General features: G+C 43.0%; 3 protein-coding genes and 2 pseudogenes across 4 annotated transcripts in view; 1 reads left to right on the top strand and 4 right to left on the bottom strand.

The window, feature by feature from the left end:
* Positions 1-5,904, bottom strand: part of LOC147439008 (Ribosomal protein L34) — a 19,700-nt gene extending 13,796 nt beyond the window's left edge. Inside the window, exons 1-3 of one of the 2 annotated variants that reach the window (XM_086484954.1) lie at positions 5,388-5,904; positions 5,271-5,304; positions 4,863-4,940 (exon numbers count right to left, since the gene is read on the bottom strand). In XM_086484954.1, coding sequence (XP_086341080.1) covers positions 4,863-4,940; positions 5,271-5,304; positions 5,388-5,808 — 533 coding nt within the window. In that variant the 5' untranslated portion in view covers positions 5,809-5,904. The remainder of the gene's footprint in view (positions 1-4,862; positions 4,941-5,270; positions 5,305-5,387) is intronic. The other variant, XM_086484953.1, reaches the window with a different exon arrangement.
* Positions 5,905-11,604: 5,700 nt separating this feature from the next.
* On the top strand, positions 11,605-12,218 carry LOC147439007 (uncharacterized; annotated as a pseudogene).
* Positions 12,219-18,224: 6,006 nt separating this feature from the next.
* Positions 18,225-19,984, bottom strand: LOC147439006 (uncharacterized). The gene has a single exon (XM_086484234.1). The coding sequence runs from the start codon at positions 18,762-18,764 to the stop codon at positions 18,228-18,230; it is 537 nt and encodes a 178-aa protein (XP_086340360.1). The 5' UTR covers positions 18,765-19,984; the 3' UTR covers positions 18,225-18,227.
* Positions 19,985-36,156: 16,172 nt separating this feature from the next.
* On the bottom strand, positions 36,157-40,396 carry LOC147439005 (uncharacterized). The gene is made up of 2 exons (XM_086484952.1): positions 36,750-40,396; positions 36,157-36,379 (listed from the first exon to the last, which is right to left on the bottom strand). The coding sequence occupies exons 1-2, from the start codon at positions 39,924-39,926 to the stop codon at positions 36,299-36,301; spliced, it is 3,258 nt and encodes a 1,085-aa protein (XP_086341078.1). The 5' UTR covers positions 39,927-40,396; the 3' UTR covers positions 36,157-36,298.
* Positions 40,397-49,720: 9,324 nt separating this feature from the next.
* LOC147439004 (uncharacterized) lies at positions 49,721-52,460 on the bottom strand (annotated as a pseudogene).
* Positions 52,461-72,089: the final 19,629 nt, after the last annotated feature.

The raw sequence follows: 72,089 nt of genomic DNA, 5'->3' as shown, positions 1-72,089 counted from the left end.
TCGAGCCTCGGCTACTCTAGATGTACCTGAGGAAGAATCCCACTGCCAAATCAGGGTGTGAATGATGTCCAGCCAAATGGCAGTAAGGGTATCCTGAAGGAGCTGCGGAGCCGCACTGAGAATGTGAAGACAACGAGCTCTCCAAATATTCCATAGTGTAATGCTAGTGATGACTGAAAAGACTTCATCACGTGTCTGCGGATCTCTCTCTCTCTCTCTCTCTCTCTCTCTCTCTCTCAGATGTCCTATCTCTTTCTACCTCAATGATCTCTCCTCTCCACAGGCGTGCCTTGTTCATGTCTTTGGCATTGCAGGTGTTCTAGATTGGAGGCAAGGTATCCACCGGATCACAAGCTAGTTCTTGTCTTCATTGCATCTTCCACATCCATCTTTGACACATGTTGCAGATCCTAGCCTCAGCATCATTATCTCGCAATAGCAAGCATCTCCAGCATTTACCATCAGCATTCCTGCATTTAGAACCCATTGTACCAACATTTATGGAATCTAAAGCAAATACCTCTCTAGCAATAGAGAGGGGGGCCCTTAGAGGGGGGTTTGGGACCCCATCTGGTGTCGGTCTTCTCTCTCTCTATATCACTCACAACACTCACTCACAATTTTCATTCTCTTTCTCGATCTAGTCTATTGCACAATTCTCATGAAGTAAAAATGGGGGCTCTCTCTCCCCTTCAGTAAAAGGAACCTTGACTACGCACAAAGGACTCATCCTAAGCATTCACCATCAATCACTTTCGCTACACATAACAGAGAGAAGATCGACACAATATTGGGGACCTGAAGATAGGCTAGTCCCCCCCTCGTAAGAGTATCTTTATTACCAAGCAAAAGTCTATACAAGCACTTAAACAGAACATATTACCACGTTCGTTCAAAATCAGACTCGATGTTACTCGAAAGCCTCGACTTCCTATTGTCAAGGCAAAAACCCTATTTCCAGGAGTCTTCGTCCCTTACTCAAAATCCTCAAGAACCAAGGTCTCGCCTTTGGAACTCACCTTCCAGACTTGTGGCATGGCATCCCTTTAACCCTTTTTCCGACTCTATCTCCAAAGTCCTCTTCTTCAAAGGTTTTAGCATCAACTCTACTTTCTTGGACACGAATGTTAGATTTACCCCTCTGCTGCTTCACAGGTCTAGGGCATACTTGTACGGCTAGTATGTGGCCACCCATAGTCTAGGTTGCTCTTGGTCCGATCGCCCAAGTTTGGGGCCGGCCGCCCACTTTGTCCGGGCGCCCACATATATTTCCATATATCATTTTTCTGTTAGGTTGTGGGGATTTTTTTCAAGGCTTTGCCCTACCTCCCCTTGGGCACCTATTTATGGGGCCAGGGGGGTGCCCACTTCCATCATCTGTATTGAGGTTCTCTTGCTCTGGTAGTCAGTGGGGGACTGATTGCCCCCGCTTTGGACTCTCTTGGAGCGTTTACCCGCGAGATGCGGGAGATTAGGCATTATGCGACTTCATTCGGAGTCACCCGGAGCTTGGCTTGGATGGTAGTACAATTGCTCTTCTACACTCGGATTGCTACCTTCAGAGTTGCTTACACTCACCCTCGATAACCTTACAGCAGACTTATCCCCCGACCTGGGCAGTAGGACATCCCAGCTCATTCACATTGAGAGCCACACTGAGTCGCCGTTTGTTGGCGCTGTTGGCGCGGATTCTGTTTTGGTTGACACCGAAGGATTGGAGGCAAGAGATACAGGCAAGACGGCACACACATTGGTCTGGCCTTTCCTCTTCTCAGAGGTTCTCCATAGCGCAGACTACTCAGTCTGGCTTCTCTACTTCTACAGGATGACTATGGTGCAGACAGCTTGGTCTGACCTCACTATTCTCAGCGGCCTCTCACAGCGCAAACTATTTAGTCTGGCTTTCCTCTCATCTTGGCTTACCCTACCTGCAGACAGGACACCATACAGTGGTGGTCCGTGCGGTTCTTGATGACTGCTGCAGCTTACGGTAGCTTCTACTGTGTAGACTGTTTAGTCTGACTTTCCTTAATTCGGAGGATGTTTACGACGCAGATTGCTACATCTGGCCTTCCTGGAGATTTTTACAGCTTAGCCACCTAGCCACCTTGGGTTGCAGGTTCATGCATTGATAAGCTTCCAGTCATTCTCATGACGGTTTCTGGGCTTCTCCATTTTCTCCAGACGGTTTGACTACAGACACCACAGATCCTATTGGGCAGGACACATTGCAGGTCTATTGGCACTTCTTTCACAATAAGGAGTTTTTTTCATACTCAGTTCGAGACCTTCATGCAGTATCTTCACCCTGTATTGGCGAAGTACAGCAGTTTGCTACACTGCTTGTGACGGCACTTTACCATGGAGATTTCTTGACGGTCGTGACACCCCAGACTGCTGCTACACTCGCGGAGTACGCTAGAGTATTGTCCTTCAATGGACATCGCATCAGACATCTTCATCATTTGCCTCACATCTTCGACTTCATACGGTTTGTTCAGCATCCGGTGCTGAGAGGGGGTGTTAGATTTACACCACTGTGCTGCTTCACAGGTCAAGGGCATACTTGTACGGCTAGTATGTCTCCGGGCTGGCCACCCATAGTCTAGGTTGCTCCTGGTCCAACCGCCCGAGTTTGGGACCGGCCACCCACTTTGTCCGAGCGCCCACATATATTTCCATACATCATTTTTCTATTGGGTCGTGGGGATTTTGTTCCAGGCTTTGCCCTACCTCCCCTTGAGGCTTGAGCGCCTATTTATGGGGCCAGGGGGGGTACCCACTTCCATCATTTGTACTGAGGTTTTCTTGCTCTGGTAGTCACTGGGGGATTGATCGTCCCCTCTTCACCATCTCTGGCATTTGTGTTCGCTGTCTCCTCTCTCACGCTTCCACACACGCACACTCTCACAACGAAGTCCTTCCTTGGGAATCTCAACTCGCTGATCCCAACTCGAGCCACTCTTAGTTCAGTGGATCTATTCCCAAACTTAGGGTACGAAACCCTTGGGTTGATCCGGCTCTATTTCCTCAAAGTGCCTGATCTAGCTTCTCACCTGTAGGCTCATACCTTCCTCTGTACGAGGAAGTACACCTGCAAACAAACACTCAGAGATCAAAACATGAAAAACATTACCTGTGAAGTCTCTAAACTAGGAACGCAACTCGGTTCTCAAAAAGCAACTCTCTGGAAGAGATTTCTCAACAGAGAACCCTCTCTTCCAATCCTACACACAGAAGAGGTGTGTTCTCGTAAATCAGCCCCGTCTACGACCTCTATGGGCTGAAAACAGAGAAAAACAACAGCCTGTCATGATGCAGTAGCATGGGCTGAACTCTAGCGCTAGCTTTTCAGGTTCCTTAGAGTGAAAGCAAGTCCGCTTTTATAGCCTCTGCCAGCCGACCGGAACAGAGGGGGTCTTCCCCACGAAAATAGGACAGAGAAAGGGGCACCCAATCTAGAGAGAGAGTGATCGCTTTTCTCTTGCTAAAAAGAGAACTCTAGCGCTAGCTTTTTTGGTGCCTGAGAGTGAGAGAAAGTCCGCTTTTATAGCCTCTGCCAGCCGGCAGAAATAGAGGGGGTCTTCCCTGCAAAAATAGGACAGAGAAGGGGAGAGAGAGAGAGAGAGAGAGAGAGAGAGAGAGAATTTCTCCTGCTAAAAGGAGAGAGAGTGGGGGGACGCCTAGTTCCTTGCTACTTTTTTTATCTTGGGCTGCCCGCTTATTAAGTGGGCTACTGGACACATTTAAAAAGTCGTTTGAACCTGCCAAAAACTAGTAAAACCTTATAAGCTAAAAAGAACCCTTAAAGAATCACAACCCAGGCGTCCCTGAATGCAGTCTCATGCTCAGATGCAATGCGAACATAGACTCACTTACAGGAAAGCATTTGCTTTCCTGAAAAGCAACTCGCTTTCTCAAAAAGCAACTGCATTTCCTCAAAGTTTCCTCCGAACCCATCTTCATTCAAGTGCTTGCCTCATTTCTTGTGCACAATTCTAACTTCATTTGGAATACATCCCGACTATGGAATATTCCCTTTCCGATGCTCCCGTCATCCACCTTGTGACGCATCAAGAAGACCTAGTCCTTTCTCACCAAACTTACAATCCCCTCCACGATACTCTATGCCAACCATCCCATGACGCATCAAATTGTCCTTTCTCGATGGTCAAATACTTCTTCTCGATCTCTATGTCACCCATGCGATGTGACGCATCAAAAGTACCCATTCTTGGTGGCCCTACAAATATTACCATTGACGGTGCTCCCATCATTACTTTGAATGACGCACTAGAAATACCTGTACTCGGATGTGTCAAGCGAAAAAAACCCTCTTATTTATAAATCCAATAATTCATATTATATTTCCTTCATATAAAGCTGATTTAGCAACACCTAACGTACTTTCTTAGGACACTTTGCAAGAATGTGCCCTGATTTCCCACAACCATAACACTTGCCCTCTTTGTAGTATTATACAGGCTGCTCTATTTGTCAATTTCAGACAAGATTTCTCTCTCTGGCTAACTACCTACCCATCTCCATACTTACATACATAAATGGAAAGCCTGTAAGCACAAATTGTTGCAACACTTGCTGCAATTCTTAATTAAGCTAATGTTGAGTTGACAAACACTCGTTCATTGCCATCTCCTTTTCTTCAACAATACAATACATTGACTGTTTCAAGCATTTTTATTTTTGTTTCATTGTGCTCTAGGATCTAAGCATTTATTTTACAAGGCTTTCACTCTGGTGCGATTGATGAAAGAGGGTAGAGCCAGGTTAAACAAGGCAACTAAGCTCATGCTCATTCAGCAGTTAGTACAAAATTGTGCACAAAATAAGTGATGGCATACCTTGCCAAAAATCCATGACGGCGCTTTCTAACTATAGTGCTTGGGTTGAAAGTCCGTTTTGTACTCATCAGCATGGGGCTGCTCTTCAAACGAAACAACAGTTGAAATTCCCTCTTGTGAGCTCAAATACTCATGTGCATAAAAACAACTCTTAAGCTTTGATGAACCTATATGCACAATGCTTGCATGATAAAAAGCAGGCGATTGTGAGTACATGATAACAATGGTGTGTGCACAAGAACAACTGCAAAAAATTTAATAAGCTTTGATGAACCTATATGCACAATCCTTGCATAATAAAATGCAGGCGACCGTGAGTACATGATAACAACGGTTCCCAATCAACAAGTCAAGTGTCACATGATTCCGTCCCCAATCAACAAGTCAGTGTCACATGATTGGGAATACCTGCTGTCCTCTTCACTCTGACTGGGTAAGATCACTGCAAAGCCCAGAAGAAGACACAAAAACTTCAGTTTGAAAGAAAAACAAGGTAGAGAAACAGTGTGGTTCCTTCAGACTTGCCTTCGTCCACCTCTGTTGAGGGTGGGAGGTAGTTCAAATTGCTAAACTTCCAGAGCAATTTTGAGATGCGATGCGTGAAGTCTGGAATTTGCACATTGTCCTCAGATAGGAGAAGGGATGGCTGTATCCCTAGCCTCTGCATCGAGGTACATAGTTGCCCTTCAAAATGTGGAGATAATGTCGCATGGCTGTTCCCTGCATCTCTGTGAAGAGGAAGCCCAAAGTCTGATCTGGAAATCCATGGTTGCTGTGACTTCTCGTCGTAAAACGGTGGAAATGCAGAGGACTTATGGAGTATCTTATCTGCGTCCTCCCGCAATGCTGGTGGAGACAAACCTTGCTGCTGCACCAGGAAAGGGAAGAGACGATATGGGCTCTGATAGGCTTGCTGAACCGCTCTAGTCACGCTTCTTGCTGCCATGCCCAGACTGTCGCTTTGCTTCTATAAATTGGCCACTGTCGACTTTGCATCGAGTTCGGACGAGTCTCTTGAGGCCTGCGATCTTTACTACTCTGAAATTAAACTAGTCTTGCTTGGTGGGAATAGGACATAAGCAAATTGACATCGAGCATGTAGCGCTGAAGGAAACGAATTACAATGCACATTGACTAATTTTTTGGCCTGCTGAAGAAAAGGCCTTAGTGTTGGGGTGGGTTGGGCGTCCTTTGACGGATGTCGTCCACGTGGACGGCCAGTAGGTTTTTAGCTTTGTGTGAAGGCGAGGGCTGCAGGACGACATGACCTCGATGTGATAGAGGAGGAAAACAAGGGTGAGGAGTGCATTAACGTTGTGGAGAAGGCGTGCAAGTTTACGTTGCTGTCACCTGACGCTTCCGCCAGCTCGCGTGTGGTTGCAGCTCGTCTCTCTTTCAATCTCTGACAGGAAGCCCTCTTCTCGGCATTGCCCAGCTCTACCTGCCACAATGCAAGCTCTCTCTTCGCTACACACACACGCGCGCGCATATCCACACGCCCTTTCTCTCCAACATGCACCCATCTAGAGGTAAGCACAATTTCATCAGATCAGGCAAGCATATTGGCATTTTATCCCCACGCAAATCCTACATTCTTGCTGAGTTAAATCTTTTCAAGCTTTAAACTACCTCTCTATCCAAAACCTGTACCTTATTTGTATGTCTTTGAGCTGCTCAGCTTAGCTCAATCTTCTTTTTGATCCTTGTAGACCACGATCATCATCATCATACAAAGCCAATTCTGTATTGTGCGCCTTCCAATTCAGCTGTATGACAAATTATGGATCCTTAATTTCAACTCAAACCAATTGAAACATAAATTCTAGTGGCCACGGGGGGACTTCTTGGGGCTTAACCAATGCTAATTTGAACGTTCTGGAGAGATATATTGGGAGCTCTTGTTAAGAAGGGCACTTGATTTAAAGATGATGGAGATGGACACAGAGATGGAGATGGAGGAGGTGCGATCAGAGGAAAGAGCTATGTATGGGCAAGGAGGTGGTGCAAGTGAGGAAGGGGTGATGTGCTCAGGGGGTGTTAGCAACGAGGGCTTTGATGACGGGCTGTCTATGCTGCCGCGCCACACCAAGGTCATCGTGATAGGCAATAATGGAACAAAATCTGTTCTAGTTGGCATGCAAGGAATTGTGAAGAAGGCGGTTGGCCTTGGAGGCTGGCATTGACTGGTACAATGCCATGACATTATATCTCATTGCATTATCTTGGGAAGGTCTGCTTCTGCTTATCTTGGGAATGTCTGCTTTGCTGTGTTGCATTGTCTTGACAGAAAAACAAACATCCCCCATACCACCTCTGTCAATCTTTGAAGGCCTCTCTCTCGCACCTGAATTCCACATTTTAATTTTCATGTTTAGGGTTAGATTTTATTCTGCCTATGAAGTAAGCATTCTCTCAGCTGCATTGAGAGGGATCTATTAATCTTTAAACAAAAAATTACTAATCATCACTGCAGGCCATCGTGCCTCCTCACCTTGTTTCCAGAGGATTGCATATATGATGACTTATTCCTCTATAGCTGTCCGTAAAATGGTCCAATTTCATGGCATTGACGAACTTTTAAAAATGAAATGCATGTATATTTAATTTCCAAATCAAGCATAGTTAATTTTCTTTTATTGCTCATAGAGCCTGTGAGTGAGTGAGTGAGAGAGAGAAAGAGAGTTACTTGTTGTGGCAGCCAGAGGAAGCAAGGAGTCTTGGCTGTCGATCACACAACTTAGTGCAAAACATATTTGAGGAAGAGAACGTTAGGACAAGGATTGTCCTCGTGGTACGAAATGGTTATGCAAAGGAGAACATTGTGTTGCAATATATAACATGCATTGTCAAACAAGGACGTAAGTAGATTCACATCAATCACCTAGGAATAAAGTAAACATGTGCAGAGTGCATTGAGTACTGTAATATATAACTTGAATTTTCGAAGTGTGAGAAAATAAGTGTGTGTCCATTTGATAAATAGATTCAATGATCAAGATTGAGCATGCACCAGTGAAGAAAACATGTGGCTAAACTAAGCTTAAGGAAGCATTGACAAACTCAAGAAATACAGAAAGCATCAACATACTAAAAATTGAATGCACTACCGACCTGGTAATAATATATGGGTGTCGTTCGATTGTGCAAGCCGAAGGACAATGTTTGAATCAAGCTACATAATAGCAATATGAATAGTTCAACATTTCGTTTTGCATTTAGGCACAAAGTGAAAACGCTAAATATACAGTGCACGTCATGCAGAGTACCGTCAAAAGTATGGTGGAGAGTTAGCATTGTGGTCTCTCCAAAAATTATAAGAAACAAAAGTCGTGCCCCCTGCCTCGTAGCATTTATGTGTTGCACCAAGCAAATGTGTAGGCATAGGGAATTGGATACAGATAACGGACCTTGCAATGTTGTTAAATTGGAGTTGTGCTTGTGTAGTGGAAACATCCACTGTTGTGAATATATGTCCTCTCTGTCATACACAAAACAAGAGTCAAGACAAATACAAAAGATCCAAGATATTGATTAAGCTTAAAGAGAAGTAGAAGTAACTTTATATTGTACGTCATAGACGTTGTAGGGTTTATTGTAGTGATGAGTTCTCAGTTCAAAAGCCCCACTAGAACCTAGTGAAGCACGTTGTTGCCATGAGCCTCTTGAACCAGTGCATAGAACATGATGGAAATAGTCTCTGTCAGTTGTTGGAAGAATGGAATCATGATGGCCATCACCAGATGTGTTTGGTACCTTCTTTGCAGTATGGTTGTCATAGAAACTAACATCTATTTCTCTCAAATGATTTTCTCATGTTAAATTGATCATTTAATATGGGGAGGTACCAGGGGAGTAAAAAGCTAGAATGGTAACGCTGCCAGCCAGTCTCAGCATGGATCCAAAGGGGGGACGGTCTGCAAAAGAGCAATGTGCATCAATGGAGCTTAAAAGACCTAGGGTTCAGCTCCATTAAGACTTCCATAGGCTAAAGTTCCTAAATTTAATTCAATTGTCCAATGGCCAAAGTGGGGGGAAATTGGATAGTTATGGGAAGACTAAAAAGACTTCCCACATCCCTAGGAAGGATGGGGCGAGCCCTAATGGTAGGGGAAGAGAGAGAAATACACACACACACACACACACACACACACACACTCCCAAGCTCTCCCCAAAGGGAAGAATGGAGACATGGTAGGCTCCTAGCCCAGTTGTCCCCAATCTCCCTTCAAATCCTATTGGATTTAGTCTAATCAATTTAAAAATTATTGATAAAAGAACCAATAGAAATTAAGCTCCCTAGAAGACTATTGGACAGTCTACCAAGGGGTCCAATGAGCATCCAACAGCCCAATGGCTAGCTTGATTCCTATTGGCCAGAAGACTAAAAGGTCGAATGAGAATTTAAATAAATTATTTAATTACCTAAAAATCTCACAAAATGGGAAAGGGGGACACATGTCACAAGGCTATCAATTATGCTTCTTAATTGTTATTGGCTAAGCTTTGCAGGAGCCAATGGGAAGCCAGCAAGAGCAATTTGGGAGAGGGGTCGACCAAGAAGAGAGAGAGAATGGAATTTTACTCTGACCAACTTTGCTTCAGACACATGCACAACTCATGTGTTGAGCAAAAACTCCATCTCCTTCTCCAAGCATTGAGAAGTAGAGGCCTATACCAACACCTCTTGGCTATGGAATGAAAATCCAACCCCTTCAATGGCCATCTCCTCTACCATACTAATTACTAAGCTAAGTTATGCTATTAGAGTGATTATGTGAGGAGAATACTTCTTTCTCGTAAGATACATCTTCTTCCTCTCAATCTTTCCTCGTTTCCTACTAGCTCTCACCATTTTTGAAGGTGTGTGAGGTCTTGGGACTGAGGCTAGGCCCACTAGGTGTGTTTTTCAAGCATAATTTGGTGCATGAAGCTTCCATCTTCATTGCACCAACGAGTTTTGTCAAGGAACACAAAGATTGTATTATACAAAAGTCTCCTTTGATGGGAGAAGCAATAATACAAAGCCTTTTTGGAGGGGGGATCAGTTCCTCCGACAAACAAATGAGGTGGGCAAATTTCCTTTTGCAGTTTCAGTTACATATTGTTCACATTGCTAGCAAGCATAATCAAGTAGCGGATGCACTCTCAAGATGATCGAGAGTGAATGCAATATCCATAGCAACTCACAATGATCTATCTTCGATGATAGATGAGCACGCTATCGATCCCGATTTTGAAGATGTGATTTCAACCCTTGCACTAGGGAAGAAGGAATAACCATTTACCTTACAAGATGGTTATCTTCTCTATGGCAACAGACTATGTGTTACTACCTCACTACGTGAGAAAGTAATGTATGAATCCCGTGCTCCTCCTTATGCGGGGCATAGAGGGATTCAATCTACCCTAAAAGGGATAGAAACATACTTCTTTTGGCCTGCCATGAAAGCAAACATACAAGAGTATGTTTCAAAATGTGTGGTATACCAAAAGACAAAGTTCAATAGAGGGAAGCAACCTGGATTGCTTCAACCTTTGCCAATCCCTAATTCACCATGGGAGAGCATATCCATGGATTTTATCTTTGGATTGCCCAAGTCTATCCATGGGAATACAGGAATATGGACAATAGTGGACAGGTTTAGCAAATAAGCACATTTCATAGCTGTCAAAAAGACTATCAAGGCCCATCAAATGGCAACCTCTTTATATCACAAATCTTCAAGTACCACGGCTTGGCAATGTCCATAACGTCGGATAGACATCCTAGAATGACTAGTAATTTCTAGAAGGGTCTCTTTGAGAATTTAGGTACAAGGCTAAACTTCTCTTCGGCCTATCATCCTCAAACGGATGGCCAAAGTGAAATAGCTAACCTAATGATTCTTGATCTAGTAAAAGCTTATGTCACAGAAGTAGATCAAAGTCCCAATGGGATAAGTACTTGCCTTTAGTGGAGTATGCTTGCAATAACACTGTACATACTTCCACGGGAAAAGCACCTTTTGAGGTGATGGAGGGAAGAGCAAAAAGTACTACTCAAGGTACATGGGAAGATCTTCGTTGTAGATGAATATAGCCGAGACCTGCAAGAATCTTTCCAAAAGATTAAGGATGCTATATCCATCTCTCAGCAACGAAAAAAGGCTACTGCTGGTAAGCACAGAAGAGCCCTAGCCTTTAAACAAAATGATTGGGTCTTGCTTAAGTTTCCCAAGGCTCGCTTAAGGCACACGACGGGAAAGAATCCTACGAGACACCAAAAGTACTATGCTAAGTTAGCAAAAAGGTACTATGGTCCCTTTCAGATTCTTAGGCCAATCAATGAGATGACCTATCAACTCAAGTTGCCCAACCATTGGCTCATACACAATGCTTTCCGCGTGAGCCTACTAAAGCCTTACAAAGGAGAGCCACCTCAAGAAGCAACCATTGAAGACCCACCGGAGATCGAGGACTAAGAAGAGGTGTTGCAGCTTGAGTCCATTCTCCGACATGAAGACAAGGTATTGAGAGGTGGTAAGACTATCCGACAATACCTTATCAAGTTTAAAAATTATCCTTTTGAAGATGCTAGATGGATGCAAGGCATACAATTAAAGGATAACATAAACCTTGTCAATGCTTACAATGATTCCCTAGAGTAAGCAAATGTAAATATGTATAAATGAACAAAGTTTTTGTCTTATAAGACTCTCTTCTTCTTTATTGCGCACAAATGTTAATAAGGATGCATCCCACAATGATGGATTGCGTGGCTCCGTTAACCTCAAGCTTCCATGAGCCCCTTGCTTGCAATAGCAACAACACCCACATGGATGATAAGGACAGAGATATTGTCCCCTTGAGTTCCTCCATTAATCCAAGCTTACAACCTTTTGATCCCCGATTACTCCCATCCTCGGGTCGCTCCCCAACCTCCATCACCTCATCCTCCAGCTATAACTTCTTGGCCTTACGTGTGTGGTTGTACCACCCAACACCCTTGTGTCTTTTACCGCTTGCTCTCCTAGCCACCATAGGTGCCTTGCACGCATTTTTAGCCTCCTTGCATAGTGGATCCCCGTTAGAACAGCACAACAAACAAATATTTTGATGTGAAGGGGATGGATATAGCTACAATGATGACTTTCATGAAGTTTTTCAACTATGTAGCAGCAACCATTTTGGTGGCATATATGGATGTGGATGTTGGCACTAGTGTTGCTCAGCATTTGGAACATCTTCATCATTGCCACCTCATTGAGGGCTACATTAACATGTCTCGGCGTTGTGGAGCAAAGGGCAGTGAGGGCGACGCCATTGACAACAGCTTCTTCTTTGTTGCCGCATTCGATTAAATGTCTATGGTGGTAGTAAAGCTGGTGTCGAGGCTGGTGTCGAAGGCCATCCCGTAGTAGCTGGCCTTTGCAATCCTAGGCAAATAGTTGCACCACCAAAAGCCTGCCACTTGGAAAGCATGCGACTCGGCCACCCACAACACCCTCCTCAACTCCCTCATCGTGCTATGGTTCATTGCCTCCTCCACAATCTTCTTCGTATTTCTCGGCCTTGCTTTGCCCCTCTTCCTCATCCGCCTCCACCTTGCACTGCAAGATTCATAGCCCCACACCCTTAGGCCACCCACTACCCTGCAACTGCTCTAGGTTTGAGATCCTACACATTGTTGCCCTTAAGCTCTTTCGCATTGCGATATCTGCTGCATCTAGAGCTCCTCCTCACCGCCACTGCAGCCCTCGAGACAACCACATCACTCTGCCTTCGCCTCCCCTAACTAGGCTCACCTACTCGATGTCTATCTTCCTTCTGCACCAGTGCCCAATAGCTCCCTGCAGAAACTCAAGTGGTAAACCCACAATCAGTTATAACGCCCATAGTTCAAGCCACTTTTGCTAGTAGCTCAAGGAGCAGGGTACCCACCGCCGACCGCTGGCAAATCGGCAATTGATGACCAATGTTAGGAACACGCAACTCAAGGCATCCCTCGACCACCAAGAAACCAACTTGGCAATTTTCTTCAAATGCTCATTTTTTGAACCAAATTCTCTCACCCCTCATCCACATCTTTCCAAAAAATGAAATCCCCACAACCCTAAACCCCTCAATCACCTCATGCACAAACGTACCCTATATTTTCATGCTTTCAAAGTCAACCCAAAATCCTTTCCTTGGTAAATGAGCATTCACTTCATATTTCAAAACTCAAGACATGTCCATGATCAGATTTACACACTCTTCATTTAAATGAGTGCCCTCTATCTTATTTCAACCAATCAGCATTTTTGGCCTATCAAAAAATGTTTGAAAATGCAAGTCAACCTTTTTTCTATTTTAGTCAGCAAAAAGAGAAGGCATATCTATAGCCTTTGCCCTTTGGGCATGCCAAAAAGCGTGTATTAAGAATATACTATAAGTTTACATTAGTTGTCCCAAATCTTCTTGAGTGATACTAAGAGAGATCGTGCTAAATTCACTAATTACACAAATGTACTACGTGCCCAAAATGTGGCAAGTATTTTAAAAATGGTGGGCGGTTGCTTTTATAGATGCTTTACACATAGGCATTTGATCATTTTTTGTAAATATAGTGAAGAGAGCTTTGGTTGGCTAGACAATAAGTAGAGACTAGGCTGCCAAAAATGGTGTTTTGTCTAAGAGTAGTAGTCCAAATGTCTAAGAGTTTTGGCGTTGATGAGGCTACCATGTAAGAGTTTGGCAGAGTAGTGAATCGGTGGTGTTCATGTAGTTGAGCTTCCAAAATTGATGTGTGCAGTTGTGATTGGTGCTCATCTCATTATTTGGAGAGCGATGCATCTATATGTAAAGGCCTAAGGGTGCATTCTACACAATAATAAATTAACAATGTTAAGAATTTGTGAAAAACTCATAAGGGCATGCCTACCTACTTTGTGTGTGTGTAGAGAGAGAGAGAGAGAGAGAGAGAGAGAGAGAGAGAGAGAGAGAGAGAGAGAGAGAGAGCGAGCTAGCTAGTTTTTACATGCATGTGTGTATGAGAGAGAGGCAAAAGAAGAAGAGAAGAAAAAATAATGTGTGTGTGTGTATACAGAGGGAGAGAAGAAGAAGATAAGGAGGAGAAATTTTAATGTCATGACTCATAAAAATGATCTTTAGAGAGAGAGAGAGAAGGGGGGGGGGGGGGGGGGGGTTAGGAAAGGAAGAAAGACATAGAAGTGAATTGTCTTTCAGACACACCGCATAGGCCTCAACTAGAGCAGCAGGCTGAAAAGCTGCATGCTGTTGTCAACAAATAATAGGTCACGACAAGGGTCCTGTAGGACCAAGACCAGCTAGGAGCCACACGTATGGCATGCATGGCAAGGGGTTACATTAGCTGACCTAAGGAGCTCTACTTAAGGGAGTTGGATGGGAAAAGATCAACATGTTAGTACCCATGGTCTTATATAGGTAAGAGACACTAGGCAAAGTACGGAGGGGAAGAGCTCTCTCTTTACTCTATGGATCCTCTCAAGAGGGGAGAACATGTTGTTCTTTTATTTTTATATGAGGCAAGGGGTACTAAACTCATACTCTCCTCCCAACCTCTTGCCAATATATAGGCAACCCCCGAGCCAAGTTCAGACTTGGCCACTGGTCTCTAGGCCCTTGGCCTAACATTACTTCCCCCTTGGAGAAGCATTTTTGTCCTCGAAAACAAAAGTGGAATTTTTTTTTCTTAAGAATACTACTGTTTTCTCAAGTGGCACCTTCATTGGGTATTCCTTTTCACTTGACTAATGCTTGTCGACGTACATGATGACGCATAGCATACATAGATCGTGATAATCGAGTATACGCTGTCGGAGAAAAATATGTTCACGAGTTGAGTTGGGTCAGCACCCGGCTGCTCACTGTGGGAAACGGTGAGAGAAAGATGCACATCTCAAGTGAATATAGCACAAAAGAACACCTTGTATTGAATTACTTAAATGAACTAAAATCTGAATACAAAAAAAAGTAACTTGATCGCAATAGACAACAAGTGCTCTTGAACTCGTCAAGACTATGAGCGGAAGTGCAAATGCCAAATCTGTATGGCCTCAATGCCCTTCCCTTGCTCTTCTCGACCACCTTCACGTGCACTCACTTTGCCCTCGCTTGCTCTGCGTGATCTCTGACGATCTCAAGGTCCTCTAAGTCCTCGAGACCTTCAACCTTCTTTAGTGTGTGTATTGTAACACTGCCTTTCCAGACACTTCTTCCTTGCTTTTAGGTTGGGTAACTTCACCATAAGAACCACAATAGTCTTGTTAATGTCGTTGACTCTCCGATCAATCACCCAAAAACTGGTATCACAATGTGGACTGGTTTTGGCACTCCTTGCCTTGCCTTCATCACCCTCAAACTCCACATCTATGTTCTCCCAGGACAGTCACCTCAGCATCTATGTTCTCCCAGGACAGTCACTCAGCATCACTATCTCCAAGTGTATGTTTCTCTCTCTTGCTGCTCGACGGCCTGCTTTTCTCTTTACAGAAACCACCTTGTCTCCTCCTACAAACCACCTTGCCAGTAATCCGGCTCTGAAGCTTTTCTCTTTGCAACTGCTCCTCTCGCTGATCGACGGGGGCTCGGCCCTTCTCTTTGCACGTCTCGGCCGTCCTACTCCTCTCGGCGGCAACTCCTCACGCTGCTGCTCCTCTGGTTGATCGACTGATATTAGATAAGTCCTTGCTGCCAGTCCTTTATCCTGCAGACCACCTTGCCCTTACAGCACCCTTGGAACTGCTTGCAACTTCAAAGCCCATCAGCGCCTCTTGCAGTCCGTCAACTCGTCGGCCCAGTGGATCGCCATCCTCCTCTCCCTTCGTCTCTCCCTCCCACGCTCGTCTCCAACGTCTACAGCTCGCCTCGACCAAAAGATCTCTACTCCTCACGTGCTCAAGGTAACCTCGTCTTCACGCTCCGATGGCGGCTCGTCAGCCACCTCTCAATCTCGGCCTCGCTATGCTCTTGACAACTCGCGCTGCTCCTCTTCTTCTTTTCGGCTCGCTCGGCATGGCCTTTTTTGTCTGACGGCGCGCTTTTATTTGCTGGAGCCCTTCGATATTAATAAAAAAACCTTGCCTTATTATTAGCTTCTTACTACAAGCGGCTATTCACACCCTCCTGCTGTTGCCGACACGCTGGCTCTTGAATGTCGGTTAAAATACTGCCGATCTCCACCTTCAACGCACACGTATAGGTGAATGCATTGGAGATAAGTCGTCCCTTACATCCAATAGCTCCAAGATCTCAGTGGGCAACAAGCTCCTCAAACACATTTTAAGCTTCTTTGAAGTACATCTCATTAGAATACTTGAGAATTGAAACATCATATAGCACTTTTTTTTGTTTACATATCAACCAAAGCATCTTCAAGCATATATCAACTGAAGTATCCTTGCCACTGCTATGTTGGCCGCACTTATTGCTCTTTGAAGTACACTGCAGTAGATATATGTATCAACCATGGATTTACCGACCACAACCCCTCATGCAATATACTCCAAGGGATGGCAATCAATAACCTGTCTGAGCAGTAATAATGTCCAAAATCTTGTGTTCTGTCAAAGCTTCACCTTGTGGTCTTGCAGAGCATCACAACATCCACCCCCTCTAAACCTGCATATCCTCCGGCATGTGCCAACCATCCTCAAAAACTGTAAGTATAAAACCTACTGGCATGCAAGCAGTGGTCAACTGTAAGCATGCTACCAATAACCATTAGAAATTTGACTTCAGGCAGTCATAAGCCTCCATGATCAAAGGGAAAACTCAAAAACTTTTCAACAATCAAGTAGATCCATCCAGAAGCCCATAAAGTTATTGCATCATTGTAAAACATGTAAACCAATTGCCATAATCTGTTAGCATCTCGAATTCTACCAGGATCATATGGCATATAGATCAACTTCCATAGGCCAAATACATAACCATGTCCTCCTGGATCAAATGGCATAAGATACTTTACAAACATGCACATCATATCTTTGTAACATTCCATATAACCACATGTATCAGTGATCGGTAGAAGATCATCAAACTGAAGCAAATAGGTAGTCACCTCAATCTCTGGCATGATTGGTACTGGATTGGCATCAACCCCTCTAGCATGGGAGGTATAAGCATGTAACAAGAAACCATCGCTATCCATACCATCCGTATGTACCTGAAAAACTGTAGGCAAGTCATCTCTGGTAGGCTTGAAATCATCTAGAGCTTCATCGAGTATCTTCACGAGTTCTCTATCATCTGTTTCTTTTCGTTGCTCTAAGTTGCCTATGAAATGCAAGCCTCGAGCGTCCTTCCCATATGGAGGAGAAAACTCTCTTAAAGCATCATCCAAAAGGGCAATAAGGTCTAGATCTTTCTCAATCGGCAAAGAATCTTGTAAAGCTTGTATACCTTGATCCACATAAACCTGTAAACTCTCTGAACCTTGATGTAAGTAAGTATTAGCATGCATAGGGATCATCAGTTTGGTAAAACACTCTGCATCTTTTTTACTCTCCATCAAATAGCGTTCAACTGCGTCAGCATAAGATCTCGCATGCATCTTGAAGATGTCATTAATATTCCCAGTAAGAGCATCATCATAATAGATTGGGTTAACAAGAGAATTGTATGATTGCACAATACCTTCTTGCATCCCCTCTGAACTGATACTAAGCACTGAGTAATCTGTATACTTGGGTGCTTCAAATTCACTTACGTCCATCGGTTGAAAGTCAAGATCAAGTGTTGAATCTAGCCCGTCATCCATATGCATATGTATATGATTGTAATTATGCACTTGTATGCGTCCCTCTGTAGGTTCATCAAGCTCATCTAGAGTGCTCCCTTTATACTCCTCCGACTGTGGAGCTTCATCTGGTACAAAAAAGCCATGAAAATCTTCAACTTCATATGATATCTCCTCTTGCACATCCAAACCATGTACAATTGCAGCTTCAATAGATATCTGCTCTAGCACACCCAAGCCATTTGAATCCTCATGTATCTGTAGACCCTGGATATCGTTATTCTTATCCAATGACATAACTGGATTTTTAGAATATGGAATTCCAAGCTTTACATAAACCATCTCTGCAATCCCTTGATCATCTGCAATGTGCAATAACTTGTCATTTTCAAGCAGACCCTTGTCCACAACAGCTTCAAGCTTGGCTCAGATTTCTTTACAAACATTTTCATAAGTAGGCATGGTAGCATTATCTCTATCTTCATCTAAATCCGGACAAGAATCAGTGATGGAAGTAGCTTCTAGGTGGGTAGGCTTTGAAAAACTTTCACCAATGGTTTTAAGATGGAATTCATTATTTACCCATGTTAGGTTACCTGAAGCATGATCCTCTGGGGCTAAATCTAATACTTGCAAAGCTGCATCTGCTTTAGCTTTGCTTCTTGCTTGAATCTCCTCCCAAAATTCATCATAGCTGATTGTCTGCAGTTGATCTCCATCACCTTACTGAAAGTAACCTGCTTCTGTTGAGTCATTTGCTCTATTTCCATGGCTATATACCGATCACCCACTTGTATAACTGCTTCTTCAAATTTTACCCAATTATATGTATACATACCAATAAGCTCTTGTATTTGATCACGTAATTTTGGAGATACTAACCGATGAAACTCCTTGATCATATGCTTAGTTGGAATACCCATAAGCTCCATCTTTGACCTGTAGCATGCAAGATATCCATCACTATCATAACCATTGAATGTTCCTCTTTCAGCATAAACCTTATCCAATCCTTGTTCCACTTTTACTTGCTTCATCTCGGCTTCATCCGGTCGAGCAAATCCTCGTGATAAATCTGCTTGGCCCAAACCAAATTGCTCATAAGTAACCTGCTGTTGCTGCAAGAAGGCATCAAATAGTTGCATCATCTGCTGCATCATTTCGACTTGAGATGTCGTCGTCAACCTCTCTGCCAAAACTTTCCCACCCCGGCTCGCTTCAAGTCAGGTTCACCAAAGATGTCGGAGAAAAATATGTTCATGAGTTGAGCCGGGTCAGCATCGGGCTGCTCGCTGTGGGAAACGGTGAGAGAAAGATGCACATCTCAAGTGAATATAGCACAAAAGAACACCTTGTATTGAATAACTTAAATGAACTAAAATCTGAATACAAAAAAAAGTAACTTGATCTCAATAGACAACAAGTGCCTTGAACTCGTCGAGACTATGAGCGGAAGTGCAAATGCCAAATCTGTATGGCCTCAATGCCCTTCCCTTGCTCTTCCCGACCACCTTCACGTGCACTCACTTTGCCCTCGCTTGCTCTACGTGATCTCTGACGATCTCAAGGTCCTCTAAGTCCTCGAGATCTTCAACCTTCTTTAGTGTATGTGTTGTAACACTCCTTTCCAGACACTTCTTCCTTGCTTTTAGGTTGGGTAACTTCACCACAAGAACCACAATAGTCTTGTTAATGTCGTTGACTCTCCGATCAATCACCCGAAAACTGGTATCACACTGTGGACTAGTTTTGGCACTCCTTGTCTCGCCTTCATCGCCCTCAAACTCCACATCTATGCTCTCCCAGGACAGTCACTCAGCATCACTATCTCCAAGTGTATTTTCTCTCTCTTGCTGTTCGACGGCCTGCTTTTCTCTTTACAGAAACCACCTTGTCTCCTCCTACAAACCACGTCGCCAGTAATCCCACTCTGAAGCTTTTCTCTCTGCAAATGCTCCTCCTCTTGCTGATCGACGATGGATCGGCCCTTCTCTTTGCACGTCTCAACCGTCCTACTCCTCTTGGTTGCAACTCCTCACGCTGCTGCTCCTCTAATTGATCGACTGATATCGGATCAGTCCTTGCTGCTAGTCCTTTATCCTGCAGACCACCTCGCCCTTACAGCACCCTCGGAATTTCTTGCAGCTTCAAAGCCCATCAGCACCTCCTATAGCCCGTCAACTGGTCGGCCCAGTGCATCGCCATCCTCCTGTCCCTTCGTCTCTCCCTCCCGCGCTCATCTTTGGTGTCTACAACTCGCCTTTACCAAAAGCTCTCTGCTCCTCACATGCTCAAGGTAACCTCGTCTTCACGCTCTGATGGCTGCTCGCTCCTTCTCGTCGGCCACCTCTCAATCTCGGCCTCGCTTTGCTCTTGACAACTCGCGCTGCTCCTCTTCTACTTTTCGGCTCGCTTGGCATGGCGTTTTTTCTCTGACGGCGCGCTTTTATTTGCTGGAGCCCTTCGATATTAATAAAAAAACCTTGCCTTATTATTAGCTTCTTATTACAAGCGGCTATTCACACCCTCCTGCAGTTGCCAACACGCTGGCTCTTGAATGTCGATTAAAACACTGCCGATCTCCACCTTCAACGCACACGTATAGGTGAATGCATTGGAGATAAGTCGTCCCTTGCATCCAATAGCTCCAAGATCTCGGTGGGCAACAAGCTCCTCAAACACATTTTAAGCTTCTTTGAAGTACATCTCATTAGAATACTTGAGAACTGAAACATCACATAGCACTTTTTTTGGTTTACACATAGCCCAAAGCATCTTCAAGCATATATCGACTGAAGTATCGTTGCCACCGCTATGTTGGCCGCACTTATTGCTCTTTGAAGTACATTGCAGTAGATATATGTATCAACCATGGATTTCCTGAGCTCAACCCCTCATGCAGTATACTCCAAGGGATGGCAATCAATAACCTGTATGAGCAGTAATAATGTTTCTGTCAAAGCTTCACCTTGTGGTCGCAGAGCATCACGACAATGCTCAGGTTAATGTGGCTGAGTATGAGGTTTAATGAAATCAACCAGATTTTGTTGATCAATAACATTGTTGTCCTACGTAAGCATTTACGTGAACGACTTACATGGAATACCGGATAAATACGAGAGTGCATAGGTAATGAGAACATTGTTGTCCCTATGTAAGCATTTACGTGAACGACTTACATGGAATATCGAATAAATACGAGAGTGCGTAGTCATGAGAACATTGTTGTCCCTATGTAAGCATTTATGTGAATGACTTACATGGAATATCGAATAAATACGAGAGTGCGTAGGTAATGAGAGTTTGTAGGCCATATCTCGCTTGAGTATCTTAAAAGGCCCACAATACCTTGGAGATATTTTAGGTGTTGGCCCCATCTTCAGAATTTCGGAATGCTCTGGCACATGCAAAAATACCTCTTCCCCTTTCGTGAAGTTAACTTGCCGACATTTCTTATCAACATAATTCTTGTACCAATCATGTGCTTGTCAAACATTTTGACGAGCCATTCTCAGTATTTCCATATGGTCTTGGGGGAAATCTTGACCTGTTGAATCTTTTCAGTCGCCAACCCTACAATAGCTGGTGACCTAGGTTGAAAATCGTACATGAGCATGAAAGGACTAAAACAGTTGTGGCATACTTAGCATTGTTGTAAGCAAACTCAAATGTAAGAATATAATCTTCCCTATCTAACTGCTTCTTGCTAACGTATGCTCGGAGCATATCCTCTAGCACTTGGTTGACTCATTATGTTTGACCATCCGTTTCAGGATGATCTACATTCTTATGTTGATTTGTGTACCCGATCGTTTAAACACGTCCCTCCAAACGTGGATATTAAACTTGGGATCATGATCACTTACAATGTTACTTTGAAACCCATACAACCTGTACAAATTGTCCACAAATAACTTAGCTAAACTTTGGAGTCTTAACTGTGGATTTGATTGGAATAAAATTGCAAAGTTTAGTCAACCGGTCTACGACCATCCATAGCAAGTCACGACCTCGTACATGGTTGGTAAACCCATGATAAAATCCATCATGATACTTTGTCATTTACTGTTAGGAATCTCCAATGGATGCAAGAGATCTCCTTCCTTCAAGCTCTCTGCTTTATTTACTTGACATTTTTGGCAATGCAAGACATAGTCTTGAATTGGGCCGGTAAAACTGTCATCTTGCAAGAGTATAAGTCTTCTTAATGCCTAGGTGCCGTGCACTTGGACTGTTGTGACATTCATAAAGAATTTGGCATCGAATTTCCACGTTCGTCGATACAAAAACTCTTCCCCTATGGAGAAGGTACTCATCTTCTATTGGAAAATTTCTTCCATCTTTGTAGATTAAAGACACAATACCAACATTGGAGTGAAAAGGACCCCTTATTTGCACATGGCTCCACACTTTGGAGTATGCCTCATCATTTGCCCTTGAGAGATTCCAAAAACTCACTTCAAAGTTCTATGAAGAGAAGAGATTTGATCTCTGGCATACGACTAAGAGCATGAACTACCACATTGTATCATCGTTTACGATACCGGAGCTTTGCATCATACTCCTGAAGAATCTCATTCCATCCGGCCTTTCAACCCTTATAATTTTTTTGTTGTGTAAACCATTTTATGCTTTCATGGTGAAACACAATCTCAAACTGAGCTCCATACAAATAATGCCGCCGTGTCTACAAAGCCGATACTATTGCATAGAGTTCCCTTTCATAAGCAGAATAATTCTATTGGCCACAATCAAGTTTTTTTTCTTTCAAATGTAAGTGCTTATTCCCTCTTGTAGAAGGACTGCTCCAATAGCACGATTACTAGCATTCGTTTCTAAATGAATGGATTCAAAGGATCCACAATAGCTAGAATAGGAGCTGTAGCTAATGCTTCCTTGAGAGCGTCAAAACTTTGATGTTGACCTTTGACCCACTTAAAAGTTTTCCCCTTGACTTCAATTGCTCCATCATTGAAACAACAATATGAGTATGGATAAGGATGGCTTCCTTAGTGGACACCACACCTTGTACGATAATAAATTATGTTTAGCACCTATGTCAAATAATGCATTATACAACACCTTTCCATAGAGGCTATTCAATTTAATTGGTTATCATAAAGGTGGATCAAACTCTAAGGAATCCTCATCTATCCCCAACAAAAACGTATGTGTAATTTCAAGGTTAGCCTTTCATTGGCACTTAACACGCTGTTGTTGTTCTCAAGCCTCAACCCTGGCTTGTATCTTTTTTAACTCGGCTTGTTCTTCTACTACTTTCTTTTAATGGGTGGCACATAATTCCTCTTGGCCTAGGGGACCTTCTGAATTTACTTCCATTGACGAACCCAATAGTTTCAACTCCGTTTAGAGTCTCCACATGAATGGTGCCTTGTGGGGTAATCTCACATACTATATAGGTCTTTTCCCAACCTTTTCTTTTTGTTATGCACTCCATACATAAGGACTTTATCCCCAACATTGATATCCTTGTGTTTTGAATGGCAATCAAACCATTTCTTTCACCTTTCCTCCTCCAACCTTTCTAGGATTTATAAGCGCTCAACCAGGGGATTACCATCCCAGATTTCTCGAGCATCCACAAAAAGACTTGGAATGACAAACTCCTAAAACATTATCGCTTCTTGGCCATATAAAATTTTAAACATTGTGTAGTTAAGCCCCACTTTGTAAGTGGTACGATAGGCCTAGAGAGCTGATATGAGATTCAAGTCCCAATCAGTACGATGAGCTTCAACCGTCTTGGTCATAATAGAAATTAGAATCTTGTTGGTACTCACGGCTTGGCCATTTGCTTGTGGATAATAAGGTGTAGACTTGTGATGTGAAACCTGATGTGAGTTCTTTTACCACTTCATATAAAAATGGGTATCATTGTACTTCATAATCTCAAAGGGACATTTGAATTGGGAAATAATGTTCTTGAAGAGAAACTTAGATGTTGTCCTTGCATCAACCTTGTGTGTAGCTCTAGCTTCATCCCACTTTGTTACATAGTCAATGGCAACAATAATATACCAAAATTGAGTGTTATGGGCCGCAGGCCTAATGGGACTCAAAAAGGTTAAACCCACTTTTCAAATGTTCGAGGTACCGTAATAGGATGTAGGGGGCTCTTATCTTTTCTTTGTGGTTTTGCATTGAATAACGTTGGCATCTCATCCTTTTGTAAAGAGTGATGCATCTTTAAATAAAGTGGGCCACTAATAGCATGATTAATATCTTTCTAGCAATCAAATCTAATTTCTCTAATTGTGCAATGTCAAGGGGTCATAGATTGCACCACATCGCTTGATATTGTTGCCTCATATATCTCTTACTTCTTTTGTATAAATTTTTATCTTGGGTTGCTTCTAATGACTCACTAGATTCTTCCTCATTTTTGTCCTCTACACTCGAGGATAAATTGCTATAGGGTGTTGTAATAGTCCTTGAAGGTTTTGTTTCCGAAGTTGAGCTAATATGGGATTCATATTTCCTATCAAGCTCGAAGATGGCATTTGCCATTTTTACAACAATTTTTGCAGCTCCAAGGTGAGGTCTTCCCATGGATTACCAACAATTTTTAGTGACACTGCTAACTCCTATACTACCTTCAAGGATTCCCTTTACAATTAATCCCTTGGTAGTAATAGATAGGGTTGCATTACACTCATCACCTTCAAAGTGCTACCCCAACTTGTTCATAGGTATCTCAACGACGGACTTGGGTTGTGGTTCTACATGCTCCTCTACACTTGTAACCAACTTGGGTTTATTCATATGCGTGAATTGTGGTAATCGAAAATTTTTATTCTCCATTGAGGAATGCTCAAAGTTCTAAGAATAGCTCAGGATCTCCGTACAACTTAAACATGATTGTGTTTTTTATGCCAGAAGACACGAAATAACGTTCAAGGAGACTTTTGGAGATTCTAGTTCATGACGTAAGGCTCGTGAAGATGAGATGTCCACTTCTTTGATAGGGTTAGGTATTCCCTCACTAAACATCCTCTCAAATAGATAGTGTCTATGCATAGTTTGTGATGTCTTACACTCACTTTCTCATGAATGATACTAGGTTTGACTAATGGTTCGTGGTCTTTGTGAGGTTGAGTTTGCATGGAAAACACTGTGTTTGGAATGATCTGCCTAGGTTTTGGCTCTATCTCCCTTTGGGTCTTCTCTACTAAACTCCTTAAGTGCTTGTTGACTTGCTCAATCTTGTCTACAAGGTTTGGGCAAGTCCCCATCTTTTCCTTGGGTTTCTTGGGTTTTGACCCCTGCCATCTCTTTTGGGGGTTCTCGACCCGATCTAGTTAGTTATGAGGACACCCATTGATTTGTGTGCAATGTGGAAGTGGTTTCCTTATGACTTCCCCTAATTTTGTCTTTGCTTGATTCCCTCTCATTGTGTTTCCCATTGGTTTTCTCCCTCATGGTGCCATTTTTACTTCCCATGGTTTCTATTGAATTTGAATCATCTTCAAGGTCTTTCATATACATGGGGTCATCACATGTCTTTATGTTAGTTTTTGAACTAGGGTCTCAATTCACAGCTTTTAGTGATCTCTTCCTTTGTTTTTTCTTCATCCTTGCTCAGGCAATTGATGCACCATTTCTTTCTTTGAGGATATAATTTCATTTTTGGAGCACTAACAAGTGTGTGAGTGCATTCACTAGTATAATGGGTGTAGTTTTTGGTGTCCCATTGGTAACTGTAATCTAGTTCAATGGTGTAATCTTTGGTGCAGTTGGATTGTGGGGACATTGAGAGATCAAATTATCTATGCCACAATGATTACAAGTGAGTATTGGCATTGCAGACGTGTTCCCTTGTTTTTTTTTTTCATTGGTGTGACATTATTTTGTATCCTATTAGAGCACTCAGCCACACGATGTGGTCCACCACGGTCGTAGCCTTGAAGAGGTGGTCTTCTGGTAGTGGTGTTGATATTTTGGCCTCTTGCTACAAGACCAGACTCCATATAGAATGGAAGATTCTATGTCATCCTCATAATCCAAACACATGCTAGGTGGCTCACACCCCATTTGATTCAAAGGGGTAACTTTTGGATGTGGAGGTTGTGGTCCTTGCAGTGGAGGTGGCAAGGGTATAGATTGGACAACATTTTGGCTTATAAGGACTAAGTGATGTCGATTGAGTTAACCAATCTCATCTGTTTAGTCGAGAAGAACGCCTCCATGTGGTGGCTTGGGTGGTAGTCAGTGAATCAGACTGGTTGGCGCTATCATTGTAGTGTTTAGCCATATATATTCTCCTCTCAAAGGAATATTTTCTTTTCCTTTTGCTTCGCCACTATACAATTCTTATGGAAGTTGTAGAATGTAAGCTCCTCCAAAGTTTGTGATTGTGTGCATAATACACATCAATAGGGTGCAGTATGATATTTTGGTTGTGAGAAATGATTGATTATCTTAGTGTCGGTGATGAGGAGTCAACATATGTACTGAAGTTGATTTTGTCGTCATGTTGGCTTTTCCCAAATGGGAACATGAATGGGAAGGTCAATTCTCTATTGTGATATCCTTTGTGGATCTTGATGAGGCAGGCATTCCATTGAACTTGAAAGTAGATGTTCTCTCAAGCAACCATTGACTACCATAGAGTTACAAAGAAGTGAATTTGTAAGTGTTGCTAGCATTGTATGCTCTTCTCTTGGCTGGCTTGACAACATTTTTGATGATACCAAACATCAAGTTGTGCCATTCGTGCAAATGGTGCATTGTCTCATTGTCATTTAACAATCTTGTCCACATTATCCTGACTCGGTATGCAAAGTCCAAGCTTCTTATTCAATTGTCCAGCCATCGAGAAGTACTTCTACAGTACAAAGTTGTTCTCAAGATTGAATGCAAGTATGTATGCCAATTGTGATGCCACTAGTTCTTGCTCTATGAAGTTTATTCTATGCTCTCCATTCTATGAAACTAATGTGCTATCCAATATTGAACGCCTATCTAGTGTACCCTGTGTAATTTTTATCACTGTTGAGATGGCATTGCGGATATATAGATGATGCTTAGTAGCTATACATGAAAGTTGTTTTCTTTAGTATTCTCCTTGTGTAGTTTAGAAGTAAGGAGACACAATATCTATTACGTGTATCCACGCTCTCACAAGTGGAGCACCACACCCATTGCACTTGTATCTATGCACCCTCTAAGGTAGATAGCAACAAACTGCTAGCAAACATTGTAGTCGATGTCTCAGTTGGAGCTTGAGTATAGTCAATTGATGTGCTTCTTTGGATGAAAACTATACCACAGACATGGCATATACTTAAAGGTGTGAATCTCCTTGTAAGATTTGAACTCCATTGGTAGGCTATGTCGGTGATATCAACCCATGATTGTGTGCATGGAAGAAGTCTAAGCTTATTTCTCACTGAAGTGCGATATCTTGCTTATGATCTATTGAGATGTATCCTAGACTTTCTACGTTGGTCCATTGAAGGCTTATTTTGGACTCAATCTGTATGCATTTAGCTTCACTACAATGAGAATGCTATGACATTCACTTACTAGTCATGTGCAAGCAAGAAACAATGGAACCATGTGAAATAACTATGTACTTGTTGCTGAAATTGCTGTTATGAGATTTGTCACCGAGTAGAGGAGGAAGATGGATGCTTGTTCTGGTGTGCCTTGCAAAGAGCATGTACGATTGGTTAGAAAAATAGTAGTATAATGTTGAATAATCTAAAAGTAATCTCATTATTACTATGTGTTCTTCCATTCTTAGTTTATATATAAAAAGGAAAACATGCAAGTGTCCTTGCATGGGGGAGATTGCACAGTCCTCTCCAATTTTTATAATACAAGGGAACGTATTATTCCCATGACAACATGCAAATTCTAGTGTGTGTATTTCATTGTGTTCACAACGATCAAGACTATAATGTGGTAGTTCTTACTCGCCGCACAGTCAAATATCTCGTGTTTGCAAATGTACAACAATTGGGTCCAAGCTTCTTTGTATGTTGATTGCAAAGAAACATAGAAGGTTTGAAAAACTAATAGGATGCAAGAAGAACTATTTTCCTGGCTTTTGACCTTCTATAATAAAAATAAAAATTAGATTTTTTTTTATAGTATTTGCACGATTTTAATTACAACGGTTTTTCACAAGAAAGGTTTTTTGTTCCTCATAACGGATGAAATCTCACCAGTAGAACTCTGAGGAGCTTACTTGCGACAACTAATTTGGGCATATCCTAGAATCAAAACTGACAAATAGTCATGAATTCTTTCACCCATGCAAGCTAAAGTTTTTGGAGAGGAGATTGAAATTAAGCTCAATGAGGATGAGGTAGCTCATTTAAAAATGCAACAAGGCACTCCATTGATGTGTCAACCGTGATATTCGTAAAGCAAGCAAATTTTCCACTTCAAAGAGCTGCAATAATGCAATTTGGCTTAGTCAAAGAGGTGAGAGTGTTGCAAGACAAACATGAAAGAACCATCCATGGTTCCATCCCAAACCTGCATCGCCCTTGAGAAAGCATAACAAAATCTTGCTCATGAACTCTATGGTATGGGAGTATCTATGTATGACGTGGTGGAGTGGAAAGAGGACCTAGAGCTATATGCCGGGTTTTTGCCTCCTACGGACACTCAGGCTCCTCTTACCCCACTAGATTACACAGGTATGAACCTTACCTATGCAAGATCACTTGTGTATTGTCAAATCTACACAAACACCATCACATCAACTACACCATCAAATCAAATGTGAGAATTCCCATCGGGCCACCAAATGGAGTCAAAAGTCAAAAAAATTTCATCAATGGACTCCTCATACACGGCAAAATCTACCCATGTGATAAAAGTTGCAAAAGGTGGTGGAACATGGATAGCAATCTATGTCCTCCAGATATTTTTAGTGCAAAAGAGTCCCTTCAAAGCGCTACAACACTACCCTAATCACAGTCTAAAAATGTTGTTGAACATGGATCACGATCTATGTACCCAACTTGCTAGGTATTGGTAAAAAGTGTACACACAGCTAAATATGACCTTGGGGAATGTGCCTAGAAAATGTGGGACAAAGATCACCCAAAAAACATGGGGAAACGGAGAATCAGTTTGTGAATGGTCATTTTGACCCATAAAGTGTAAAATTGATCCAAATTCAAAAATTTGTTTTGACAAATAGCTTAAAGAACATGCCCAGATCAATCCCTTAAAGTTTGGTCAAATTTGATCACCAAACATAAATCGCGATCCATGTACCTTAGAGCAGAATTGCTAGAAATTGAATGCAAAGTGTTGGTACAAGTGAATTATGGAAATGTATGTTAGATTTTCAGTGTTTGGATGCATAAGTGGTTCATGTGGCAAAGTTAAGCAATTTCAAAGTGTAGATTCCAAAGTCTATGAATTTGGTCAAAATAATGTATTGAAGGAGTTGGTATGCTCAATGTATCAAAAATAGTGCAAAAAATGCTTGCAAAATGGGCCAAACTTACCAGTAGGTCTGGGATGTTCAAACAAACCCTAACAATTGTGAAAATGGACAAAAAGATGGATAGAAATGAAGATTTTGGTGTTTTCCTCCATCGTTTAGAAGAATGTTGGGCAAAATTGGCAACCGCTATGCAATTGGTCAACGAGCAGTATTTTAAATTGGACTTCACGATGTGTTTGCATCCTAAAGTGTGAGAAAGGTGGATTTCAAGAGTCCAAGAGCTACAATTGTGTGATCCTAGTCCGCTCCAGGGTCCGAGGGATGAAGTCTAGGCAGAGAATCAAGCAAATTGAGGCATGGAAACTGTTCCTCAACATTGGATACGTTTTGTTCTAAGAAAATGAAAGAGCTCCGTTTGAGTGTAATGGACAGGGGACAACCAAGGGCTAGCAGAGGTAGAGCTAGGCCGTTGCGTGGCTAGTGTTACAATTGCGGGGAAGAAGGCCACTATGCTCCAAATTGCCATCATTTCTCCAGGGAAAGAGGAGATATGTACCCGCTATTTGGTAGAGGCACAAGGCAGGGGGAATTCAAAGGTCAACAATAACAAACTGTAGCAGAGAATCCGGTACCACCGGCTCCACCAGGTAATCATGAAGTCCCTAGAGTTAATATCGTCGAGGTGGATAAGTAGGATGTTGAGGCTCTGGTCAATAAAAGAGGATGTTGATGTAGGGAAATAGAAAGTGAACAAGAAACCAGAGCTCACAAAGGCAAGGAGAAGATGTATGAGGTTAGAGAAGAGCCAAAAACTAGCAAGAGGAGACAACACCACAAGATTAAACAATCAGATTTTCAACTCGAATGGGGTCATATGGAGTATAATTTAGTGAGTGATGTCCAAAAGCAAAAGCTAACATTACTTTTGGGAAATTTCTAGCACTAAATCCCAAGTTGAGGAGGCAGTGGTCTACATTGTCAGAATGAGGCTTCCATGGGTTCGAGGTGATGTGCACACAATTCAAAATTTGGCTCTAAGGATAGGGAATCTAGTGGATGTGCTTCCTAGTATTGATGTCTTGATTGAAAAAAGGATGCAAGTGTAGGCATATATTGATGGTGGGGCATAGATCTGTGCACAAAGGGAGGCAACTATCAGGGATATTGGTATCAAGGTGATGGTCAAGTCCAATGTTTGAATAAGGATAGCCAACCATGCCAAGGCGAGGCGTTTGTGGGTTTCTCAGGATGTGAAGGTAAAGGTGATGGGAATTGAATGCTCATTGATTTTTTTGTATAATGAAAGTAGAAAAATGCTTATCCTATCATTCTAGGAAGACCATAAATGCTTGCAATTGGGGCTAAGCACGATTGGGAAAAGGGGGTGTTCACTTTACTAGACAAAGAGAATGGTAGGCAAGTGGTGCTTGATTTGAAAACAAGAGAAAGTTGTTTTCATCCTATGGTTGGGGGTGATAAAGAAGATTCGAGCACCACCTACGAGTACGAGTCAGAGACAACCTATGATGAAGGCTCCTTATAGAGGGTGAAGAGAGTGATGAGGACGTGTTAAAGCTTGACATGGATTTATTTGGGGTCACCATAGACTCCCCCAATCCTAGCAAAGGTATACAGTCTTTGATTTGTGGTATTGATGCAATTGAAGTAGAGGGCATGTTGGGTGAAGATTTGACCAAGTAGGAGAAGCAGGGCTATGTGGAGCTATGTCTGCTGTATCCCAGCTTGTTTGCTATAGAGTAGCCAAAGGAGTTGAGCATTAGATTCTAATCAAGGAGGGATATAATCCAAATATATAGAAGCTATCAATGACAAACATTGGGCAGAAGCCAAATGTATAGAAGCTACAAATGACACACATTGGGCAGGTACTACTTTCATAACCAATAGTGATGGAATGTGGTCGACTTAGTGAGAACAATAGCATTGATCAAGCCAAGAAGCCATCCGTGCATATTGGAGACTAGTGTATGGGAAACTAGGCGTGCTACTCACGGGCCAACCTCCCACAAGTCCACCAAAGCCCACTTCTCACAAAGGTTAAGCCATTTAGCTTTTTTGGCACCAACCAACATGGTGGAGGATCCTGTTATGTCTTTACTCATCTCAATCATATTGAATCCCCAACTAGGAGCCACTCCCTTTCCACAGGGAGATCTTTGATTTGCTCCCACAATTTGGCTCTTTCTTTCACTATGCTGGGGCCATAGATGTTGATGATGGTAATCGGCTGATCTACCCACTTGACCTTGACTCCAACAACTCTCCCAAAAGGGTGGTTGAAGACCACCTTGGGCTCTAGGTCCCTATCAACAATGGAAAGGATGCCATTGTACCCACAAACTCCCTCCCCATGAAACACTAGCTTCTTCCCAAATTCTTGTTTTCTTTATCTATGTGCATCAAGGTGGTGCTCCTAGAGGGCCCAACAATTGATCTCCTTGTCTTTTCTAACTTGTTCCCAGAAGAGGGAACTCTTCTTCTAGGCTTTTAGTCCTTTCACATTCCACGACTGGATAGAAAGTTCTTCCATTATTGAGATAGGGGTACAAATTCTTCCACTTTGAGGAACTCCTCCTCTGTGCCCTCTTTTTTATTATCCCCCTCCATCAGTGCTTTCCCATTCACAACCTGAGTGTTTGACTACTCGATTGTCATGAGATTCTCAGGGTTGGCATTTTGCAGCACCTCAAAGATGTTGTCGTAGATAAAGGGGGTTTTGCGGACATTTGGTGGGGCTTCTTTCAGTTGCCCAACCATCGTCGCCTACGATTTGAACCACTTGCACGAGATGTTTGCTATCTGTAGCCACCCTTCATCCTTTTTTCCATACGTGGGTGTCAATACAATCTTTTGCCTCCTTGGGGTTGCATTTTTTTGTTGGGCAGTGGACGTGAAGTGGTAGCAAGGGGCGGCCATACCATTGCTACAGGGCACATGGGCTGGTTTCTCTATTTTCTCAATTGTTTTTGTGTTCTCATTGACCTGCCCCTCTTCCCTTGATTGTTCATTATTCTTTTGAGGTAGCTTCCCTGAATGAGTAAGTGTATGAGGTATTGATGACACATCTTTATCCCCAACACTGGGGACTGCAATCATGGTCGAGGCGGCAGGACAAGCCCTAACAAAATGCTAAATTTGTTGCACTTAAAGCACACACCAAAGAAGGTGCCAAAGTTGAGGGGGATGACCTTCAAGCCGACTCCCACATTTAATCTCATCTTTTTCTTATACAATCTCACCATACAGATTCTATCTATCATTTTCTCTTAAGCACTCTAATTATACCTAAATAATTATATGGTTGAGCATGACTGCTCAACAAGGGGGTTGGGCAACGATGGTGCATCTATAGTGAGTCAATGCTAAGAGGGGCAAGACACTTATCCAGGAATGTCTACAGGTGCATGCCAAGGTGGTACAACAGGTATGAAGGCCCAAGGTACACATGTGGGTCCAAATGTGTATGGTTTACAAGACTATTTCAACCAAAGTGCTATGCTATTTGGTTTCTTGAAGGTGGTTGATCCGGAACTTAAAGTGCAGAAGTGGAAGTGCAGAAAGCGATCTTCAAAGTGTTCTACAAGTTGGTCTAAACGGCCTATCAATCGGAGCAAGATGGTCAAAGCATATGTGAGCTAATAGAATTGAAGTATTCATCAATTTGTGAAGCATGTCAGTATTTTTGGAGTGGCAATAGAAGTTCAAATAGCCAAGTTATGGACAATTGAAGATTTGCCAGGGACCGGTTCCATACCATTTTGGTCACCTCAAGAAGTGTGTCGTTAGAAGTTTTTTCATGCTTGTCAAAGTTTGCAGAGATGGTATACAACATATGGAACTAGCTGGAAGTGATGACTCCTTGATTGGAATCCTGAGCGTGAAGATATGTCCAGTTGAAGTTGGTATTTAGTAGTGGCGTTGGAGGATCTGATATTCTTTTCCATTTTGGGGATCATCGTTTTAGGTCACTGGAAAGTCAAATGTAGAGTAGGTGTTGGGAGTCAAAGTCGAGAACCCCAACTTTTGGTGGACTTTTACAGTGGTGGGTCAATCTGGTAGGTGAGCAAAATAGGGGAGGTCTTCAAAGTGGTGCAAAAAGAATTTGTTTTGGACCTAGTTTAGTGGGAATTTTTGGAGGGTTTTAAGGGCAACTCCCTTCAAGCTTCCACACGAAAACCACATAATCCCACATGCACAAGGAGTAAGGAAGACTATGGGGTGCCATGGCATCCTCTCCTCCCCCTCGCACGCATGTTATGAGCAGTGATGACACGTTGTAATGCAGAGGCAACTCTGTGGCATATGGTGCCATCAGAGACTATTGATGGTGGTTTTGGGTGGCACCCTTTTAGAGCGGGTTTATGTCAGGGGACCAAAGGCTCCCCTTTTTCAGTAGAGAGCATGTAACCTTCTAAATTGGGACAAGGACAGGTGACCAATTTCATGAGTGCGGTGTCCCATGGAATGGAAGTGAGCATGCAAAACTAAATGGACTCGTCGATGAGGGAAAATTTGCCAAAATTGTAAAATCCACCCTGAAAAGGGCCATTGATGCATGTTCTGGTGGCTTCTTTTGTGACAATTTCTTGAGAGAAAGCCTGTGTAGAAAGGAGAAGAAAGTGTGGATCAACTTTGAAAGAATTGCAAAGCTCCATAGCTTCACTTTTGTGCTATCCCCCCTCTTCCTCTTTCCCTTCTTGATGTGTCGCTGCCTATATGTGTGTGATCTTTGGGCCATTTGTGGTGTGCAGAGAGAGAGAGAGTGCGGTGATGGTGTGCCAGATTGAAGCATCAAGGGTTGTGTGTCAATATTGGTTTTCATAAGGGAGTGTTTGTGGTTGGCTCGCAATTGAGTGCGTTTTTCTTAAGAAGCGTGCTATTTCAAGTTAGTTTTTTTGAGTGGATTGGGGTGTTGTGAGTACTTTGGGTTATAGAGAGGCAATCGGGAGTGTTTTTGGGTATATTCTCCTTCCCCCTCTCTGACGTGCCTGGTATGAAAAGATTCATGCTTATTTGGTTGCACATGGTTTTCATAATAGTCCAATTGAAAGAACTTTGTATGTCACACGTGAAAATTATGTATTTTTAATTATTGTGCTCTATGTGGATGGCATGTTGCTCATCGGACCAAATAAAAGACATATTGCTAATTCTAAGGCTGATTTAAATGCCTCTTTTGAGATGCCATATTTTCAGGTTTTTCATCATTATACGGGCATACAATTCATGCAAATTAACAGAGGTATTGTGTGTTAGACAAAATATATTAAGACATTGTTGCATATATCTAGCCTTAAGGATTGTAACCCTATTGCTACTCTTATGGAGATATGTTTGAAGCTTAATCTTCGTGACGCTGAAGATTATTTTGATGTCTCACTCTATCAACAGGCTATTGGTTGCCTTATTCATGTATGCATTCTGATTCAGGATGTTCAAGATATAGTCTCACAAGTGAGCAGATTTATGCATAGCCTAGGGTTTATGCATGGAAGGTGGTTAAGCGGATCTTTTACTACTTGAGTAGCATATTACATCTTGGGTTTATTCCAAGGGGGATCATTGTTGCTAGATTTACACGCTTTTGCATACGTACCTTTCGTAGCTACGACTAAGTGCCTTTGGCTCACATGCCTTTTCAACATCAACTTGGGTGTGGGACATGAGTCTCTGCCGCCACGATCTTACTGATAGTTAGAGTGCTTTTCCAGTTGAACCTAGTGCTCCATGTTCACACAAACCACATAGAGGTGCATTATCATTATGCCAGGGAGAGTATTGGAAAGAGAGGTTAGCCTAGCTTATGTGCCTTTGCAAGACAACCATAATGAGATTTTCACAAAAGATTTGCCTTGTGAGAGAAGTTTAAAGCTTTTACTCTCATTTGGCAGAGTTGTCCTCGCACAAAACAACATTTGTTGGAGAATGATGTCGAAGATGAGGATGACTAAGACAACATCACGATCCCTGATGGACGCAGGGGGATAGTTGTGGGTGCTTGTGTGTGTGTGTGTGTGTGTGTGTGAGAGAGAGAGAGAGAGAGAGAGAGATTATGTGTGGGCAGAAGGGAGAAAGACAGAGAGCGTGCGGAGGGGGTCCGGCAACCGGCAAGAGAGAAGGAGGTGTTTCGCAGGCTTTGCAATGCCCATGCAGCGTGCGCAAATCAGGCAAAAATCCAAGTTTCGCCCGCGCTGAAGTGTTACCTAGCAGTCAACTTTGGCTTTGTTTTCAGAGAAAGGTACTGGCGTTCCGCTTTACTACTTCAGTTTACCGAGCATGCCGACCAACATATTGTGCTCTTCGCATGTACATGGGCAGTGGCATTGATGCAAGCACCAATCACTTGCACAGAAGAAAATCAAAGCATATTATAATATAGTAAAAATTAGCAATATACACCTAAATTTTGTGAAAATTTTGGATACACAAAAGTTGCCGTATTGGATGTGTTTCCTCCTGCACAGCTACCAAATGCACTCTTGCAAAAATCTTGAAGTTATGCTCCTAATTTCAACCCTAACATCTGCATACTGAGTTTTTTTTTCATAACTCATGGAGATGCAGGCCAAACTCAGCCTTAATAAAGCCTAGCACTAAAAGAAGCATTGAATCAGAATAACTGATACAATATGAGGGCAGTTGATAGAACATATGCACCACAGAAGATAGAAAGTCGAATCAAGACAATATCAATTGATCATATTGCTTAGAAAGTGCTAGGCAAATTTTCTTATTAAAAATCAAATCAACTAATTGTTTCCAAATCTCATAGAAGATGAGGCACCCTTCACATCCGGTTATAAACGAGAACGTCCCAATGCCTATGAGAATAGACAGGAAACTTTGAATTTCCTGTTAATCATATCGTGTATGTATGAACCTGGACATCACTTGAAAGCTATCAAGAGATGTCCTTAAGCATTCAAACTTTGTAGTAGCTGGATCCTCCCAACGATTGCAGCTAAAACTCGATAAGAATAATACAAGCTCTACAAAAGCAATACATACTAGTAAGAGCTTTGGAAGTGATTGCTGATCAAACCGTCGAACTTCGATATTTAAGCTGAGAAAAAAACAAATCCTGCACTCGAGGAGGGAGAAGACACCAAAATGCACTCGGTTTAGCAAAGGTAGTCGATATTTTGGCTACAATGAAAGAGTGAGAAAAGCCTCCAAAAGCATCAAGTTTGTGCCCATCTTCAACAGTTCGTAAACACCACAAAGATGCAAGGCTCCATCTACTCACACACTCTTCTGATGCTGCAACAGAGTCTGAGCTTGTCCAAGGCTGCTGTAATATCGCCGCTTCTTCTGTGGACGCATCTGGACAAACGAGCACATGATGTTTTAGGAAGCCATGAATAATCCAAAGAAGAATGAAAAGGTACTCATATGAGGCTCTTAAATGAAAGGACCCATTAATAAACTAAGAAGCAAAGAGATTTCAACGCTTCACATGAAAAAGTTGAATGTATGCCTATCTCTCTTCGTCACTTAAGCTTGTTCTAGAAAGCCAAAAAGACACCAAACTCTTGACACTTTTGGCATATGCAAAAAGAATGCCAGCATACCCTGCTTGGTGATCAAAAGACAAATTTATGCCTCTCTCTCTTCTTCACTAAGGCTTGCTTTAGAAAGCCAGACAGACACCAGACTCATAGTTTTGAAATATGCAAAAAGAATGCCATCATACCCTGCTTGGAGAAGTTATTGATGTCTCCTCTGATAAAGCACCTTCAGAGACTCCTGTGAAACCACCAATTCGTAGCTCTAGCAGATGCTTCGATATTTCCTGGAGCAGGCTAAGCCCTGCATCTCTATGCTTAACGGACTCCACCGTCTCCCTCAAAAGATCCCGATCCTCTTCCAGAACCTTTAATCGCACAGCAAGCTGCTTTATCTCCTCCATTTCTGCTCTCCTTTCTTCTCTCGAAACAAGAGACAGTGATCGCAAATCATGACGCTCGCAAAGATCTTCAGTGTGAAATGACTTCTCTACGTCCCAACCAGCTGTCTGAACCAAAGAAGTTGGAGTGCTCAGAATTTCATCCGATGCAAGCAGTTTTGTTGTTGGTACAAACCTTGGAGGAAACTCTGTAATATGCCTTGACATGCTAGGTTTCAGCTCTTTATTTGTTGTCGATGCACTATCAAATACTTCCAGCGGGTCCCTCTCCTCTACGCGTGGTGGGCTTCGGGTAGAGGTCGTGTGTACTTCATAGACATCATGTATAGGCACAAACACACCACACCCTCCCTCTACCTCTCCCCTGTTCTCACTCCTTGTGCCACACTTGGATTGAGCACCACATGACTCTGTAAGACTGCTGGTGGCCCTCTTTTTCCCTGACTGCTGATCTTCATGTATCATCCAGGGCTTTCTCTTGAATTCCTCCTCTCCTGGAAGCTCCTTTGTCAGCACCCACGGGCTTTCGCGAGCTGAGAGAGTCTCATCATCTGTAAATGACGAACATTTGCTCATCTTCTTGACATGCTGATAAGTATCATGACGCCCATAGAAGCCGCCCTCTATATGATTTATACCATCAAACTGTTCAGAGGGAAACCCCAATGACCTAGCAGGAAAATCTCTTGATCTTTTGTTTGAATTTTGCCAATCAGAAACTCTGTTGAGCTCTTCTGAATCCATGCTTGGCTCACTTTGAGATATCCAAGGAGCAGCTGCTCCAAGAGGCGAGCGTAATCCCATGTCTTGGCCAATTGATAGTAAAGGCCTGCAGGGAGACTGAAGTGCAAGAGCCCCAGCTTCTTTTAACCAGACATCATTTGGCTCACCAGCACTCCCTGCCAAAAGACTGTGCCTATACAACTCGATTTCCTTCTCCAAAACCATGTTTTCTGTCTCTCTTTTAAAAAGGATCTCCTTTAAGACTGCCATGGCCTGCTCGTCATAATCGGCCCTCTCTTCCGACATTCTCTGCAGCTGAGCCACCTCCATTTGCATAGCTGACTTCTCTTCTTGAAGCCTTGAAATCATTGCCATAGCTTCATTGGTGGCAACTGCTGCCGCGTTTCTTTCATTCTCGAGCTCTGTTTCCAATTCAACTAGCATTGACCTCTCTGCTTGTAGGGCCATTTTCAATGCATCCAAGCCCTCTTCTTGCTCCTCCTCTGCATTGGCCTCTTCGTCATCTCCCACATCGTCCAAGGGCATTGTTAAAGGGGCCTGTTCTTCAACAGAAGTGCATGTACCTTCAATTACTTCTGCAGAGAAACTCTCTTTGGTGAAGATAGTTACATCATTTCTTGGCGTGAGTTCATCCAGGCTCTGCCTGACGGCGATGACATCACCAAACACATTCTTCAAGTCTGTTGAATTCTCAATCCTACCTTTTTCCTGTAAACTATCTATATCAATTTTGACTCTATTCACTATTTCCCTGTTTCCTATCCTACCACTATCAACACAAGTATTATTTGTGATTCCATTCTCGATGCAAGTCCTTGCAATGATCGATCCAAACTGAATAATACATTGATTGTCCTCGTCTGGTAAAAGGCTGAAGTGCTCTGTTTTGCATACATCAACCATGTCCTCGCAGGGTAAAAGATGTGTATACGCGTGCTCTGTAATGCTCATACTAGTCACATTGGCATGTTTCTTGAGGCACTCTAAGGTTTCTGCATCAGCAGTTTCCTCACCTTTTGAAGCATGAGCTGTGTTTGCCTCATCGACCGCTGCATGTCCATCAAAGACCACACTACGATGCACCAACACCATATCATGATCAGACGAATCTTCATTTCTTATGTCCGTTTCTTCACATTGTCCTTGCTGCTCAGAATGAGCAGATACTTGAAAAATCTCACAATGATTTTCTGCAACGAATCCACCCCTGCTTTCAGGGCAAGACCTTGCAGACGGCAAAGCCCGATCAACATCTGTATTTGTTGTAGCAACCATATTGCCCACTTCAATTGCATCCTCAACCAGTACTATAAGTCCCTTGGCGGGCTCACTATGCTGCACCGATGCTATGTTGTGAATTGGAAAATCTTCGGCTTTAGTGTTTGCTTCGTTACATTCCCCTTCCTCTGCCATTATTTCAGCATGATTTCCTGCATTGAATCCAGCATTGCTTTCGGGGTTTGATCCAGCAGAGAGAAAAGTCGACTTGCCAATAGAACGAGCATGAGCTAAGTCTCTACGTCGTGGCCGCTTGCTTCGACCACGTCGCTTACGAAGTATGCTATCACTACCAGCACATTCATTACCTGCACCTTTCATGGATGTTGCTTCACTTGTCCCTTGCTGCTCAGAATTAACAGGTACTTGCAAAATCTCACAATGATCCTTGGCACTTGATTCACCAATGCTTTTGGCATTTGATCTTGCAGATAGCAAAGCAGGATATCCCTCATTCAGACTGCCATTAGATTGGGCACGAATAGTACCGTGACACCGCAGCAGTTTGCTCGGACTCTGCCTCTTGCACGGTAAGTTGTCATTACAAGAACATTGATCTTCTTTCCCTTGTCCAAGGTGAGCAACACAACCATCTGTACCGGTCTCCATAACAGCATGATCCTTTGGACCAAGAATGTTGCTCTCATGGTTGCCTTCACTATGCAAATGAAGTGGATGGGAGCATCCTATGTATGTACATGGAGGTTCTAAACCAAGAAACTTCACAATTCGGGATGTAAAGTATGCAATACCGGCACCCAAAAGCAACAAAATAGAAAGAGACAACTCTGCAATGGCAGACACAAATGAAGACACTTTCCATGGATCCTCATCAGTTGTAATTTGTGCCTTTGAGAGTGCCATCACAGATGAAGGGATTATGATACAAGGGATGTAGTGGATGGAGTGAAAGCGCTTTCCAAGAGAGCGAAAATTGATCATTGATGTGCAGCTAATCTGTTATAGAACAAACAGAGAAATGCAATCTTGATGTGTAGGGCAAAACTGATCATTGACCTGTGTTAGATCTGTGGTGTGATTTATCAAATACTAAGGGCAAGGCACTACAAGATGATTGAAGGTATGGACAGTGGTCGTGTGAGATTGATATAAAAAACAATCAATCAGATCCAGAACAATTGAAGTAATTTGTTGTATGTATTGAAGCCAAATATTTACATGCTCTCTTTGTATAGAGGAAAACCAATGTAAGAGTTATTGAATCCAATCAACAGAGGACAATGACGCTGAGAAGGGTAGAATATTAGCGAAAATTTTGTGTGTGTGTGTGAACACCAAGAAACCCCATTCAAGCTTCAAAACAAACAGATGAATCCAAGCCCAAAACAGTAGTAGGGATTGGCTGCCTAAGAAAGGAAAGTGAGGATAAGTTGAGAACCCTGTTACCTTGCCAGAGCAAACCCAAAGCCGAACTATGAAGCAAAAGGAAAAGGATGAGGAATAGAGGGACAGAAAAAGAAAAAATGATGAGAAAAGGAGCAGCAGCAGCCACAGCCTGGTGGCCACCCATGTGTGCGTGCATCAATAAAGTGGTTGAAAAGGGATTACAAACAGTATCTTTTTCTTCATTTCACAGCAACCCCCTTGGTACAGATTGAATCGCCAATCCGTTTGTGCAAGCATCTCAATGAAGAGAGGGAAAAGCATCAGAACAGAGGACCCAAATGAAAATCAAGGCTTGCAAGGAAGTTGCCCACATATATTCCCCTCCCTCCCTCCCTCGCGGAAGTTACCCTCTTGGAAGCTACGGTTGTTCAAACAGAATCACCCATTAAGTTCCTCTTCTAATCTCTCTCTCTCTCTCTTCTCTATCTTGCTTTTAGAGAAAGAGGATGCTTTGATCCGTTGACCCACCAGGGGCTTCGATGCATCACAAGTTTACACGGGGGAAGCAACTGGAAGCAAGACTCCGTAGTCACAGATGATGAGGGTGCTCACTGCTTCTGAACGCTACACACGTAATCAGCTCGAGTACACAAGTCACGGCCCGTGAAAGTTGGCTTCACCTTGCCAAGCAAACATTAGGACTCGGGAGGAGTCAAAAAGACATGAAATTTCCCAAAGGTAGGGATCAACTTGCTCTGATCAAGCGTCCACTTTAGGCCGAGGCTGGAGGCATATCTATCTATAGAGCTGAGTAGCACCCAAGAGAGTGCGCGGAGTGGGGGAAAGGAGCAAGGGAGGTCGCACCCTGTATGTGTTAAATGAAAAGGTGGATACGTTGAGAAGTTTGTGTTGAATGTGTCTATCTTTGATTGGAGGAGATCCTTCTACAAAAGAGGGAGAACTTCGCTACCGAAAATATAGCTTAATACCTCCTTTTCTCATGGTGTTAATGGAGGACTAGTAGGGCTTCTACAACTTTCTACAATTAGCTTTCTTCTTGCCCCCACTTCCCCCACTAACACACGGCGAGACTCAGCTGAGACTCTATATGTTAAAAATAAAGGAGTACCATCCAAGTGTTGCAAATGCTTGCAACTACGAATGGTAGTCCTCTTTTTGACGCTTTCTTGCTTACTCTTTTAGTGTGACGCCTGCGTATAGAGCTAGAAGAGAGCAAGTGGAGGCGCTCACAATGTATAAGAACTTGGGATTTGATGCTAAGCTTAATCTTGATTACAAGACTTAATACTTTATTAAGAGAGCTAGATACAAGACTTTGATTACATGACTTAGTACAAGACAAGGCTTGATTACAAGGACAAGATTTTAACATAAAACAAGAACTAGAAGAGGGATTTCCTCATAGGAGGCCTCACAACTTGTGTTGGCAAGACTTAGGGGCTTGTGGCCCAAGACCCCTATTTATACTAGTGCTTGAGGAGGTTACTTGAGGAGGTTAAGAATTTTTAGGTTCTTCTTGAGGAGGTTAAAATCTTCTAGAACCTTCTTGATCCTTCTAGTTCTTCTAGAACCTTCTGGATCCTTCTTCAACTTTCTAGAGCTTTCCAGAAACTTTTAGATTCTTCTGGAATCTTCTCCAAGCTTCTAGAAACTTCTTGATCCTTCTAGATCCTTCTTCAACTTTCTAGAGCTTTCCAGAAACTTCTAGATTCTTACGGAATCTTCTCCATGCTTCTAGAAACTTCTAGAATCTCCTTGATACTTTTAGAACTTCTAGAATCTTCTAGATCCTTCTAGAGCCTTCTAGCGATGATGTAGGCGATGATGCAGGCAGCGACTGACTCTCAACCATCCATGACGTTACCCCCTCCTCTAGCAACGAGTTCCACGAGAAGCAGTGGTGTTCTTTGAGTTGGGCTTCCATGGATGTTGGTGATGGAACTCTTGGACTTTGAGAGATGCATGCTGTAGATTGTGTGTTGGTTCCCAGGTTCGTTCACTAACATCATAGCCTTTCCAATGCACCAAGTACTGTAACCTGCCACGCGAAACTCAAGAATCTAGGACTTTCTCGACCTCATATTCGTCATGTCCTTGAATCTCAACCGGAGGAGGTGGCTGTAGGGCTCTTCGTGGGATCTTAGATGTGTGACAAGGTTCTAGGACTGAGACATGAAAGACTGGATGGATTTTCATGGATGAGGGCAATCGGAGTCAATAGGTGACTGGATTGACTTGACGGATAATTTTAAACGGGCCAAGTCTTCGATAATCAAGCTTTTGACAGGGACGAGATGAACACAGATCACGTCGGAGGAGCCACACTTTATCCCCTTCTTTGTAATTTGGATGCTGCATGCGATGGAGATCTGCACTTTCCTTATACTTGGATTGAGCTTCTTTGATATGAATTGTAAGTTCTTTGTAAATTGCAGATAATTCTTGTGTAAGATGAATAGTAGCTGGATTCTTGACTTGATAGTGTCTGTGGATATCCTGTTTGGGATGTTGACCATAATTAGCAAAGAATGGAGTGTGACGGGTTGAGGCATGAAAATTGTTATTATAGGAGAATTCTGCTAGCGGTAGGAGCTCGACCCAATTATCCTGGTGATAATTGATAGTACAACGGAGATACTGTTCCAAAACTTGATTTACTCTCTCTGTTTGTCCATCACTTTGTGGGTGATTGGATGAGGAGAGGTTGATTTCTACTCCGAGTAGCTTGAATTAGCTTTTCCAAAAGCTAGAGATGAATTGTGGGCCTTGATCAGAAACTATGTCATCCGGTAATCCGTGATAAGGATAGATATGTTGTAGAAAGAGTTTGGCCGTACCTTCGCTGGTGATGGTTTTAGTGGTTGGAATGAAGTGTGCCATTTTTGTAAACCGATCCACGACTACTAAAATGGAGTAAAATCCTTGTGACAAGCGTAGCTCTACAATGAAATCCATGGAGATGGATGACCATGGTTTGGTTGGAATGGGCAAGGGATGGAGTAACCCATGAGGACGATGACGAGGGGCCTTTGATCTATTGCAAGTGTCACAAGTGCCTACATACTCCTTGACAAGCTTCCACATTTGAGGCCACCAAAAGTCACGGGAGAGCAGCTCAATTGTCTTATTAACCCCAAAATGTCCTGCTAATGGAAGATCATGCCGCTGCTGAAGTACCTCCAAGCGTGTTGGTCCTGGCGGAATATAGAGAAGACTCTTATAGTAAATTAGTCCATCAATTTCTTGAAAGTCCTCATTAACCTCTTGTCCTTATAGTTGTTGTTTAATATTCTGAGCAAGTGGGTCTTTGGCAATTTGCGTCTTCACCTTAGAAAGAAAAGTAGAATCTTCAGGAGCTTGGCTCATGGTGGCGTTTAGCTTAAGCTGCTCAGGTTTCAAAATCGGGGGTTTCTAATCACCGAGCAAAAAAAATCGAGCGAAGACAAATCCGAGCAAATTGATACAAGAGCAACAATGCTGCCCTGATCCATTTTCCCTTGCTAGCTCAAAACTGAAAGGTGGAGGAAATGAGAGCAACAAGCTATGGATGCACCCGCTGCAACTACATTAATGGCATTTGTAGTGAAGATGATGAAGTGATGTGCCCAATGCATGATGAGCTGAAGCATATCCAATTGCCTCCTCATAACCATCTCAATGAGATTCTGGAGGTATAATTGGTCTAATGCTTTTTACTAGACTTGACTTGCAATTAATCCATGCTAGGATCTACTACGAATACAAGACAATTAGAGCCCATTCTATGAGGCTCATGTGAAATAGGTAGATGTTCAGCTATTGCTTTGCTCAATTGTGACAAAAAATGATTCCTAAAGTCTCCTTTATTCAAACAGATGTATAGACAATGACGTTCTTTAATGGAAGCTTGAAAGTGAAAATTTCTTGCCAAAAGAGTCTATCGTGAGTAGTAAATAGAAGTGATACAATCTAGATCCAGATGCAAGTGCTTTTGCACAGGAAAGATGCAAGTCTCAGGTGTATTTGCCTATTAGATGCAGAGATAAAGTCATGAAGTAGCAATTCTGTAAAAGCTCATGTACTGTGAGTGCTCTGATTGCTGAAAACACCCAAGGTCATGGCACACATAGAGATCATTTAATTCCAAGATATACATGCCAAGATTGAAAGAATTTCTAGTCTTAGCTCACATAATGGCAATTTACAACTTCCAAAGCCTGCGAGATCTTTATGCATGGTTGCTCACTAGACACCCACAAAAAAAAGAGAGGAGAGGTGCACATTTAGCTGAACTTCCAATCTCTCTCTCTCTCTCTCTCTCTCTCTCTCTCTCTCTCACTCTCTCTCTCTCTCACACACACACACACACACACACACACACACACACACACACACACACACACACACACACACACACACACACACACACACAAATGGTGATTCGCATCAACCAAGGCGGGAAGGAGTTGAGGCCAGGGTTGAGCTCGTAGCAATGAATATTTTCTTCGCCCTTGTCTTTGGGACTGTCACCATGCTCAGCAGATATATTGGGCACTTCGGACCTTGAGAATTCTTGGTCCCCTCTCACTAGAGGATATCTAGGACAGATGGTTTTCAAGGAGACAGCTGCATGTAGAAGAGCCTGCGCAGTGTTGCCTCGCTTGAGCGCCTCCACTTCCGTCTTGAGGAAGCCAAATGTAGTGGGCAGCCTCTTCCAGCATGGACGCCGTGTCCCGCAGTTCCAATCCCAGCAGTTCTTGCACTGCGGCCTTACCGACGCCGTGCTGCCACCCTCGATAGTACATTATTCTGCACTTTGGGTGCACCGGCGGGCCACATTATATTTGGCCGCAGGTTAGACAGCTGTTGCCTCGTTCGAGCGCCTCCACTTCCATCTTGAGGAAGCCACTGTAGTGGGCAGCCTCTTCTAGCACGGACGCCATGTCCAGCAGATCCTGCACTTTCTCGCGAATGTGGCCTCACGGGCGCCGTGCTGCCACCCTCGATAGATCATTATTATGCACTTTGGGCGCACCGGGCCTAGTTATATTTGTCTATAGGTTGGCGCCGATTTCTTGAAAATGGGCTCGTAGCCTTTACACGCAGCGCGAGATGGCGTACCTCGCGCTTGCCATAATCTTGTGGGCCGCTCTTGCTGTTGCTAACTTCTGGTGTAGCTGTGCTCGCCCAATATAACGCTTCGATGTCTCTGCATCTCTCTGGTTTACTGCTGCAACCAGTCCGCGCCAGCGCGGACTGGTTGCAGCAGTATACCAGGGAGTTTCTATAGCATGCCACACCATAGGGAGAGTTCATGGATTCGTCATTTTTTTGCAAAAATCTTCAAAATGATATATTACCTTTGCCTTCAACCTCAAGAAATTATGAAAATTAGAGTTAAATCCCACAACGAACTTGCAAGGCTTACAAGACACGCAATCCCTGCTTTGTAAAAGAGGCCCCGGATGCTAGGAGACACTCAATATAGCTAGCAGTGTTTGGAAAAAATGTCTCAGCTTACTATTGTGTCGTTTTTAATTTCAAAATTGCCAGTTTAGAGAAAGGGTAAAGGAGAAATTTGACCCCAAAGTAGAGAAAAATAGTGTAAAAACCTACAAAAATAAACCTAATTCTCTAAACTTTCCTCTTGGAAAATTAAAGGAAAGGAATTTTGTATGTGTGGAAAAATGATTTTTTCAAAACACTGATAGCTAGTTTTGCAGCATCTTCTACAAAAAGCACTATTGACGTTGACAATACCACTGTGAAAGCACCAAAACTTTCAAATTTGCCACATTAGTACTATGTCCTGTCAAGGGGATAATACAAGTTGAGAGTGCTAGAACAGTAGATTAGATTTCGATTCACAAGGTTCGTTAAGACAGCCCTTCAACCAGTATTGCAAAGCGGCACCAAGACAGTAACTCTAGTAAAAATTCTACTCAAACTTATTCATTAAAATTCCAATGTTCTGGAAGTATAACATCCCCCCTCCAGCGAGAGTTTACTCCTCCCGTTGCCGCCTAGCTGCCCATACAACTAGGTAAGTCCACCGCATAGAAAGCACGACATGGACATTCCCACCGCATAGAAAGCAAGACGTGGATTCCCACCGCTTAACCAGCAGACGTGGGTATCCACTGCTTAACCAGCAGTCGTGGCTTTAAGAGCCCTTAACCAGGAACTCCGCCCCCCTATGATCAGGAGGGGGTTCGGACTAGTATCAACATTGAAAATATAAATGAACATGCTGAGCTAAATTTTCCCTAGGAGACATTCTTTACTATTTCAAATAGTATATCCATCAACCATTCTTTCCTACTTAAACTTTATTATAAATTGAATTCAAATGCCGAGGTTTCCGTCGGATTTCTCCAACATATTTAGGGATATGTTCTTTCCTAACTTATCGTATGCAATGTTAAATTAAACAACTTGAATAAAAATGTGACCTACCTCCCCCATTTCCTCGCCATTGGCCCGTGAGATGGCCGGTACTTGGTCGTCCATGGGAGCTTTTCCTTTCCCATTCACATTGCTTGTTTCCGCCTCGCGGTCGTGGGCACCACCGAAGCGAGTTCTCTTTATCGGGGCCATTTTATACTCACTACTTAATTGACAACTTGGAGAAAAGAACTAATGTCCGAGAGTACCATAACAATAAGATGACAGATTAGAATCACTGAACAACTCCTTTTATACGAGGGTTAGATTTCCTTCAAGACATAGTAATTTATGGATAGTACCTTACTTGTTCTATGGGAACTGGCTCTAAAATTAAGCACTTGACCTAGGTAATTAGAATTTTCAGATTTTACTTAATCAATTTACTAGAGGGGTGAATTAGACGTACTCAATCACCTTCCTAGTGTAAGTAGATGCAGAATTACCGTATGCATAGGTGAGGAATTTCCCTTCCTAGTGGATTAATGACGGATTAATTTCCCTTAATTACTTCCTAATTTATGATCAGATTGAATCTAATTTAGCTACTCAAACATTGTGTGGCAATAGGATGAAAATGACCAATTCCACATCACTACCGGCTTGACAATTATTTACTATGATGACTAGCGGGAGATTTCTTCTTACTAATCATGCATTAATCTATGATTAGGATAGGTTAATTGTTTGCATAATTAACTATTAGATTAAGAATTATGTAGTAGAATAATGATATCGAGAATTAGAGAGCAGCTATTGAGAAATATAGCTATGATTAAGCAGAATAGTTGCAAGATTAGGAGAATGGTAGAGAGATTTGCAGCAAAACATAAAATAGATTGATATTACCGTGATTAGGGGTTGAAATCTACTCGAATTTCTGATCCAATGGAGTTCTCAAGATGAGAATCGAGCAGCACTTCCGTCCTTTGCTTCTTCTCCAAAAACTATGTGTGCCGACAATATCTTCCCAAGGTGTGTGTGCATGTGTGTGTGTACTGAGGGCTTTGGTTATTTTTCAGGGTGCTTTCCCTCGTGGCGAGCAGCTCCCAGCTACCTCAGCAGGCTGTCTCAGCGCCACCTCAACAATATTTTACGTGTGAGCAGGCCGTCAAGGTAAGGGGTCCCAGCCGGCGGCGCTCTGCAGTGAGCACGATTGTCTCAGTGAGCACGTCTCTCTCTCTCTCTCTCTCTCTCTTCCCCCATTGTCATCAGGCAGTCCAGGACCCAGGTAGAGGGGCCCGCGCTGCAGTATGAATTGTCTCTCTCTCTTCTCTCTCTCTCTCTCTCTCTCTCTCTCTCTGTGCGAACACACACACACACACACACACACACACACACACACACACACACACACACACACACACACACACACACGAGGCTTCATTTTCTCCCTCCCAAACAGCCTATCTCAAATCTGCAAGCGAAGCCGACTCCCTCTCTCTGCTACACTCAAAAGGGGGGGGAATTTCAAACAGAGCACGAGGCTGCACGACTCATCCGAGCTCTCTGTCCAGCCCACAGGGTGCGCCTCTCTCTCTCTCTCTCTCTCTCTCTCTCTCTCTCTCAAGCTGCACAAGGGTGATGGACCTTTCACTGATGCGTGTGCACGCACCGATGACTCATGTGAGTTGTGGATATCACCATTGAAGTGGATGCTTTTAGAAGTTGAAGCACCACTTGTGCTTCTGTTTATGTTTGCTAAAAGGTGTCACACGAGCACACACTCAGCATATATTGGACGTGCAGCCTGTCCGAAAATGTTCATTGTTCCGTCTCCAATAAGCGAACATGGCTAAACTATTATGTGCATTATCATCAAGCACTAATTGTGGTGGGCTTTGCAGGAAACATGTCGACTTACCAATTGTGTATCCCCGCACGGAAAGCCCCATTTGTAGGATGTCTCAACCATCCGATTGATTTGTGCACACCGCCTTCTTCTTTGGGACGATTGGAACATCCCATTGACCTATGCACACCCACACCAAACGAGTTACGGATGCCGGCCATGCCGGTGCTCATCAACAAAAGCGTGGACCTTTTGAGCGACACCAAACCTCCAACATCCTCACCCGAAGAGCCACAAATATCGCTTGTAGAGGAGGCCAAGGTATCCATCCTTGCCACACGTACTTACACTCTAACACACAAACCATAATGCATGGTGTTTGCTTCCAAATGATGGAAATGTTTGTAATCACTTTGTTACAGGACGCCACATCAATCAACAACTCTGTGAAGAGCGTCCCTAAGGTCCCTAGGCGTTCGGAACGATTAAAGGCTATGAAGTTCAAGAGCATTGATGCCTCTCGGGTCCTAAGGCGTTCGGAGCGCTTGCGAGCGCGACATGAATGAGAATGAGCACTTTTAGGGCTCAAAAAATTCTTAAGGTTGTTTTGGGATGTATGCCCTTGTATGAATGGTGAAATATTGGATTCATGCAATGTATTAGCTCTTGTTTAGCTCTGATTTTGTTGGCCATGTGCTCTCTCTCTCTCTCTCTCTCTCACACACACACACTCTCTCTCTCTCACTCACACACACACACACACACACACACACACACACACTTTCACGCTCAATAGATGTGGTCATTGCAAATAATTGAATGTGTTGGCTATGTGGCTTGACAATTATATCCTCAAAAAATTGAATGTGTTCCCATTGTTGGGCACTCCATCCCTCAAACAAACTCTTGTACATAAACTTACACTTAGGAATAGATATTCTCAATGCACATTTTTGAATGTGTTGAATGATTCATAAGATCTAAAAGTATGCTATATTGAATCAATCTCTCTCTCTCTCTCTCTCTCTCTCTCTTGTTGGGTACTCCCTCCCTCAAAACAAAAATGCACATACACATGTAAGCATTACAATCTCCTCAACATTGATATTTGAAAAAACATTACATGAGTTTTAATCTACATGATTGGAGCTAGCTACGCATCCATACCCGATGAACTTGAATTCCCATCTTGTTTCTGTGCATGCTTATCCAACTTTTGTTGCATTGAGCTTTTACTTTTGCGTGTGGGGAGTATGAATGAGTTCACTACATTCTCGTTGTTGCCTTGGGCCAATTTCCTCCTCCCTAATCTCTTCTCTATGAAAGGCTTTGCTCTCTTCAAAGTGTTGCCAAATGCATCTTTAGTGGCAACAAATGTAGTAGCATGTTGATAGGCATCCTCGCTTGTAGCTTTCAACACATGTAGTTTTCCAATGGCTTGCTTGATGAGTGCACACGCTTCCCCAATCAACTCACTACTATCACTGACGGTTGACACAAGCTCTTGAAGAAGATTATCAAGATCCTTCAAGCCTTTATTGTTATCTTGCTTTTCCTCATTCTCATGAAGACTCCCACCCTCAAAGTCCCGGTCAACTTGATGTACATCTTCTATGGAAACCTCTCTCTCCATGGCTTTAATTGGCAGTGTAGGCCTTGCATGGATATCACCAACTTGCCTTTCATATAACTTTAAGCACACATCCTTCAAAGTAGAAGTTGAAACACCTAACATAAGCATCACTTTTATTTGATGCTTACATATATTTCCCTCCTCTGACCACGCACATGTGCAACAAGCCCAAACACTATCAGGATTGTATACAGTATGCACCACTTGTGGGTTTGAGCCACTTTGCACAAGTACATGTGAATCCTCCTCCATAGAAATTATGGAGACATGGCTGTCAGGAAATTTCATTGCTCTTTCATAAGAATTCTCCACAATACTCTCAATTGCATTATTGCGCACAAACCCCTTGTCTTTTGTCATTTGTACGTACCAATAAAATGGTAGAGCGGAGGAGGTCAGCTTGTGAACCAGCCAATCGATTCTACGTCCAGCCATCTTCTTTGAACTTCCTAGAAATTTGGTCTTCAATACACCATGATAGGCCTCAATTGCCCCATTTGTATCTTGTACTGAGTGTGGGAGTGTCCTCGATGCACGCACCCACATGTCTGCAGGCAAAACCAACATGGTGCGTAAGATAAATAAACAAATAAAAGTTATTTGATGTACATAAGATTGTGTATGTACCAATTTTTGGAAGCCAATATGTTTTGAAGTAATTGATGAAGGCCTCTTCCTTTTGAAAATCTTGGAGGAATGATGCTACCATTTCTTGCGCACGTTCTCGTGCTTCCATCTCTGTCGTGCTAGAGGGTCCTCGCATGTGCATGATGAGACCCAAGGTACGGAACATCAAAGCCCTTGTTGGCCACCTTTGTACCTTCCTAACAAGGTGCTTGAGCCAACATCGTCGCACATGCCACAAGCATAAGTAGACCGGAACATTGAAAACCTCCCTGTCGTAATACCAAAACTTTTTTGGCATCATATAAAAAAAGATTGTTTGCAAATATTCTCACTTTCATACCTAATAGCACTTATTTCTGTCTCTGCATCATCTACCATGAAAGTGGCAGGCTCCCAACACTTGTGGTAATCTAACATCCCATTTCTAAATTTGGAAAGCCACAAGCTTGTCACCTCTAGTGTAGCGCTAGATGACAATATCCAAGCTATAGGTACGCCATTACGATGTGCATCAAAAACGAGGATAGAGTACAGGTGGAACTACAATTTGAGAGAGCATGAACACACCATTAATCCAAGTCTCAATTAGCTATTCTCACATGAGAAAAGGGGTACATACCTTATACTTATTTGTACCAAATGTGGCATCCATTGCGATTAGGTTGCCATCGCCGTACACTTTGCACATCTCTTTTTGCCAAGGTGACTGTATTCCCAAGATGAAGTCCTTTCCATGTGATAGGTCCTGCTCTTGATAGATAAACACCATCGATGTATTTTCGGTGCACCACCGTCGTGTGCTCTCAGCATCATCCTCGTGCAAATAATATGTCTCAATAGCAATCTTTCGTGCTATGTTAAGAATGTCGTGAATGGAGAGGAAATCATCTCTCGTTGTGGGACGGTGGGGATCTGATGTGATCTGAGTATGCAACGCCTTGATGTGTCCATCCATCACTTGCGAGGGAGTAAACCCTCGTCGAAGAAGATTACACACCCATAGCTTCCTCTCCTTAGAGACCCAAGGAGAGAATAACACTTCGGAACCTTCACCATGACATACCAAATCCTCTTTATCAGTGTGATAGGGATTAATGTATGATATCACACCAAGGCTATGGTCGTGATGTAGACGGCTAATGGTGAAATGGCATTGACATCCTCGTTTGGTGAGGCCTTTGTTGCGTCGTCTTCTCTTTTTTTTGCTTGTGCCGGCCACACTTGATGTTGCGGTTTCATGCTTTGCAATAGAAGGTTCCGTGTGTCGTTCATCGAGAGGACCATAGGCACACCAAAACCTGTAAGATGTAGGATTGAATTTGCAAGGGCTTGATAACAACTTGACTACAATAAACTTTTGATAACCATAACACACTTACACTATGTTTTCAATCCACGCATCATTGAGTAACCTCTTGATTTTATCAGGATGGCGACCATGGTGCGTGTATTTGTTGAAGACTGTGTCATAGCCTTCGATCTTACCCTCACCTTGAACAAAGTCGTCAACACGTGACCATGGGATAATTGCTTGGCGCATGACCTTATATTTTGATCGCTCGTCATGCATAAGCGTCCAATGCAAAACACTAGCATTAAAGGCACCGGACGACGGAACTTGCACATTTTGCATTGTCGTTAGATAATTTCGATCTTAATTAAACCTCCTCAAGCCAAATCGAATGGGCCATGAGCAAACTCCCCGAAAGCTTCATTAGGATAATGTAAGAATGGGAAATTCATATACAGTTACATGGAGAGGTGTGGATGTGTGTGAGAGATCGAGAGGAACATGGCAGCATCATCAAAGGTGTGTGTGTGTGTGTGTGAGAGAGAGAGAGAGAGAGAGAGAGAGAGAGAGAGAGAGAGAGAGAGAGAGAGAGAGAGAGAGAGGAAGAAGAAGAAGAGGGGAGTTGGCTTTCACAAATGAAAGTTTTTTTAAAAAAACTTCATTCCCAAGAACAGAGTCGTTCGCTTTCTTTTAGTGTGAGGCCTTGTGGTGTGCACCTGTGTGTGTGTGTGTGTGTCTATCTATGAAGACAAATGGAATTAACTGCAAGGCTCCAAGCGTTCAAAACCAGGCCAAGGGTATCCAAAGTGGGGGCGCTGAAAAGGGTCGCTGAGGTGGCGGGGAGGGCCTGGAAAAGTCACGCAAAAAAGGTTGCTGAGGTGGCGCTGAGGGGGCCTGCTGAGGTGGTGGGGAGTTGCTTGCCCTCGTGGCAAGCACCCCGAAAGTTAACCAGAGCTCGTATACTGAGTGTGTGTGTGTGTGTGTGTGTGTGTGTGTGTGTGAGCACACTCTTAAATAGGCCCCTTCATGTTGAAAATCGACCCAAGTTGCTATAAGCATCTGAATGAGCACTCACTTCATGCATGGCAAGTCCAGTTACATGCCTACCAAGTGTCCAGTTAGCTAGTATAACTGACTCTCACACTCTCTCTCAAGCAAGGCAAGTCTTCCACCACTCCCAAGAGAAGAGAGGGCGCCCCCTAGCTGCTAAAGCAAGCTCTGAGTGGCCTGGAACCCGTTCCCACACAGCCTCGAGCCCCGGTGCCTCCCCGCACAACCTTAGGAAATTTTGGTTTTAGGCTAAAACGGGCCATACGAGTCGGAATTTAATGCCGTAAATTGCTATACTAAACTCTAACTAAGGTGTATCCGTCTGAGTACCTACCATATTTAGCAGCCCCTGGGGTCCGAAAATGCATTTTTTCAAATTCGGGGTACGGGTGCAGTTTTTCGAGACGGTCAAAACTAGACGGGTCAGGTGACCAAAAACTTACTATTTTTTGGAAATTTTATTCGCATTTTGAAGCTTTATAACATTCTAAACATCAGGGCACTAAGACAGAATTTGGAAAAATGCTAAAAATAGTAACTTTTTCCATTACGATCTTTTCATGGTACAATGGTGCTCTTTTAGCTCGGGGTCGGAGACCTTACACCTCCAACTTTGCATATAACCCTGATGTACGAAGCTTTTCAAGCACTAATCGTACATGGTGCTCATGCTCTTCTTGATCCTTGGAAAATATGAAGATATCATCCAAATATATTACCACAAAATAATCCAAATACTCCCGAAAGATATCGTTCATTAAATGTTGAAAAACAGCTGGGCATTTGTGAGACCAAATGGCATGACGGTATATTCAAAGTGGTCATACCTTGTCCGAAAGGCTGTCTTCCATTCATCACCTTCTCTGATTCTGACTAGGTTGTAAGCACCACAACATCTATTTTTGTAAATAATCTTGCCTTGCCAAGGCGCTCAAGAAGCTTTGGGATCAAGGGAAGGGGATAGCGATTCTTGACGGTGATCTTGTTTAGGCCCCTATAATCCACGCACATCCGGAGAGTTCCGTCCTTCTTTTTTACAAAGAGTATTGGAGCTCCTGCTGGGGACTTTGAATGCCGTATGAACCTCTTAGCAAGATTCTCATCAATATTTTTCCGTAATTCTACCAATTCATCTTGAGATAGCTTGTATATTGGGCCAAAAGGGGGTTGGGTTCCCTCCTGAAGCTCTATAGCACAATCATAGGGTCGATGCTCCGGTAAGAGGTCTGCATTCTTCCTCTCAAAAACATCATTGTAATCTTGATATTGACGTGGCATGCCTCCATGATTTTTGTTGTCGACGTGTCGGTTGGTGTTGCAAATATTAGGAAAGTTGGATACTTTTTGGCTGCACGCATGAAGACCTTGGCTCCAAGATATATAGGCCTATTATGCCTTCCCTTCTTCTTTTGAACTTTTCGTTGTTCAATTCTTCGAGCCCTCCAATCGATGTCAGGATTATGTAATTCAAGCCACGGTAACCCAATAACAATTGGATTGCTTGGGCTTTGTATAATATTGAACGCTATTCTTGAAACATGCTCCTGCAATGTTACTTCTATGGGGCGAGTTTCATACCTGACATCCCCTGAAGTGAGGGGACGACCATCAATGACTTCTACAGTTGTTGGATTAGATTTCTCCACAAGTGGTATGCCTTGTTCTTTTGCAAATTCTTTGTCCATGAAGCACGCGTTGCGCCTGAATCTAGTAATGCTTCACAATCCATGTGCCTACCCGGCATATGGATCTTGACTGGTAGCATAAAACTTGAAGTGGAATCAGCGGGAAGAAAGAGACCTTTTGTTGCTTGTCTTTTGTCCAACCGGTCAATCTCTATTGGGGTTGGACGTCCATGTTTTCCGAACACGTTGAGGCCATTGCACCATGAACCTTCATCCTTCTCTTCCTTGGACACTGTTGAACTATGTGCCCTTGCTCTCCACAATACATACATAAGCCATTAATGCGTCGCCTTTGCTTCTCCTGGGCTGAGAGAGGTTGAAACCGTGTTGAATCAATTTGCATGGGCTCAATGCTTGATTCATGGCCCTATTGAGGTGTGTAGCCATTATGTGTCACTTTTGTTTGGGGTCGCAATGGTGCCCCAAGACTCCTCTCTTGTCTCCTCTCATATAGTCGATTATCACATTCTATTGCTTGAGAGATGAACTCGCTTAGTGTGTGAACCTTTGCCATAGTCAATAAAAGATCTTTTACGTCATCCTTTAATCCCCACCGAAATTGGCTAATGAAATATTCCTCATGCCAAGTCAGATCACAAGTGAGCTGTTGAAATTTGGATGCATAGACGGATGCATGTCTTGATCCTTGGCGGTGATTTCTAAGTTTGGTTTGAGCAACGCTTGCTCTATCAGTATCCCCAAAGGTTGCAGAGAACTCAAAAGCTTCAAAGTCATGAAGAAGAGGAGATTCTTTTTCAAGTAAGGGAGCAAACCAAGAGAGAGCCGTACCCGAGAGGAGGGTCCCAATAAGGCCTACTTGAGAGGCATCATCTGGATAACGCTCTCGTTGTGTTCGAATGAAGAGACACACTTGTTGGAGAAAACCTCTAAACTTTGATCTAGTCCCATCAAATTTTTCAGGCATGCTGACCTTCGGATCCTTCTTATGGTGTTGAGAATAGCTAGATCTTGCAGCTTGTGCTTGATGTGTGCTTGTCTCTTGAAGCTCTTGAATTTGACGTTGAAGATTTTGCAACGCCAGTCCCAAGATTAGGGGTTGCCCTGCTTGAAGTTGAGCGTTACTCTCGCGAAGTTCTTGTAACTGAGCTTGGATGCTTTGCAATGCGTGATGACACCTTCCATTGTCGGCTCCATGATGGCTTGAGAAGATTAAGAGATGGTGGTCTTGCCAAACTGTTATGAGCGCGTATAGAGCTAGAAGAGAGCAAGTGGGAGCTCACAATGTATAAGAACTTGGGACTTGATGATTGGCTTAATCTTGATTACTAGACTTAATACTTTATAAAGAGAGCTAGATACAAGACTTTGATTACATGACTTAGTACAAGACAAGGCTTGATTGCAAGGACAAGACTTGAACATAAAACAAGAACTGGAAGAGGGATTTCCTCATAGGAGGCTCACAACTGGTGTTGGAAAGACTGAGGGGCTTGTGGCCCAAGACCCCTATTTATACTAGTGCTTGAGGAGGTTACTTGAGGAGGTTAGGACTTTCTAGGTTCTTCTTGGGGAGGTTTGAATCTTCTAGAACCTTCTTGATCCTTCTAGTTCTTCTAGAACCTTCTTGATCCTTCTTCAACTTTCTAGAGCTTTCCAGAAACTTCTAGATTCTTTCGGAATCTTCTCCAAGCTTCTAGAAACTTCTTGATCCTTCTAGTTCTTCTAGAACCTTCTAGATCCTTCTTCAACTTTCTAAAGCTTTCCGAAAACTTCTAGATCCTTTCGGAATCTTCTCCATGCTTCTAGAAACTTCTAGAATCTCCTTGATACTTTTAGAACTTCTAGAATCTTCTAGATCCTTCTAGCGATGATGTAGGCGATGACATAGGCTATGATGCAGGCAGCGAGACTGACTCTCAAGCATCCATGACAACGCCTTGATCTTCCGACGGGGACTATCAACTTTGAATACATGCCCTCTTGCCTTGAACAAAGGGCACATCTTCAGACTTGACCTACGGGAGTCAAACTCGACTTGCACATAGTAGATTTTGTGACCATTGCATATGGGATTCTTGCCCATTTGAAGTGGCTTCTTTGCCCAAAGTCATGAGCATGCTAAAGTATGCCTCATAGCGAGGGCATATAGGATATTCACAGGTTGGGAGTCAAAGGGTGTCTCTCCCAAGGAGAAGCTCTAATATCGTTCATCGTGGAGATCTACCATGACATCTATACGGCAATATAAGAGGATGATGGACGTTATCACAAGGAAATATGGGATACACACCCTTTGCCCTCCTCAAACTCTTGCCTGGTTAGTTGCCCATGACTACATGTTAATGAAGTTGAAGTGACCATAAGCCAAGCTCCAAATGCGAAGTTGGTCAGCTGGAGTACAACTATGCAAGGTGAGATGTTCGCTATCTAGAATTTTCTCCTTACAGATATGGTCATTATTGTAAGCATTTTATCTCAGAGCTTTCCTCTCAAAGGAGTAGTTTACTTTTTGAGTTGTTCAGTCTCTCTCTCTCTCTCTCTCTCTCTCTGTGCCATTTCCCTCTTGAATAACAGGTCTTGAGTTCAACTCCTCGTCGCCTAGATCTTTAAGGTCTCTTGGGATAGTTTCTACGATGTTAAAACTCTCTTCTTCTTGGGTGTGTGTGTGTGCGCGCGCTAATAAAAAGGGGAAAATGGTATAACCTTTCTATCACCCAAGTGTGGTAGATTGGTTATGCCATTTCCCTCTTGAATAACAGGTCTTGAGTTCAACTCCATGTTGGCTAGATCTTTAAGGTCTCCTAGGATAGTTTCCTATGACGTTAAAACTCTCTTCTTCCTCTTCTTCTTCTTCTTCTTCTTCTTCTCTTCTCTCTCTCTCTCTCTCTCTCTCTCTCTCTCTCTCTCTCTCTCTCTCTCTCTCTCTCTCTCTCTCTCTCTCTCTCTCTCTCATTATGAGCCCTTCCTCTTGCAGGCCGAGTGTCACTGTTCAATAGACTTATTATTGCACCTCTTTTGTTCTCATGGAAATATTGTATTGTTGGCAACCTTTAATGTGCCAACCCTCCACTAAATTTCTAGAGCATGTCATGGGCTATCCTAGCATAAGGCTAGCATATAAACTGCAGGTATTTGTAGGCAATAGCCATCGGCTAAGTTTGAACTATCCCTCCCCCCCCCCCCCCCCCCAACCCACCGAAACACACACACACACACACACACACACACACACACACACACACACACACACACACACACACACACACACACACACACACACACACACACACACACACACACACTTGTATACTGTGCATATGAAGAAAAACTCGCAACCCCCCCCCCCCCCCTCCTTTTTTAGACTCCTGCTGCCTGGACCATACTAGGTCAAAAAAACTTTTATTGATTACTACCGGGGGCCAAGCCCTTTACTAAGTAATGATGCTCTATCGAGCATGATCAATGGCTACTGCCCTCAGGGAGTAGCGAAGGCGGACCTCATCCTCCCCCCAGTCTGTCGATCTCCATTGAAAACTATAGGTGGGGTACTCGATGCTGTATCTCCTACTCATGGTGAAGCGTGGCCTTCCTCTCTCGAGTCCGTGACACTGCACAAAGGAAAGGCTTGCCTCCTCCTGCTATAAAAATAGGTGAGGGCGCATCTCTGCCCCTCACTTAGCTATATTGGGTGTGTTGAGACATTTTGTGAACACTTCTTGTCTGCTTGCCACTACCAAGGAGAATGGAGCTCTCCTCGGAGGTGACTCAGGTGTTCAATCCCTCCTCTACTGAGTTTACTGCTTTTCTGCACCGTTTGTTACAAATACTGAAGGTTTTTCCTACCTCTTGCTTGGTAAAAATATGCATACTGTGTAGGCTCGTTTTTTGTTTTGGGCTTCTTGCAAAAACTGAGCATATTAACACTTGCTGTTGATAGTCATAAAAGGCTGGATATAGTGAAAAAAGTATTGGAGCATCCCTGCCATATGCATAAGAAATGGCTCCTGACCTAGAACTTGTTAGGCTGACTTTTTGGCTTACTATAGGCTATGTCAATTAGTGCAGGTGCATATACTTTCAAAACTTGACTGGTTTTTTTGTTTGCTAAAAGCCTAGACACTATGGGGGGCCGTGGGCCTCTTATGCATAAAAAATAATCATGGTCTGCATTATGGGGTAGCCTCAGGGCGCAATACTTTTGTGTGTGCATGAATGACAGTAGATGTTGGTGAGTATGTGGTGATGAAGCATGAAGGTTGGATTGATGGCCGTTCAGGCTTTTGTTGGGTAAGAAGCAAAAGGCGGGCTATTACTGTATACCGACTGTGTAAATGGTTGCTACAAGGGATTATGGCCAATGGGCCAATTGGTGAAAACAAACAGCAGGTTGCTGTCGCTGTGATTTCCATTTGACAGTTCTCAAAATCAGTGGGCTCTCTCTTTCTGTCTTCCGTGATTAACTGGTTGCTTAGTATATTATGCCTGACATTTCATATGGGAATAACCTGACATCCTTTTCCGAAGGTAAGTATGTAACAACACATTCTTCTAAACTTTTGAAATAAGCCATGGTTGGCATGACCAGACACTATTGGTCGAGATAATCGATAATGACTCTTTGGATAAAGAAGGTAAGTAGATATTTTTTGGCTTGGGTATAGCCTCCAAGCTGTCTGGCAAGAAAATGATAAAGTTCTTTACTACTCTCATCTTTTCTTATTAGTTGGTGTAAAAAAACGAGGCATCTATAACATCTGGTTAAACAAAAAAAATCGGATCTTGCATCTTTTTATCTTTGATACCATGGGTTCTACTAATTGAAGAAGGTAAGTATATAGTTTCTTCTTTATACATAGTCACTAAGCTATGGCTCTTGGTGTTACCCTTGATGGACTCCACCATAGTTTAAAAAGGAATATGAAAAACTGCTAACATAATGAATAAACTAGCTTGTCTAAAGTAATTAAAACCTATAAGATGGACATGGATAACAACTGATATAGTCCATTGATACCTGTAAAACACATCCAAGGCTAACAAAATTGTTGTCTTGTTTGGATGGATACAGGTAAGGACTCTATCTTATCTTGGATGGCTTTCTTTTCTTTGGCAAGCAACCTTTCTGTAATGAATTACTCAATGAGGAACCAGGAAGTTCTCCTATTTTCTAATTTTAATGAAAGAGGATCTCTTTGTTACAATCATTGTACCTAAATAATTATAATACTGAGTTATTTTTGTACATATCAGTTCATTTATTCCTTGGCCAGCTGTCTTTTGAATGTAAAAATTCAATTATGTCTTATTAGTTAAGATTTAAACAGCCACACACACATCCTATACATAAGGTTTCTCCTTTTTGGGAAAACCGGGATGCTGGCCTAGGATATTTTCTTAGGAATGGAGCTCTAAATTGGACCCACAGTCGATAAATCCTTCATTGGTAGACTGGTGTTAGGTGGCCCCCTTTAGACTGTTTTTCCTGGTTCCCTGCTCATGGCTACCATAGTCTCTGACTTTTGCCGGTTGAAGGTTTGCAGGACCAAAGTATACTTTACTATTTAGACACTTTTTGCTAATCTTTATGTCACTTTTTTAAGGACTGCTCACGCTATAGATTGACAGCTCGCATGAGCACTAATCACAACCCTAAGAATCATGCAAAGATTCTTGATCAGATTAAGCTTTACATTAAAAGAAAAAAACCAAAGGATGCCTTGGCTTCTAGAACTAGAGCTTTCCTTGCTAGAAAAGCCAAACTATGTACTACATACTATGGCAAGAAAAAGTAAACCTGACCTCACTCTTTTTGCAGACTCTGGCCTTATCTCAAGGATTGGAACTCACCTCGGAGACCCTCTCTGTGGCTTCATCTCTTGTCCTCATATGTATAAGCAGTTTGGATGCTTCACAACTTATTTATGATTCAACTCTTATCTCGGATAAAAAATTGTCTATCTTGTAGTAAAAATTCTGGCTACACTGGACAAGGAGTCCCTAGAAGGAATTAACTTATTAACCCAATATATTGCCCAACTTCCAGTCTTTGGTACACAATATCAGCAAGAGGTTGCTCAGTTTTCCTCTTTTGGAGCTGAGCTGTCAAACTTTCTTAGAAAACTCTGTGGGCTTAACCCCTCGTTTGTCTGCACCCCAAATAACCCCTCCATCCCTCCAACTGGAGGAATATTCTGTAGAGATAGTGCTGCACTAGAGGCAGTAAAAGAATTCCAAAACAATCTTTGTTCCCTTAATGATGTCAACCTCCTGGAGATGGTACCAAAAATCTCTAAAGTGTTTCTTGTCTTACCAATAAGACAAATAGAAATTGAATCTCTCGGAGTTGATCATCAACTATGGGTTCTACCTAACAAGGCTTTCCTTGCCCCCATTCTTAGTGAAACCTGGGTGTAATTGGCCAATCTCCCAGCCTCAACAATAGAAGACTGTAAACTCAAGATTCTCAAAGGCGGATAAGGGAGAACTAATTAAAGCACCCTTTAACCTCCACCTCATCGACCACTCCAAATGCCCCTCAAATGTTAGATTGTACATACGTACTAAAGGAAGTATGGAATTTGCAAAAAGCAATCCGGATTTCTACACAGAGTCTATCTGGAATATCTTCCGCTCCTATGTAAAATGTGCTTGCAGGTTTCTAGACCCCAAAGTTACATGTGAATCAAGCATCATGTGGTTTGACCATGCAATATGGTTTATCCTCAACCACTTGGATCAATTATTTCCAGAGAAACCTATCGACTTTCATCTGTCCCTCATCTGTTCTTGGCTTGGTGGACATGCTAAGCAGATTGTGACTGCACAAATTGCCTTTAATATTTTTCGTGGTCTTATGCATGATATTCTTAAAGAGCTTAAAGCATATGAGCCCGGTCTATACCTCACCACCTATGCTAAATTTAAAGGATTCAAATTCATCACTAATCTGCTTAAACCTTGTATTGAAGATGATGAGTCTCCTGCTCTAAAAAGAGCCAACTCTTTGGCCACTCCCAACTCCTTCACCTCGTTTTTTACACCTAGTTCCTCATCTAATCGAGGAAAATCCCATAGTGTTACAAGAGGGAGAGACAGATTCCCCGCAATCAGAAACTTCCCTGAAATCTAACCCATGAATATATTGCAGGTCTCTACCAACCCTTGTGGAAGAAGGATTCTCAGCAAAGATGATTTGAATCATGGTGCTATCTACATACATTGTCTGTTTCACAATATCCTTCTTGATTGGATCTCACAAAAAACCTTTTTTGTGAGTGCTTTGACATATTTTTTGGTGATCATAAACTGCTTGACAACATTGTCATAGGATGGAAATACCATCATCCTATAAAAGGATTGGTTTTAAATAATGACTTTCTTAGACAAGAAACAATCCCTTACAGTACTTGCTTTCAATTCACCTCATTTTGCAAGAATTTTGAAGGATTTGGTAAACATGTCTGTACCCAGGATCTTAGCATTATCGATAATACCACAATACGAAGAGTACTAGCCAAAGGGCTCAATCACATACCCAACTATCCAAAAAACCCTTACCTTGCTTTATCAGCTTTACTTAGCTGCCTCACTGAGCTTGTCAGTGCTCTCCGACTGGAGATGACAGTCCTACCGGACTTAAAGGAATTAGTGAAGGAAGGCTTCCTTCATAAAATTTCTCAACTTCCTAGGAAATGGCTTTCATCTGATAGCTCTTGGCTTACTCCTCAACGAGCTCTTGATTTTCAACTAATCTCAGATAAATGGCTTGTGGTCGGGCTTGACAAAAGTGCCAATTGTCCTACTATTATGTGCAAATACCTTGCTTGGATAGCTGCTCGAGATCGAGTTTCAGGAAAAGAATTCTGTCATACTAACAAAACACCGCAAGAGATTTCTGACAAGATCTCTAAACATCTAGAACAACTTGGCTATTCTCTTAATAACACCAGGCTACCTGTACTTTTTTCTACATATAAATTTCACAAACATAAATTCAGATGGATATCTGATGCCTCTAACTGCATCTTCACAGATATCACCAAGGATATTACTTTATGCCTCGATATTCTTCTCACAGAATTTGAACTCATTTGTGCAGAGAAACAAAAAATCTACAAAAACTACTTAAATATCCAATACAATCCCTCCTGGCTAACAAAAAACGCTACAGAAGTCACACTTAACCTTCCTCAACATATCTTCCACATCTTTTCAGCAGCTGACATAACACAATGCTATGAAAACATTCCTCTTAGTGGAGAACTCGGCCTTAAGACTGTTTTAGCTAAGGTTATTAAATTAGCCTTCTCCAATGCTAAAAAAAGAAAGTATCATTCTATCTCTCTATCCAAAAAACCCAGATGGATTCAAACATCTCACTCCATACACCCTCTACACTTCAATGAAGCAAAGATCTGCGCCTATATCTTCTGGCTGCTGCTGAATAACTGCACTGTGATTGCAGGCGACTGCTGCTTTAACCAATGCCTTGGCATTCCTATGGGCTTCTCCTGCTCACCTCTTATGTGTAACATTTACCTTGCCTTTTTTGAATACAAATGGTGTCTAAACAACTTGGAAACTAATCATAAAATACTTCCATTGTTCAAACATACTTTTAGATATATGGATGACCTGCTGAGTGTTAACAACAGAATGTTCTCTAACGAGATTGATCCAATCTACCCCCACTGCTTAAAAATTGAGCCTACCTCCCTCCCAGAAAATCCAACTGCTATTGCGAAATTCTGCAAATCAACCCAGTTTCTCAACCTTTCAATTTCCCTTCATTCCCCATCCACAGGTGGTTTTGACCTTATATTCATTTGGAGAAAGGATATTCTCAAGCTGCCTCATATAGAATTCATCAAAAGAAATAGCAACAGGCCATACAAAGCCTCTATTTGTTCTTGTATTGGCATTCTCTACTTAATTTGTTACTCGTCATCTACCTCTTCTCTGGCCTGGGAAGAAATATCTGTGCTAATCAGGAAATACTCGAGGAACGGGTTTAACCATAATCAGATCAAGAATACCATCATTCAAGCCCTCAATCGACATAACTGGTCGGGGCTATTATTTCAAAAAAAGAGTCTTGTCTCTCTCATTAGGTAGTAGGCCCATACACAATGGGCCTACTACCGACCCATTGTGTGGAGCGCCTGGGTGAGGGCAGGTACACACACACACACACACACACACACACACTTACACACACTTGTATATTGTGCATATGAAGAAAAACTCGCAAACCCCCCCCCCCCCCCCCCCCCCCCCCCCCCCCCCCCCCCCCCCCCCCCCCCCCCCCCCCCCCCCTCGGCTCCTTTTTTAGACTCCTGCTGCCTGGACCATACTAGGTCAAAAAAACTTTTATTGATTACTACCGGGGGCCAAGCCCTTAACTAAGTAATGATGCTTTGTCGAGCGTGATCAATGGCTACTGCCCGCAGGGAGTAGCGAAGGCGGCCCTCATCCTCCCCCCAGTCTGTCGATCTCCATTGAAAACTATAGGTGGGGTACTCGATGCTGTATCTCCTACTCATGGTGAAGTGCGGCCTTCCTCTCTCGAGTCCGTGACACTGCACAAAGGAAAGGCTTGCCTCCTCCTGCTATAAAAATAGGTGAGGGCGCATCTCTGCCCCTCACTTAGCTATATTGGGTGTGTTGAGTCATTTTGTGAACACTTCCTGTCTGCTTGCCACTACCAAGGAGAATGGAGCTCTCCTCGGAGGTGACTCAGGTGTTCAATCCCTCCTCTGCCGACTTTACTATTTTTCTGCACCGTTTGTTACACATACTAAAGGTTTTTCCTACCTCTTGCTTGGTAAAAATATGCATACTATGTAGGCTCGTTTTTTGTTTTGGGCTTCTTGCAAAAACTGAGCATATTAACACTTGCTGTTGATAGTCGTAAAAGGATGGATATAGTGAAAAAAGTATTGGAGCATCCCTGCCATATGCATAAGAAATGGCTCCTAAGCTAGAACTTGTTAGGCCGACTTTTTGGCTTACTGTAGGCTATGTCAATTAGTGCAGGTGCATATACTTTCAAAACTTTCAAAACTTGACTGGTTTTTTTGTTTGCTAAAAGCCTAGACACTATGGGGGGCCGTGGGCCTCTTATGCATAAAAAATAATCATGGTCTGCATTATGGGGTAGCCTCAGGGCGCAATACTTTTGCGTGTGCATGAATGACAGTAGATGTTGGTGAGTATGTGGTGATGAAGCATGAAGGTTGGATTGATGACCGTTTAGGCTTTTGTTGGGTAAGAAGCAAAAGGCGGGCTGTTACTATATACCGACTGTGTAAATGGTTGCTACAAGGGATTATGGCCAATGGGCCACTTGGTGAAAACAAACAGCAGGTTGCTGTCGCTGTGATTACTGGTTTTTTTCCATCTGACAGTTCTCGAAATCAGTGGGCTCTCTCTTTCTGTCTTCCGTGATTAATTGGTTGCTTAGTATATTTTGGAACTCATATGCCGGACATTGCATATGGGAATAACCTGACATCCTTTTCTGAAGGTAAGTATGTAGCACCACATTCTTCTAAACTTTTGAAATAAGCCATGGTTGGCATGACCAGACACTATTGGTCGAGATAATCGATAATGACTCTTTGGATAAAGAAGGTAAGTAGATATTTTTTGGCTTGGGTATAGCCTCCAAGCTGTCTGGCAAGAAAATGATAAAGTTCTTTACTACTCTCATCTTTTCTTATTAGTTGGTGTAGAAAAACGAGGCATCTATAACATCTGGTTAAACAAAAAATATCGGATCTCGCATCTTTTTATCTTTGATACCATGGGTTCTACTAATTGATGAAGGTAAGTATATAGTTGCTTCTTTATACATAGTCACTAAGCGGTGACTCTTGGTGTTACCCTTGATGGACTCCACCATAGTTTAAAAAGGAATATGAAAAACTGCTAACATAATGAATAAACTAGCTTGTCTAAAGTAATTAAAACCTATAAGATGGACATGGATAACAACTGATATAGTCCATTGATACCTGTAAAACACATCCAAGGCTAACAGAATTGTTGTCTTGTTTGGATGGATACAGGTAAGGACTATATCTTATCTTGGATAGCTTTCTTTTCTTTCGCAAGCAACCTAATGAATTACTCACTGAGGAACCAGGAAGTTCTCCTATTTTCTAATTTTACTGAAAGAGGATCTCTTTCTTACAATCATTGTACTTAAATAATTCTAATACTGAGTTATTTTTGTACATATCAGTTCATTTATTCCTTGGCCAGCTGTCTTTTGAATGTAAAAATTCAATTATGTCTTATTATTTAAGATTTAAATAGCTACACACACACACACACACACACACACACACACACACACACACACACACACACACACACACACACACACACACACACACACACACACACACACACACACACACACACACACACACACACACACACACACACACAGCATGTTTGGCTTGATCATTGATCGGTAGCTAAGTATGACCAGAAGGTCATTGGGGTAAGTTTGCTACAAGATGATGGTGTGTAGGCCCAGATTATGGGCAGTGGTGGCAGATAGACGATCGACAGATTGTGGGGAGTAGGTCTAGAGCTTGGGATGGCCAGTTATCACCGATGGCAAGTAAAGATCAAGCTTTGCATACGTAGCGATAAAGGATGCTCATGATGAGCTGGATAGGATTGATGTACAAGGGCACAATGATGAGTTGGATAGGATTGATGTACAAGGGCACAATGATGCACTATTGGTATGACCACCAATTACAAGCTGGCGAGTAGTGAACCCCACATATAATAGCTAGCTACCAACAATTTTCCATGTCCTCCTTACTGCTTACATTCTCTTTAGCTCCAACTCTTGCCAATTTCATTAATGGGGGCCACTTAATTATCTCTCTCTCTCTCTCTCTCTCTCTCTCTCTCTCTCTCTCTCTCTCTCTCTCTCTCTCTCTCTCTCTCTCTCTCTCTCTCTCTCTCTCTCTCTCTCTCTCTCTCTCTGTGCACCCCCGCTGCCTCGCGCTCCCCCCTCTGCACCCCTGCTCCCTCGCGCTCCCCCCCGTGCGTAGAGAGAGAAAGCGCCCCATGCGTAGAGAGAGAAAGCTGCCCATGTGTAGAGAGAGAAAGCTGAGAATATTAAAGCGCAAAGAGAGAAATGAAAAGGGTAGAGAGAGAAAGCATAGAGAGAGAAAACTTACATGTGTAGAGAGAGAAAACTTGCACGCGGAGAGAGAGAGAGAGAGAGAGAGAGAGAGAGAGAGAGAGAGAGAGAGAGAGAGAGAGAGAGAGAGAGAGAGAGAGAGAGAGAGAGAGAGAGAGAGAGAGAGAGAGAGAGAGAAATTTTATCCCCCTCTTCCCTTTCCTCACTTTATCCTCTTCTTCACTTCATTCTATCTCTCTCCGTCTCCTTTTGCGGCCTTCAATGATGAGACAAAATGGCAAGGATGACCCTATGGAGAATTAATAAGATTAATCTCCACCTCCGAGATACTATTAAGGTACTCAACGAGCTCCTGTCAGCACAAGAAATCACGATACATACACTTGAGGATCGTGTGAAGGCCCAAGATGAGGAAATCTCACTACTCAAGAAAGAGCTTGCAGAGGTGCGATTGCAAAATGTCCTTGAAGAGGGAGAGCTTCAACCCTCAGTAATTAAAGAGGTTAACACGATCAAAGAATAAATTCGGGCCATCAAAGAAGGTGAGGAGCAGCAAAAAGAAATGACGACCTCGTGGGTAGATGTCATCGCAAAGACCCAACAAAAAGCAGAAGAGGCCGAGAAATGGATCAAGATTGTCAAGAAAGGAAAGGGCAAGGAAATAACCCCCACCCCCACACCAACCATCATTAACCTGACACTAGAAGAGGAGCAAAGGATATGTGTGCGGGCCTTACACATAAGGATATGTGGCCTTTGAGACCAAGATAATGTGGATGAAGAGGTGAAAGAACTCATGCCTCTGGTGGGGGTTAACGAGCAGACACATACGAGGGCTTGGAGAGTGGGCAATAAGAAAAGTGGGAGCAATGAGGAAACCTCGAAGGAAAGGGCACTCATCCTCCGTTTCCCCTCCATGGAAGTGAAGAAGGAGCTCTTGAAGAAAGACCAACTCTAAAGAAAAAAGGCATCCTTCCCGGGGTGACCTCACCCTCTCGCAGATTGCCCATATGCAAGAGGTAATGCTAGAAATTAGAGTAGCAAGCGAGAAAGGGAAGATTTCTTTTTACAGGGATGGAAGGGTTGTGATATTGGAGTGACGCTCAGCATGACGGTGCGAGACCTATGGGGACCACACTAAAGATGGCAGCCTGGAATTGTAATGGGTCACTCCGTCTTGATGTAGGTGCGTTTGAGGATAGTTTCACTGGGAGAGAGATCATTTTCTATTGTGAGACGCATCAAGCCCCTGGGCAATCCATGCCACAGGTGAGCGGATATAGAAGGGAGACAGCCTGCAAACAGGAGACTAGATCGCAGCATAGAGGACGGGGCTCAGGGGGGTGGCAGTTTTATTCACGGAGAAGTTGCAGCCATTGATATATATAGCGTGTAAGGATGAGCAGGCTAGGTACATGTGGGTGAGGCTAAGGGCAGAGATAGGTAGATACCTCTACATTGCTATTTGTTACTTTCCTACTAATACGTCAGTATATGCATCACCTAGAGGACAGTCCCCCTTTGCTATTTTGGATAATGACATATGGGAGTTCTCCAAGGATGGTGACATTATCATACTAGGGGACTTCAATGCTAGGACTGCCCATCACCATACAATACTTCCAAGGAGATGCTTAGGGAGCTGGACGTTACAGAGATGGGCCTATCCAGACTATCACAAGATGAGGAGTACACCGAGTATGGCAGATACTTGATAGATATGGGAACTGCACATAGATTGGCCATTCGGATGGCCTACAAAGATTTTTGACAGCTCGAGGTTTTACATGCTTTCCACATCGAGATGGGGCTAGTACAGTGGATTATATTAGCCATGTCTCATTCCATTCTTTCAAGATTTCATGGTGGGAACTAGCCCAGTTGGAGTAGCAGTTGATCATGCTATCTTGTCTTTCAGTCTTAGGTTTCAGTTCCACACAACTCCATTAGGAGAGGTCCCCACGCACACTTGGTATACCTTCGTGAGGGAGACGGATTCTGTGCATATGGATGAGATATACAAACAACTATGCACTTAGGAGCCGGGATGGTCACTAGATGAACTCATTCAGATATTGAAAGAGACGCTTCATGATGCAACATCAGAGGCATACCCCCACAACCAGCCTACACAGAGATGATCTGGGAGCATGCCCCAGAACAATTGGCATGATGAGGAGTGTAGAGAGACGAGGATCAAATTACAGAGGGAAGTGCTCATGGGTATGACCACACATAGACATTCACGGATTATCTTTCGCCGCCTGGTGCGACAAAAGAAAAGGGCTTATCTATCTCAGCTAGAGAGGGATATGTATCAACTATTTATGAGTCAAGACTCAGGCGAAGCATGGAGGCTATTCCACGAGCATTCACCACCAGCAGTGATCACCTCCACAGAGACATGGGTAGAATATGCCACATCTCTCTACACAGCATCAGGGCAACCACCTTTGTCGGACCACTAGAGACATGCCCCGAGACATGTACTTTCTTTACTACCGAGAGGGTAAGGAAAGCCATCAACAAGATGAAGACAAGGAGAGCACATGATCATGATGGTTTGGTAGCAGAGCACTTCATCCATGCCAAAGATATGCTTGCAGAGCTTCTTGCTATGATGTTTAATCGAGCCATGTATGAAGGCTTTCCTGAGACTTGGAGTATGTCTAAGATTGTGCATATTTTCAAGTCAGGAGATCCCATGATTCCATGGAATTATCGCACCATCATTGTTGGTCACACATTGGCTAGGTTGTATGCATCCATTCTTGAGCAGGAGCTGAGTAGATGGGCAGAGCGAGAGGGCATACGAGCACCAGGGCAAGCAGGTTCCAGGAGAGGTTTCTCCACTCTTGACCAGATTCTGACACTCAGAGCTATTATTGAGGAGGGTAGACACCATGGCAAGAGGATCTATTGTAGCTTTGTGGATTTCAGCAAAGCTTTTGACACAGTGCTGAGAGCCAGACTTATACAGAGACTACAGGACATGGGTGTGCCTATAGAGCTGATATGGGGTATTTTGGCTTTATACAAGATAGTGATGGGGCGGGTACGCACTATTGAGGGAATGTCTGACATGGTCCACTCCACTATTGGAGTGAAGCAAGGATGCCCCTTATCTTAGACTCTTTTTGGGATGTATGTAGATGAGTTTTCAGACCATGTAGAACTATGTAGAACATCAGGGAGACAGAGGGACTCAACTAGCAGGACATGGATTCCGTAGTTACTATATGTTGATAATATTGTTGATTTCTGACACTCCAGAGGGGATGCAGCGCCATTTAGATGCTACATTTGATGCTGTCAACCTTGGGAAAACCAAGGTTATGGTGTTCAACACCACACCACAGTGGGTCAAGAGGTCAACACCCATTTTTACGTATGGCCAGGAGACTGTGGAGTACACAGATGCATATACCTATCTTAGGGTAGTTTTCGGTGGAGCGGTGTTTTCACTGAGGAGAGCATCAGAGACTAGACTGATGAGAGCATATGCAACCTCGGGAGGACTAGAGAGGATGTGTTCATAGGTTCAGTTTCAGGAACCGCGAACAAAGCTCTGCCTTTTTGACACTCTAGTGACTTCATCTATGCTCTACAGAGTACAGGTAGGGGGACCCTCAATAGACCATGATGGGAGATCTAGCAACATAGATGGATGGAGATATTTGGAGAGACCTTTCGTCTCTATGATCGCTCAGATGATTCGGGCTAAGGCCTCAATTCCCCTTGAGATTATCCGAGCCAAGCTAGCCACCCCCCCCCCCCCCCCCCCCCCCCCCCCCCCCCCCCCTAATGGGGTTGAGGCATTGACTAGATGAGTATCGTTTATACACAGTTTATGGGATCTCCCCAGAGACAAATATGCTCGGCTTGCCCTAGAGTCATCTCGACAAGTAGCGCTACAAGGCGATACAACATGTTGGTATGGATAGATGATAGCATGGTTTTAGTCACATGGTTTCAGCATGGATCGATTTCCTCCGTTTCAATACTCTCTAGATGCACCCTCCTTGTCTCTCACACGGACAAAGATCACTAGACTCATATGCCAGGATCTGATTCAGCTAGATACAAGGGGCACATGGATGCATCCAACACAGGAGTTGGGCATGAATATGGCCTTCTACAGAGAGCATCTTCTCCAACTCACGGAGGACGGTTTTGTGACTAGGCCTACATACATGGATGCACACTTATCTCATGGGATACGATGCGCTGTTGGGCAGATACACACAATTTTGAGGGGTACCAGTAGGGGCCAGGATATGTCACCTATGTCACTTAGAGTCAGAGACAGAGTTGCACTACACATGTCATTGCCCAGCGTACTATGAGATACACGGCCGCTTCCACTGTCTATTTTGAGAGGGTTTTGGACCATTTTCTAGAGTCATGAGATACAAGGATTAGAGATATCTTGGATTGTTCCTGCTAGAGCTGCGCAGACTTAGGGAGAGCTTGCGAGGACATCAAGGGAGAGATATTCTCAGAGACAAATCATAGATTTCTTTACACCAGCCAGGGGAGAGCCAAAGGAACAATCATCACAAAAGATCTCAAAGCCCACCCACACTAGAGGTACAAGCTAGCAGATCCAGACGCCCACGACCTCGAAGGGTCTCCCACCATCGACGAAGGTTGCAGCAAAAGATACAGATCACTCTAGCTCGACATGCAAGACGCCCAACCAGAGTACTCACCATGGAGGATGTTCATGAGATTCAATAGCGACCAATGAGAGATTTCATTTGAACCCACCAAACACCCCCCCCCCCCCCCCCGCACCTGCGCCCCTGTATCTTGTTTCAATGCCAAATCAGCTTCAAATTCATTCCCCTTAGTGTTTTTTAATTTAGTTTTAGTGTTAGTTCTTTGTACTTTCCGTACTTAAACATGGTATCAGATTCACCAATTGTAACTTTTTGGTCTCATAGATCATTTTGGCCTTTCAAAGACGTTAATATAACATTTCACACTCTCTCTCTCTCTCTCTCTCTCTCTCTCTTTCTTCCCATCTCTCATAGCATTGATGCCATGCAAGCATTATAGCCAAAGAAGAAAGGCCTATTGACAACAACACATGTCCTCGACTAC

The sequence above is a fragment of the Adiantum capillus-veneris genome, chromosome 16 (genome assembly GCF_014529385.1).
Source record: "Adiantum capillus-veneris isolate H3 chromosome 16, ASM1452938v2, whole genome shotgun sequence".
NCBI classification, from domain to species: domain Eukaryota; kingdom Viridiplantae; phylum Streptophyta; class Polypodiopsida; order Polypodiales; family Pteridaceae; genus Adiantum; species Adiantum capillus-veneris.
Note: the sequence above shows the minus strand (reverse complement) of the source record. Positions and strands in the feature narration are given on the sequence as shown.

Excerpts from the sequence above, each read along its gene's own strand:
- LOC147439006 (XM_086484234.1), bottom strand. The coding sequence starts at position 18,764 with ATGATGCAGCAGATGATGCAACTATTTGATGCCTTCTTGCAGCAACAG.
- LOC147439005 (XM_086484952.1), bottom strand. The coding sequence starts at position 39,926 with ATGATCAATTTTCGCTCTCTTGGAAAGCGCTTTCACTCCATCCACTAC. Across the intron at positions 36,380-36,749 it reads CAATAACTTCTCCAAGCAGG|ATGCGTCCACAGAAGAAGCG; the intron begins GTATGATGGCAT and ends TCGTTTGTCCAG.